Source organism: Budorcas taxicolor, chromosome 5, assembly GCF_023091745.1.
Source record: "Budorcas taxicolor isolate Tak-1 chromosome 5, Takin1.1, whole genome shotgun sequence".
In the NCBI taxonomy this organism is placed as follows: Eukaryota; Metazoa; Chordata; class Mammalia; order Artiodactyla; family Bovidae; genus Budorcas; species Budorcas taxicolor.
In genome coordinates this window covers 93,554,935-93,605,989 of record NC_068914.1, presented here as the reverse complement: position 1 = coordinate 93,605,989, position 51,055 = coordinate 93,554,935, and the positions used below count along the sequence as shown (strand labels likewise).

At 42.1% G+C, this 51,055-nt stretch overlaps 1 protein-coding gene across 1 annotated transcript; it reads right to left on the bottom strand.

The window, feature by feature from the left end:
- Window positions 1-1,970: 1,970 nt before the first annotated feature.
- Window positions 1,971-50,293, bottom strand: GNS (glucosamine (N-acetyl)-6-sulfatase). The gene is made up of 14 exons (XM_052639739.1): window positions 49,957-50,293; window positions 39,029-39,088; window positions 35,847-36,053; window positions 33,862-33,927; window positions 33,328-33,426; window positions 31,528-31,695; window positions 29,497-29,579; window positions 28,009-28,127; window positions 26,194-26,297; window positions 18,019-18,120; window positions 11,814-11,921; window positions 10,723-10,833; window positions 8,938-9,098; window positions 1,971-4,547 (listed from the first exon to the last, which is right to left on the bottom strand). Exons 1-14 carry the CDS (start codon window positions 50,167-50,169, stop codon window positions 4,469-4,471), a joined length of 1,680 nt encoding a protein of 559 aa, XP_052495699.1. The 5' UTR covers window positions 50,170-50,293; the 3' UTR covers window positions 1,971-4,468.
- Window positions 50,294-51,055: the final 762 nt, after the last annotated feature.

The window sequence follows — 51,055 nt, the reverse complement described above, 5'->3', positions numbered from 1 at the left end:
CCTGGTGTGTGAACCTTTTAATGTGTTGTTGAATTCAGTCTGCTGATCCTTTGTTGAGGATTTTTGCCTGTATGTTTGTCAGGAATATTGACCTGTTGCTGTCCGGTTTTGGTATGAGAGTAATGCTGGCCTTGTAAAATGAGTTTGGAAGTGTTCCTTTTCTATTTCTGGAAGAGTTTGAGAAGGATTGGTGTTAATTCCACTTTGAACGCTTGGTAGAATTCATCATTGAAGCTACCTGGTCCTTACTAGTGATTAGACCATTCACATTTCCTGTTTTTTTCATGATTCAGTCCTGGAAGGTTGTATGTTTCTGGGAATTTATTGAGTTATTGGCATCTAATTAATTGTGGTACTCTCTTAGGCTCCTTTGTGTATCTGAGGTGCAGTTGTAATGTCTTCCCTTTCATTTCTGATGTTACTTATTTGAGCCCTTCTTATTCTTGGTGAGTCTATTTAAAGGTTTGTCAGAGGAGCTCTGTTTTGAAGTCAGGCTGTGGAGCAGGACAAGAAACCATTTCAATGGTAGTGTCAACTCTCTTTCTTAGTCTGGAACTATTTTCCCTGTAAATACAGATATCAGGGACAAGTTTTCAATTTACATGATGTCCTGGAGGTCAGAGAAAGAATATTTCTCTTTCATAACCCAGCTCACTTCCAGAGTAGGCACTCAGATCTGAGGGTGAAATCCTTATTAGATCACGGCAACAGCAGAATTTAATAGAAAGATGTCTTCAAAGCCAGATCTTTGAAATCTTGACTCTAATTAGCTTTATAAGCTTGGGTAAACTGAGTTAAAGAGCCTAGTCTGCAGAGCCCTTTTTGTCACAATGCATGCTAATTACAACCATTCTTTGTATTCCTCTGCTCTTTGAGGACCTGTCAGCCTGTCAGAACTGCAGGTCACGAGGATCTGGTTCTCAGGTCTCACCAGCTTTAAGTGTCATGAAAGTGTCCTCTCAAAGACTGAGACTTAGAACTGTCATCCGCTCTGTGGTCCTCCTGAAGCCAGCTCCCATGTTCCACATGTAAATCTTGGCCTAGGGATTCCTCCATAAGACACCAGTAAAGTTCTCTGCATCGAGCTTTCAGCTGGGGGCTTAGGTTCTCTGCCCTTGCCACAACAGACTTCAAGGCACACATGACTAGCCCATTAAACCCACTGTGGGTAGAAAAAGATGAAACAAATACTAAATGTGTATATATTTGGTTCTACAGGGCAAGGTAGTCTCAGTGGGAATAGGCAGTGTGCAAGTTAGAAAAATGGATGGAGTCGGCTGTACTTAGCCTCACTTTGAGTCTATGCAAATAAAGTCTCCTCTCCCTAGGTGACTTGATACTGTGATAAATCCAAGTATTTGTTTTTCTGATGGTAGTCTGGAAACTTAATGGGTGTCTTCTCACCTCTTGTTTTTCTGGTCTTCAGAACTTCTAAGAGGCAACCTACTACATCTGAGATTGCCAAATTATGGCTTTTTCCTTTTTTGATGATGGAACATAGCCATGCATATTCAGTTGTGGGTTGTCTATGGCTACTTTTGTACTGAAACAGCAGGATTATGTATCTGCGATACAGACATGGCCTGCAAACCTAAAATACTATCCCTTTAAGAAAAAAGGCATGTCAACCCCAGTAGGACTTCTTTTCTCATTTACGGCAATGGATCACGTGACTAGATATCAAGGCAAAGCACCTTTGGAGGTGAGTTTATCTAATTAAAGCTGGCTAAGTTTTTTTTTCCCCCCTCCAAACTGTAAATGCATGATGAAGAATTATCAGGAAGATTTTCTGCATGCTACTCATCAGGGACACATACATGAGCTTTCCAGGTAGGGACTGTAGTACCCCATGGAAACAGCCCATCTCCAGTACTAGGTGAGCCATTAAAACATTAAACAGTATATAATAACGAAGAGAATCAAAACTACTACTTGTCGACTACAACAAAGGACACATTTCCACTACAACAGAAATAAATTTTAATTCATTGAAAAGTGCAGCAGTGAACAGGGTCCTTCGAAGGGCACTTTCTAAGTCAAATGACTGAGATGACACAGAGCCAGGAGAACTTCCAGGAACAGATGAGGCAAACACAGAAATTCACAAATTCAGTGGGACCTAAGTGGTGGTGAAACGAAAGCCCACCTAGTTCCACTGGTGGTGGACCAGTTTAAACACCCCTTTGCTGTCTCTTAATAAGGATCCTGGGACAATTTATCTTCTTCTGTTCAAATACTAATCCTTAGACACTTAAATTTAAGAACAGTTGGCAGACTACCCTAGTGTTGTTAATTAAAACATTTAGAAATAGCACCGCTGGTCAAATTCAAAGTTGCAGGGAATGTTACTGTATTTGCGGGAGAGCTTTGTGATAGGAAGTCTTATAAGGCAAAATCTTTATTCATCCCCAAGATCTCTGTTCATTCCTAATAGTTACAGTTCTCTATTCTGAAGGGCACCTGGTCTTCTTAAAAGGGAAAATAAACCTCCAGTCAGTAAAAGTGAGAGAAAAAAGGCAAGCCTCCTACAGTGAGGCCCTTATACATAGTCTGAAGAATTTCAGTGCATTTTGTGGTCTGTTAGTCTATAAACTGAGGCTTCTTTATGAAAGATGATTTTAGCATAGATCCAGAGAATGAAGCCAGTCCAAGAGAAAAAAATTAGACCATTTAACAATGAGAGGTACAAAGAGGGCTTCAGTCCGTCCCCCTACCAACCCAAGCCCAAATCTGCTGCATGAAAGAGCAGCTAGTTGATCTGAGTTACTCTCACGACCTCATCTGCTTTCAGGAAGCAGCATCATAAAGCTGAACAATACCACATCACAGTACAAGACCTCGTAAGAGCTAGTTTCTTTTTATTCGGGAATAACTGGTCAGCTTTCATTAATCTGGAAACTGACTGATTAATGTTAAGAATCATAGAATAAAGCTGATACCCATACTCAACATTGTAGTTTGCTTTTAGTTACAAAACTGTTAGAATTTCTTTTTCTAAAACAGTTCAAACAGAAGTATTCATTTCTCTTGCCCATTTCACCTCTAAATACCACCATAGTTACTGGGATTGTGTAAAGGAATAAACCTAATGGCTATTAACCCAACATGGCAATCTGGGATTGTGATAGAAAGTTACTTATTATGGCCATGTGTTACAAAGTGCTTAAAGCTCAACCTAGGACCTTACATAAAGCTAAAATCACAACTGCCTGAGTTGGACAGATTATAAACCACAGTTCCTCTTCTTACCTGCTGCCCCACCATCAACTAGCCTTCTTGTGAAGACAACATAATGGGGATTAGTCTTTGAGCCAAGAGACAGAAATATAGGTGTTCTAAACAGTGACGAAACGTCAAAAAAATCTGATTTTGACAGAGAAATAGTAAACAAGGCCCAAATTGCACCAGACTCCAAAAACTCAGGAAGTTAGCTGAAAGGGAAGAAGCTAAGTAGTTGGTACTTTACATCAACTCTAAAATTCTTACATCTTTTATAACAGAATGTCAGCAAAATGCAGAGGGAGTGTCACAACTTCACTTGTGGGCCTGGAACCCAGGCTCCTTGCTGGGCAGGCACTTACTATACCTAATTTATGGCCTTTCATCAACCCGAGAGCCCTACCTACAGGAGGCCCTCAGAAAACACAACCTTCACCAACCCTTGGAAGTCCTTCTCTGCTGAAATACTTAACCCACTTTATCTTTCAGATCTTAGAGGGGTGAAATTCCCTCAACAGCCCTGGTGTTAACTGGCTCACTATGTGAGCAGTCACTGGCAAGTAGATGTCTATCACCTTCAGTAACTACTTAGAATTAGCCTGTACCAAAAGCTTGCTATTGTTCTATTTCAATGAAGCACAAGCCCAGAATTCCCAAAAATGAACAGAGCTTGGTTGATAAGTTTTGAATTTGTGACCTTATCACATTGTGATGGTTATTATAAAAAGTGTATTTTTACTATCTAAAACCAATGGTTTTTGTCTTTAATCAGGTGGTTCAGCTCTGATGGTGGTTCTTCAAGCCATGTGATATTGGTATTTTTGATAGTGAAGTGCTTAATCTGGAATGCTATGCAGGTCCTCTGATTTTAGGTCAAGCTGGATACCAAAAACATTTCCCACCCCCAGCAAAGCAGTGCCATTTATCTGAATGGATTTTTAAGTCCAGATCACATGGGGACTAATTAAAAACTGTGGCCGCAGGACAAAAAGGGTTTGGTGAGAACAAAGATCTCAGGAGTATTGTCATCAGCTAAATAAAGGGACCAGGGACAGCCACTCCTGACACACAGGCAGAGTTCACAGTTTAACACATTGCACAAGGAAGTCAGCTGATTGGGTTGCTTTTTCAAACAGGACTTAAAGCCAGTCCAGAAACCCTTCCAGGCGTGGTCTTGAAGACTAGCTACAGACACCTACTCCAATCACTTCATCAGAAAGAGGTGAGCAGAGATCCAACCGCACAGGTGCTACAGAAGGTGTTTTGAGAATCTTCGTGTCCTGACGCTGTCATGATTGCTGAACATGAGACGAGGGTCAAACCTATACCTGGGGACAGAAAAAGCAAAAAACAATGTGGCATTAACTGTTGTGAGCCACTGAGTACTTCATTCAGAATATTAATTGGAAAGACTGGCCGGAGGGAAAACAAAAGCAGCAACTAAATCACCAGAAGAGACCTAGTGGGAAAGTCTAGTACAAAGCAGGAGTACTTCGTAATTAAGAGCAATTCCATCATAAGTCAGCGAGCACAAAATAATAGAGTGAAAGTGGAGAAAAGAAAAACAGAAGTAAGGCAAATCTTGAAAGGTGTTAGGAGGAAAGGTTAAAGCTTTTTGGGGGAGGGAGGAACCCCTAAACTATAAAGCAGCCTGGTGCAAGAGTGCAGCTCTTGCGAAAGCCCCTGCAGCATTTTCAAAGCCCTGTCCTTCTTTTACGTTTTGACACACAGACTGTGGTGGGTAAGAGGTAAGGTATGCACTTCAGACAGGAGCTTGAGCCTAGCTTATTATGAACATAGGTACCTAAAGTCACTGACATCTCTGGCCACCAATAAAATTGGAAGGCAATTCACATGAAGTATCTAGCACATAAAATCAATTCTGCCTGCTGATGCAGAAGATGTGGATTTGATCCCTGGGTCAGGAAGATCTCCTGGAGAAGGAAATGGCAACCCATTCCAGTCTTCTTGGCTGCAAAATCCCATGGACACAGGAGCCTGGCAGCCTCTAGTCCATGGGGTCACAGAAGAGTTGGACTCGACTTAGCAACTAAATAACAAAGGAATTTAAAAGCCACGTGGACTTTAAATAGCTTAAGCCAACATCAGCAAAGCCAGCATCAAGAATCTTAGCCCTAACCCTCCAGAATGTAAACAAGACACTTAGTAATGGTTAAAAACAACAGCTTCATGGAAGAAGGCATGAGAGAGTAAGGTGTTATTGAGACCATCTGGCTTATGTAAGTGGCTGAACCCCATTAAAGTCTCTATATAAACCTTAAGATTCTGCCAGGCAGGTGTGGAGATCTACTCATCTTGTGAACGCCCAACACAAGCCTCTCATACAAGCAAGCTGAGGCTTGTTCAACCAAGATAATGTGTCCAAGATCAACGGCTGTTTTGAGGATGGAGACAAGAAGGCTGGGTAGAAAGATATGAACTTACATCTTCTCATGAAGACACAAAAATCACAACTAACTGCTAAACAACCATTGTCAACACCCCCCTAGTCCCCGAACTTATCAAAAAGATATCCTACATCCAGAGACAAAGAAGCCACCACAAGGCAGTGTGGATGGGAGGAGGGGTTGAGACAGAATCACGTATATATATGGGCAAGTCCCTCTGCTGTTCACCTGAAACTATCACGACATTGTCAATTAGCTACACCCCAGTACCAAAAAAGAAAGGAAGCCACAACAAGACAGCAGGAGGGGTGCAACTGTGACAAAAGCAAACCCCACACCCATGGGTGGGTGACCCACAAACTGGTAAAATATTTTATCACAGAGGTTCTCCCACCAGAGTGAAAGTTATGAGCACTACATCAGGCTCCCCAGCCAGGTGGTCTGGCATTGGGAGGAGGAGCTCCCGAAGCATTTGGCTTTGAAGGCCAGTGAGTTTAGACTGGGGGAGGAAAGAGAAACTCCACTCTTGGAGGGTGCGGACAGTGTGCACCAGGACCAGGGGAAAAGCACTGTTTCCGTAAAGTCTGAGCCAGACCTACCTGCTGGTGTTGGAGGATGTCCTGTGGATGCAGGTGGGCAGCTGTGGCTCACTATGGGGACACTGGCACTGGTGGTGGTAGTTCCGAGCAGTACTAGTTGACATGAGCCCTCCTGGAGGCTACCTTCTTACAAGACCTGGCCTCACCCAACAGCCTACAGGCTCCAGGGCTGGTATACCTCAAGCCAGACAACCAAGAAGGTGGGAATACAACCCCTCCCACCAGCAGACAGGCTACCTAATGTCATCCTGAGCCCACAGCACCTTGCTGAACACAACCCATGACATGGCTCTGCCCACCAGAGGGACAAGATCTGGTGGAGTTGGACAGTGGGCCCAACTCCACGCCAATGGGCCCACACCAGTCTTCTCACCCGCTAGGAAGCCTGCAAAAGCCTCTCAGACTGGCCTCATTCACCAAGGGGCAGATAGCAGAAGCAAGAAGAACCACAGTCCTACAGGCTGTGGAACAGAAACTGCAACTAACTCTTCTAACAGAAAGGGGAGACCAGATGCAGCAGCAGAGGAATATGTCTCATACAAGGGAGCTCGATAAATTCCCAGAACAACAACGGACTGAGATAGACGGGCGACCTACTAAAGAACAGATGCAGAGTTCCCATAGCAAAGATTATCCAAGATCTTGGGGGAAAAATGGAGGTACAGAAATGCTTAAAAAAGAGATGATGTGAAGAAGAAACAAAGACGAACAAAACCTGAAATGAAAAATACACTAGGAGAAATCAGTGACAGAATAGATGAGGCCAAAGAATGGTTAAGTGAGCTGAAAGACAGAATGATGGAAATCACTGCCTTGGAAAAGAATAAAGAAAAAAGAATAAAAAGAAATGAGGACAGTCTAAGAGACCTCTAGGACAACATTAAATGTACCAACATTATAGGGGTCCCTGAAGGAGGAGAGAGAAAGGGCCTGAGAAAATATCTGGAAAGATAATAGCTGAAAAATTCCTCCATATGGGAAACAGTCTCTCAAGTCCAGGAAACACAGAGTCCCAGGCAGGATAAACTTAAGGAAGAACACACTGAGATACACATTAATCAAATTGGCAAAAATTAAAGAGAAGGTATTTTAAAAAAAAACAAGGGAAAAACAACATATAACATACAGCAGAATCCTCATAAGGTTGTTTAGTGGCATGATAAATTAAAAGTGATGAAAAAGAAGAACCTAAAACCAAGAATACTCAGAAAGGCTCTCATTCAGCTCTGATGGTGAAATCTAAAGCTTTTAAGTTAGTCATCAAATCATAGGAGGAGAGAAAAAAGGAAAGGGGTGGGGGAAAGACCTACAAGACTGAAGCAAAAAATGGCAGTAAGAACATACATATGTATCAGTAATTAGCTCAAACACGAATGGATTAAATGCTCCAACCTAAAGAAATACAAAAACGACCCATATATATGCTGACTACAAGAGAGCCACTTCATGTCTAGTGAAGCCATTTCATGAAGCCACTTCATGTCCAGTCACTACAGACACACACAGACTATAGTCACTATGGACACTCTGTCCAGTAACACATACAGACTGAAAGTGAGGGGCTGGAAAAAAGTATTCCATGCAAATGGAAATCAAAGGAAAGCTGGAGTAGCAATACTCATATAAGACAAAACTGACTTAAAAAAAATAAGGACTCTTATATGAGACAAAAAAGGATCTTAGTTCCCTGACCAGGGACTGAAGCCACGGCCTCAGCGGTGAAACTGCGCAGTCCTAACCACTGGACAGCCAGGGATCCCCACCACCTGGTTTCAGTTTACTGGCTTCCAGGTCTCGGCTCTGCATGCCGTGCTTGAAAGCAAAGTGTTACATTTCTTTAACAAATAGTCTACAACCCCGTCTCTTTAGTCACATACATTCCTTACTAACTTGGATTGAAGATATCACTTCACGTGTTAGGTGGCTAAATAATTAAGTTACTAATTTTCATCAGCCTTGGATATCATTCTTTCCTCTTTCCTATAATCAGAGTTTACGAACTGAAATAATTCTTTCCCAAAGAGAGTTTGATTTTTAATTTTATAATCAAGCCAAAAATGACAGGCGGCTTGCCACAGGCAGCTCAAAGGCATAGGGTGCTGTGAACCATGTTCCTGGTACAAAGTTACTATTTAAGAGGCATGAGAGTAGCCAGAACAGAAGTAACTTAGTAGGTGAGTTAAATGTCTTTCCAACCTTCATATATTGTAGTGGGCTTATTTATTCTGACATCTGAGAGTTCATACTTTGATTTTGTGTATTTAATATATTAAATTTACTGGCAAGTATTCAAGTTTCTATAATTGGGGCTTCTGAGAAATGAAAGGAAGGCAAGGCTCTGAGAAGCACTAGGACCAGGGTAGCCCTTGGTCAGCTTACATTAAAGCAGCCCCAAGTGTCACCAGAGCAATCAAGTGGTAACATGACAAGAACCACAGGCAGGAAGGGGAGCAAGAGCCCTGTGTGGTGGGGAGCAGGGCTGTGCCTCCAGCTAGAGCACCCACTGCCTGCGGAGAGCAAGAGTTTCAAGCAGCCCATTTTCTCAGCACAACTGGCTGCTGCACTGAGACCCAGCATTCCCCGTATAAAGCAGAACAGTGAGAAACAGCTCAGCTCAGAGCAGAAAAGACCCACTGGGCTTCCTCTGCCTCCAGGAACGGCAGGACTGCTGAAGACAACTGGGCAGTCATTGAGGACGATGGGAAACTTACCCGGGGTCAAAGACCCCTGGAGTGCGGCAGGTTGGTCCAGAGCAGGACTGTAACATCATCAGCCGATAGTTCATCTTTCCCAGAAGCTCTGGGTCTATGCTTTTAGCAATGTTATTGAGTTGGTGTGGGTCTGCAGTCAGGTTATAGACTTCTACGAACACCTACAGGGAATGAAAAGAGGGAGGAAAGAGAAGACCAAGGGTTATTACATCTGAAGTACGCCTCATGTGAGTTATTTCTAAATGGAAAGAGAGGAGGTGGATTAAAAACCAAGGCCTGGGAGAATGGCATCCGGTCTCAAGATCCTCAAAGAGCCCTAGGGTACGGAGCAGACAGTGGACCATCTGTTCTGAAGGTTGAATTACTCTGAGTCTATGGCCCACGTGCTGGAAACGAGCCTCCAGCACCCCTGTGCCTTCAGGGAAAGTCAGGAGGGAAGAGCCTACCTTCTATAATTAAAGCAGAGAACAGAAGGCAGGACTGTCAAATGGCAAAGGCTCAGAAACTAGACTAAGTAATAAGGTTACCGAGTGAGACTTGATATCTGAAGTTTATCTTTGCCTTCCAGTTGTGAAGATTCAAATGAGAACAGATATGAAAGGAACCCATCTTATAAAAATGTTAAGTTTTCCTATTTTAGATATATAACACCACTTGAGGAAAGATACATTATTTCTAAAATGAGATGCATCTAATAACACTATTTTCCCCTCCATCAGTACTTTGTTCTCCAAATTGGAGTTAATTGATAGGCTCAGAAGATGTAGATAAATTCTGCTTATAAAGGCTTCAAGTAGCTGCCCTTAACACTGTCACTTATCAAGTGCAAGGGACTGAGTTTGAGGGAAGCTCTCTTGCTTGTTCTCTGAAGTGCTTATGACCTACAAGTAAATAGTGAGCGAGTCAATTTCTGAGAAACATGATGAGTACTGGCTCCATATGGCAAAATGTAGGCTGCCAGATGGCGTTGGTGTGCACTCGCTGATGAACAGCAGAAACAAGGGACTGGAGTGCGTGTGATCCTCCAAATACTCCACACTGATCCGGGCTGGCTAGAAGCCCCCTTCCTCCAAGGATGCTGCCTTTAACCTGCTGATTCATGTGAGCAGCACTAGACTACGCCGTGCTAGGGACAGGAGGGTCTGAGCCAGCTGGTGGCCAGGAAGCTTTCTAGGAAAGGCCCCCGCCTCCTTTCACCTCCACAGAAGTTCTCACCCTCACCCCAAACTATCAGAGGAGCAAACAGACCAGGCATGTAGCATTCTGAAGAAGTATTTTGGGCGTATGTGTGGAAGGTGGTGGAAGTAGAGAAAGCCCCACCCAGCAAGGTCAGTTAGAGAAGTCAAGTATTGGCCTTGTGGAATTCTATTTCCTTAACCAATGGAAACGTAAGTGTGAGTACAGATAAAAATTGGGAGATTGTGACTGACATACGTATACTACCATGTATAAACAAATAGCTAGTGGGAAGCTGCTGTATAGCACAGAGAGCTCAGCCTGGTGCTCTGTGATGACCCAGAGGGGTGGGATGAGGGAAGGGGAGGGAGGTTCAAGAGGACAGTGATATATGTATACACACACAGCTGATGCACTTCATGGTACAGCAGAAACTAACGCAATATTGTAAAGAACTATGCTGCTGCTGCTGCTACAATTATACCTCAGTGAAAAAATAAACCCGATCTCCCCAAGGAACATTCCTGGAATTTCTCTTCTGCCACCAAGTCCAGCTAACAAAGCCCTGGCAATAGACACAAGGGGTGGAGGGACAGTGGGCCCTCTTACCTCCTGGTCATCAAACTCGCAATATTGTAAGTTCCACAGTTCTGACATGGTCCTCACACAGGCATAGGTGTTATTATATGCATCTTCACACACACAGTCAGGGAAACATTGCTGTAGGGACATTAAAAAAGTTAGCTGAAAAGCACCTTCAATAGTGACAAATGCTACTTGCATACAGCGGCAGCCAGGCCGGCTCGAGCCAGACATACAACTGGACAGAAATGAGGAAACTTTCCACAGAGAAGTAAATTGAAAACGGACGTGAGGCTCAGCTCCTACTAAGGGCTGACTCGATTAAGGAACATGAGGTGTGGCTGCTGTGTGTAGATTGCTGCCATCTCTGCCTGCTCATCTGCTAGGAATGAGTTCTAACGAGCCCCTGTAAACAAACAGGTTGGTAAGGAGAAGAAATTAATACGCAGGTGAATCACTCTGCAGGTTATTTTAGGTACTTTCATCCTCAAGGCTTGGAGAAAGTCTGAAATTTTGTGGAATCATTTGCAGTAAGTTGTTTATGAGCACTCTTATCACCAAATAGGACTTGACTTTGATTCCATCAAGTGTTCCATACCATCTTTTGGTTGGGTTCTTACTATCTTTTAACATGTCAGTGTCAGGCTTCCATTTGGAGTTGACTCTATTACCCATTCTCTATAAAGAGTGGCTGATGTCGCTCATGTTCCCTCCATGACCAGTCTGGCTGCCACCAAATCAAGATGCTCATGCTGGCCCGGTTATAGGTGGAAACCCTGTCTCTCTGTTGGATGCCACTGATCACATCCCTAATGAAAAGTGGTACCACAGTTGGCATGGGTAGAAAAAAGGAAGGGGTCCTGATAAAGTAAGAAGGAGGGCAGATGCGTGAACTTGTTATAAAAACTGGAAGAATTCAAAGTGCCCGTTCTTGACAGTACGTCGGCAGATAATCATTTTCAGGATTACTTTTACCTTTGTTTACCTCCTAACCTCCCAGAGTCAAAGTGACAGGAAGACGACTCAGATTAACTGAGTTTCAGCACTGGGCACGTCTAAACCCGTGCCGGCTGTGCCGTCCGTGAGAAGGCGTCTAAGACAACTTGGGCCACACTCACAGACACTCCAGGACTCAGGGAAGGACACGTGGGGTCGGTGACGTTGCGGCCTTCTCCTTGATATTCCACCAGGACGTCTGATCGCCAAGTGAGATTACTGGCCCCTTTCTAGAAAGAAGAGCGAAAGTGGTTTCAGTGAGGCATCCAGAGTAGGATAAAATCACAATGTTATTCATTCTGCCACTCAAGGGGTCCTGGGAGTCAAAATGAACTGACTGTCCAGTAACTGAAGGGAATGACTAAAATGGAGGCATTTGAAGGCTGCCGAGTATCACATCCAGTTGTAGAGTCCTCACATGCTCTGTTGCTCAATCATGTCTGACTCTTTGTGACGCCATGGACTGTAGCCCACCAGGCTCCTCTGTCCATGGGATTCTCCAGGCAAGAATACTGGAGTGAGTTGCAATTTCCTCCTCCAGGGGAATCTTCCCAACCCAGAGACTGAACCCATGTCTCCTGTGTCTCCTTGCATTGGCAGGTGGATTCTTTAGCACTGAGCCATCTGGGAAGCCCCTAAGATTCTCACAAGTGATGTCAAATGCTTTGCACATAGTTATTTCTCAGGACTACTCCTGTGAAGCAGGTCAGGAATGGAAACCAACAAAGTCGTGAGGCAAGAATCAAAGTTGTATGGCAAGGTGCTGAAAGTTCAGATCAGAGTAAACAATACTGTCTATAAACTCCCTAAGAATTCGTCTAAGCTCATGCTGAGAAATTAAATATGGCTGGTGAGCTAAGGACTGTAACAGGGCTGTAGTACCTCTTGATGGTCAGAATGAAGATACCATACATATATAAACTCATTTCATTCTTGCTGCACATCAGTGGAGCAGAAGGAAAAGAGCAGAATCGTTTGAAATGGGAACGTTTAAGACAGACACACAAATGGTGAAAGGGAGAGGGAGTTTGGGATCAAAAGGACAGTGTAAGCCAGGATGGGAGCAGGACACCTGGTATATGGGTTCCTGATACCCAGCTTTCAGACAAGGAAGCAGTGCCAAGGCCGGTGGACAGGCAGGCTGGTACCGAACAGAAAAAGGTCCTGACAGCAGGCTGCCCACTTGTACTACATAGAATGGCAGGTGACGAGAGGCTCTGGGGGTTTTGAACAAGAAAGTGACACAGTCAAGGCTGTGCTTTAGAAATGCAGCCCAGCAGCAGAATCTGACCTGGGCCAGGCTAGAAGGGGCTCATAAGGGAATTCCCTGGTGATCAGCGGTTAGGACTTGGCACTGTAACTGCCAAGGGGTGTGTGTGTAGGGAGAGGGAGCTCTTAAAATGGTCTATAGTCATAGTAGTCGAAGTCTGGTTTGTGGTCTATCAGCAACACCTGGGGGCTGGTTAGAAATGCACCATCTCATGCCCTACTTTGGTCTTAAAGAGCCTGTCTACATTTTTAATAAGATCCTCAGCTGACTCATATGTACAGGAAAATTCGAGAAGCACTGCTCCATAAGAGTGGTGCTCAAAATGTGTCCCCAGCAGCTGGAACTGGTTACAAACTCAAATTCTTTATTCCCAGTGGGGGTGGGGAGCAGTCTGCACTTGAACCAGCCCCTCAGGCACTGCTGATGGGTGCTAGTGTGAGAACCACTACCCTGAGGACTTAAGTGGACCTATCTAGCCTGGTGACCACAGCAGGGGCGAGTGTGTGGTCTGCTCAAGGCTGTAGGGGGTCACAGCTGCTTGGAAAGGAAAGTCAGAGAGGAACTGATGTCCTCAGTCACTGTTCTACGAAGAAACCCACACCATCTTGTGCAGATGAAGGTCACAGAAATCCTAAGCTACAGGAGACTTCAGCAGTCACCAACTCCCCTGTAAGAACCCATTCTGCCAATCCTGAGCCCTGGAAGCTGGGGGTCAGGGGAAGAGCTTATCTGTCGGCCTTGAGTGGACCTCAAAACCCCACACTTAAATGTAAAAGTATACAGGGAGGAGAAGAGTGCCTGGAGGTCGAGAGCAGAGCTCTCCAACTTGGCTGCATATTAAAACCACTGTGGGGCCACGTCACATCTACAATTAATCAGGCTTGCTGGGGCTGGGACCCAGGAGTCAGTATTTTTCTTTCCCAGGAGATACGAATGTGCCACCAAGTTTGAAACCAATGAAGGGGTCATTCAGTGTTTTCTGTCAAAGGCTAGACAGTATTTAGAGGCTGTGGCTACACAGTCTCTGTTTCCACTTCTCCATTCTGCTGTTGCAGCAGGAAAGTAGGCCGAGCAGCACACACAGATGACACGGGTGAGCACAGGTGTGTCCTGATCCAGTTTCATTTACAAAACCCCCAGGGTGGGCTGACTTGGCCCGCAGGGGTTTGCCACGCCCTCGTCTACAGCAGCCCTGTCCAGCAGAACTTTCTGACTGAAACATTCTGTGACTGTTGCCTGATACAAGGTGTTTGCAGCAATTGATATGTGGCTACTGCCACTGAGGAACTGAATTTCTCACTTTATTCTAGTTAAACAGTCACATGCAGCTAGTAGCTACCATATTAAGGCAGAGCCAGAGGTACGAGAGCCCTCATATGCCAGAGGTTTCCACAGGACTAACCTTCAAAAGAACAAGGAAGATAGCCAGGTCCTGGGTGGCATTTACAAAACTGCAGAGAAATCAGCTATACACAGCATAATGATTTTATCCCTATAGTGTAGTTTTTTTTTTTTTTTTCCTAACTAGAAATAAGATTAACAGTCTAAGATTTGTCTAGGAAGAGTGAAGAGAAAAATTTCCCTCTATCTGATCCTATAGATTTATTGCAATTCCAGCTGAAGCCCAAAAAGCAATCTGAAGAGCTGTTTTTATAAAGTTTACATGGAAGATGGAAGAAAGATAACTGTCTTTTAAGATACCCTTAAGAACAACTCTTAAGAGACCCCTAGTAACCCTAAGAGAGAAGTGTGCCCACGCAAGGTTTAATTATACAGCTTTATAACAACACACTGGTTGAGGGATAGACAGATCTGTGGAACAGAAAAGACAATTGAGTATTTATAGAAAAAGAAATGAAACTGAATTCCTGACTCCTACCATGCAAGAAAATCAATTCCAGATACATCAAAGACTCAAAGCTAAGAAGCAGAACTACAGAACTTCCAGAAGAAAATTTGGGAGAACTATTTTCTGACCTCAAGGTTCAAAAGTATTTCTATAAACAAGACACAAAGGACACTAAATCATCTCATAAAATGAGGTGCTTCACACACTCAACTCCTGCACTGTCATACCTTAATGCAGGGAAAAGACAAGTCACAAACAGGGGGAATATCATGGGCAAAAAGAATTTCACAAGGGAAGAAACACAAAAGACATACATGAAAGATGATTCACTGATCAAACACCCAACTGAAAAAACAAGCAAAGGATCTGAATAGACATCTCTCCCAAGAAGATATACAAATGTCCAACAAACACATGACAAGGTATGTTTGACACATGACAACAAATCAACATGATTAATCATTAGGAAAACGCAAATCAGAACCACAATGAGTCCCACTCATACCCACTAAGACACAGTAAAAAGATAACAGCAACTGCTGGCAAGGATGTAGAGAAACTGAATCCTTTCACACTGGTGGTGGAAATACAGAGAACAGTGCCATCACTTTAGAAACAGTCTGGCAGCTCCTCAAGAGGTTAAACAGAAAAATCACCACATGGCCTAGCAATTCTACTAAGGGTACACTCAAGAGAATGGAAAACACTGGCTCACCCAAAAATCTATATACAAATGTTGACGGCAGTGTTACTCATAGAGTCAAACGGGAAACAATGCAAATGTCTACCAGCTGATGGCTGGATAAACACGTGGCTGGATAAATACATGGAACACCACTCTTTAGTAACAAGAAGGAATGAAGGAGTAACATGTGTTACAATGGGGATGACCCCTGAAGACAGGCTCAGTGTTTTCAGCCAATCACGAGAGAGCACATGCTGTATGATTCCACGTACAGAGTTTTCAGCCAATCACGAGAGAGCACATGCTGTACGATTCCACATACAGAGTTTTCAGCCAATCACGAGAGAGCACATGCTGTACGATTCCATTTACAGAAAATGGCCCCAGCAGACGGATCTACAGCGACAGAAAGCAGTGCCTGTCTGGTGCTGAGAGGGAGGCTGGAGCGACTGCTAGTGTATCTGGGGGGTTTCTTTTGGGGGGTGATGAAAATGTTGTAAAGTTAGATTATACTGAAGTTGTACAACTCTGACTATATCAAAACCGAGTGAACTGTCTGGTGAATTGTATAGTAGGGGAATTAAGCTGTGAAAAAAGTGATTCATCTCATTAATAAAGAAATATACCATAGAACCAACTATAATTTTGTTGTTTTTTCACCCCTTAGATAGGCAAAAAATGAAGTAGTATGATAGTTTCATATAGAGCAAAGGGAATTCTCACAAAGAGTCGGACACGACTGAGCAACTGAACTGAACTGAACTGGTGGAATATAAACTGATGATGATTTTGGACAATAACTTGGTGATATTTGTAGGAATGAAGATGTGAGGTTCCCGTGACCTTGGTGTGTGCACACATGCTCACTGGGAAACATGTATGAGAATGCCATGGCAGCACTGTGCCTAGAGCAAAACTACAACACCACAAATGTACACTGATAAAGAAATATGTAATTAATTTATAGTGATTATGAAATTGAGTAGTTATATAATGAAGTGGTGAAGCATTCCTTCTTATGATGGAATATTAGGTACCAGTGAACAATATGGATCAATTTGCAAACAATGCTGAATTGAAAAAAAAGTCTTGATTACAGCTAGTAGAATGTCATCTTTAGAGTGCAAAAAAAGATAGGTATTTTCCCCCCAAGACAGGTATGTTGTTTATGGCTACGTGCATGATAACTACTAAAAAAATAAAAGCCAGAGAGTAACAACCGTAAAATTCAGAAAAGTGATAACTGGTAAGGGCAGGTAAGGGGTGGGATGGGGAGGAGTGCATAGGAAGACCCATCAGTATGGGGAGTATTTCGGTTCTTAAATGGGATGATGGGTTCATGGGTATTTCTTGTGTCTTATAACTTACATGAGTGACATGTATTCTCTTGGATGAGTCACACATCACCTAATAACTGTGACAGATTCATACAAATCAGTAAGAGTTGCCTATAATATAGAGTACTGACCTGTCACAGTTCTCTATGCCTAAACACATTCACATACATTTTTAATGAAAAAGAGATGCTGTCTGAAACCTCCTTTTCTCCCTGCAGTATGTGGCAGGCATCTTTCTAAATCAATGTATACTTATGCACAGCATTTACTGTTGCTTTAATAGTCTTGTTTAATTTCACCACAATGTGACCAATTCCCTACTGTATATTCAGGTTTTTAATTTTCTATTAATACTGTATGTAGGCTTTTTTTAAATTAAACTTTTTATTTTGTATTGGGGTACAGCTGATTAACAATGCTGTGATGGTTCCAGGTGAATATTACATGCAGTTCTTTATAGTTAGCATTGTGCAGTGCTAGACACAGTAGGGACTCAAATAATTCTTGAACGAATTTTGTTCTCTTAAGAGTAAATTCCCAGATGCATCTGCTTGACATGTGTATTTTGAAGTGATGGGTCTTATTAAATTAGCCTACTGATAGCTTATACTGATTACACTTCAGTGAACAGAGTCTGAGTAGTTTTAATTTTTCTCAGACTTCTGTAATTACCGGGCATTAATCTTTTTCGTCTTTGCCAGTTCTACAGGCAATAGGGGCCTCCTTCAGTTAAGCCTTTCTTTGATCAGCATTGAAGCAATCTTTTTGCACTGACTCTGGTCATTTTTAATTCCTCTGAGAATTGATTAGTTACTTCTTTTGCCCATTTTTATACTGGGATATTAATTTTTGCTTTTAAGAACGCATCTATTAGGATTAGCTACCCTTTTTCAAATATGCTGCAAATATTATCTCAATTTGTTACCTGTCTTTGTGTATGATGGGGCTTTTGGGGGAAGAAGGAGAAAAGGAAGGATACAGAACTCTGTTTTTCTGTGTCTAATCTTTTTTAAAGAAAGCTCCTTCTCATTACAGATATGAGAAAAACTGTATTCTCTGCTTCCCAAATTTAATAGTTTTAAGATTTAAAGGGTCTCCCCTGAAGATTTAAAATTTAACTCTACTTATACAACCTGGAATTTACTTCAAGTCTTGGCTCAGGGCTGATTGAGGGCTTTATACTCACCAAAATGGGCAAAAAAGACATCCCATCCATCTGGGTCTTATTCAGGCTATAGCCCGCAATGTCCAAAATAGTAGGGCCCAAGTCAATGTTAGCAACGAGCATCTGAGAGAGAGAGAAAGAAACGATAAATTGACTCGGAACACAGCTGGTCTCACTTTCCTCTTCTATCTACACTAGAGTTCTCTTTCCCCAAACCCATCCATGAAACAAGCAGCACTTTCTATTATCTTTTGCACAACCCATACTTCCTATCACATATATTCAAATATAACTATGACAATTTAAGATATAAAACATACAGCCTTATAAAGTTTATAATACAGGCCCCTGGGAAGTTATGTTTATTTTACACACACAGTTATCAACCAAAACATTTTTCAAGATTCCTTTAGGATTGCCTTGAGTCTGTTATGAATGACAAGAAATATGTCAGGCTACTGTACACAAGTGTTTTCCAACTTGATTATTCTCACTAGTTCACTACTTGACTTCAAATTGACTCCTGACATTTTTGAAAGGCTCAAAGGTTGAATGCTTGTCACCCATTAGGGCATCCACCTTTTAAATACTTTTTCAAAGTGACAACATGGCTAAAAATATTTGCAGTAGGCTTTGGAGAGTGCAGAAAATTTATCTCAACAATGCATCAGTAAGTTTCCTTAATGAGCACAAAACCTGGATGTTTAAAAAAAAAAATCCTAGAAATTAAAGATACTGTGTAGCATGTATTCCTTGACATATCTCCTTGATTTACTGGATAATTTTCCTTCTGTACACAATATCTCTACCAGGTCTCAACCAGAACAGTCCAATAGAGGACAGAACAGGAGTCATATGTGTAACTTAAAATTGTCTAGTGACCACCCTAGTGGCTCAGACAGTAAAGAATTTGCCTGTGATGCAGGAGACCTGGGTTCTATCCCTGGGCTGGGAAGATCCCCTGGAGAAGGAAATGGCTACCCACTCCAGTATTCTTGCCTGGGAAATACCACGGACGAGAGGAGCCTGATGGGCTACAGTTCATGGGATAGCATAGAGTCGGACATGATTGAGCAACTAACACTCTCACTTTCAATAATCACACTAAAGTAGAAAAAAAAGGTAAAATTTATTTCAAATGTTTAACTATTACTATTTAACATATAAGCAGTACAAAAGAAAATGATGAGATTTTACTTTATAAAAAATTTTGAACCAATTATTTGAAATCTGGTGTTCTGCATCTCAGTCTGGACTATCCTATATATGTTCTGCCTCAACAACAACATGAACTTTTATAGCAGAGGGTATAGGTCTAGAAGTCACATGGTCACAGGCTAGAAAAAGCCTTGGAATGATGAGACACTCCAGGGAAATGAAAGAACTAATGTTCACTAAGCACCTACTCTGGGCCAGTTCCTAACGCATATCCTCCTTTAAGCCTCGCGACGATTCTAGGAGCTTCCCTGGTGGCTTGGCGGTAAAGAACCCCCCTGCCAATGCAGGGGATGCAGGTTCAGCCCTTGGGTGGGGAAGATCCCCTGCAGAAGGAAACGGCAACCCACTCCAGTATTCTTATCTGGGAAATCCCATGGACAGAGGAGCCGGGCGGGTTACAGTCCATGGGGTCGCAAAGGATCAGACACGACTTAGGGACTGAGCATGCACGCACCATCCTAGGAAGCAGTATTTCCCCCATTTTACAGATGAGGAAATGAAAGAGAAGTAACTGAAGCAAAGTCAGCAGCCTGTAACTGGAAAAGCTGTTATTTACTAGAAATAAATACCAGTCAAGAAAACTGTAGAGAAAACTCAGATCGTCTCAGGAGAAGCCAAGAGGGGATTAAAGAAAACAAACTAACTAATCCTGCTACTTTTCATTTAAAAGCAAACCCAAGAGTGCAGACACAAAAGGCAAGAAGACATCTTCTGAGTAGCAGCCAGGTTTCCTGGCTCCTGGAGAAGGACTGATGATTCCTGGAGGGCACAGTGATCTACATATCCTGGCTCTGAATCATTAGTATAACTCTGCAGCTGTTGGAAATTAACCTTCAGCAGCAGGCAACTCAGGAAAAGCAATCCATGTTAGTGAGGATAAAAAACACAAAAACCATGTCTCTGGGGATTACACAAGACCTGGTTCCAAGTTCCCCCGGTCGACTGAGCAGCTTAGGAGACAGTCAACAAGAGTGAGCATGAATGTGAGAGAGACCATGGCAGGAAAGGACAGACAAGCAGAGATGCCGCCTCCAGAATGAGATAAATGCAACAAGGCTTCAAAATGTGACTGCCTGGCATATTTTCAATGATGTCCGGAACATGAACGAAGCCAGTCCCACAGGTATTATTAACATGTCCAAGGCACCAAAATAATAAAACGGACAGACATATAAAACAGTGACTGCCCAGCTCAGTAAAAACAGCCTCTCCAGCCATCAGCTAGGGGTGGGAATGCCCTCTAGTGGCAGTCTGCTGTGTGTGTGTGTGGTGGGGGGCGGGGATGGGGAGATGGGGGCTGGGGCGGGGAGGTCTGCAAGATCCAGAACAAACCAAGTCGCTAAGATTCAGCACAAGTACCATAAACACATCCCCAGGACGCTTTCTTTCCAAGTGTCTACATAATCATATCTTCCCTAAAAATGATGGAGTTTTGTTTGACTAAGAAGCAGAGTCTCAAAATTAGCATACAATGTTAGGAGATGGGCGACTTCTGGTAGATACCAAGTGTAATTGAAGAATTTGAGAGAATTATACCTCTCTCTGGTTTTTATACAGCCAGGAATTACAATGGATACTGTGAGCCCATCACCATAAGGGTGCCTAGAAATATCAGCATTTCAAGTTTCTAAAATGGTAGTGCTTTTATCACTGAGTGTAAACCTAAAGATTCATTTATGCATTGGAACAGAAAAGGCTCTGACAAGACCAAGTAGATCAGTCCATAAATCACAGCCTAACAATTTATTTGGGAATGATCCTAGGATTTAAGTATATAGACATTTTGATCAAATAAAAGGCCCTAAAAAACTGAGGCATGAGGCATGAGCTAGAGGAATATCTTGTCTTGAACCTGCTTATTTTTTAGGTCTAGAAACTACCTAAAAGAATAAGGGCTCCCAGAAAGACTTCGAACAGACATTTAAGCCCTGATGTTAAAAGAGTTCATATAAGGCTTTCAGAAGAAGACTGGAAGCACACCAGATAGCACCCCAAATCCACCTAGTGAGCAGCACTGAAAGCGGAGAACTCTACACATCTTGGGCTGCTTCACCTCGATCTGCTCCTCATCCCCCACTTCCCTAATAAGGAGTAAGCTGGGATGAGACCTAGTAACACTAGAGAATTCACACTTAGCATCTTTCCAGTTTCACATGGGGAAACCAAGGCTTAGTGTAACCAAAGTCTTAAAGCCAGTAAGCGGTCTTCCTGACTCCCTGTTCAGTTCGGTTCCCCTGAATCATGCTATGTCATTTCCATTTTCCCACCAACATTTTCCTTTCTTAAAGCCCTTTTGAAAAACTTCCACCACCAAATCTAAAGCTAGGTTAATGTCTAGCCAGAGAAGAAGACCTCAACAGCCAGTGCTTGGCATCTGCCCATACCACCTGCCCCTGCTCTCCTCAACAGCCAACGCAAAGCTAAACCCACTGCTCAAATGTGCCCTGTTCTGGCCACCAGGCTGTTGCCGGCTCAGCTCACCACCCTGTGACCCTCACACAGAACCTGCACTGAGACAACTGCGCTGCCAGCAGAGGATGAATCAGCCACCATCGCTGACACTGTGTTAGATGGAAGCTGGAAATTTCATACTTCTCACACCACAACTGTCAGCACAGAATGTCGTAAACCATGGTGTTTTTCTTCTGTTGGCTGTACTGCATGGCTTGTGGGATCTTACTGCCCTGACCTGGGATGGAACCCAGGCCCTTGACAGTGAAAGCACCAAGTACTAACCACCGGACCACCAGGGAATTCCCCCAAACCCATGGATTTTTGAGAACACCGAACTTTCTGACTTGGTTCTGCCACTTACTGTGTAACCTTGGTAATATCCATTCACACAACTTGGATGTCCACCATTGTACGTTAAGGGCTAGGTGTTCTTTTTTTCATTGAAGTACAGTTGACTTAGCATGTTAATTTCTGCTGTAAAGTGATTCAGTTATACACATACAGAGATACATTTATTTAAAAATATTCTTTTCCATTATGGTTTATCACAGGATATTGAATGTAGTTCCCTAGACTACATAAGAGGACCTTTAAAAATTGTTTTGTTTTATATCGGAGCATAGTTAACAATGTTGTGTTAGTTTCAGGGGTACAGCAAAGTGATTCAGTTATACAAATACGTGTATCTATTCTTTTTCAAATTCTTTTCCCATTTAGGTTATTACAGAACATTGAGGAGAGGTCCCTGTGCTAAACAGTGGGTCCTTGTTTATTCACTACATAAGCAATTGCTTACATCTGCTAATCCCAAACTCCCACTAAGGGCTGGGTAGTCTAAGGTTGGTCCCTACCTCTCAAGTAGGGACTCCTGGAGTCAAAAAGACAAACTTTGTCACGTGTGTTAAGTGTGAGGCCAGCTGGGAACCTAGGAAAGGCACTCACTCTCTGTGGGGTAGGTATCTACCTTGATGTCCCAGAGGAGAGCCCTAAACCAAAGCCCCAGAGGACATTAACTTAGCCGGGTGAAAGGGGCATGAGGTGGGCACGCAGACAGAAGCGGCCAGCTGCGCAGAGGTAAGGGGGTGAGAGAGACGTCTGGTCGGGGTAGGAAGTGAAAGGGGTTCAGCACAACTGCCGCCTTCTGCCCTTGGACCAGCTGAGCTCATTCTCCTCCCTGCGCCTTTACAGGCACTGTCCCGCTGCTGAGGACGCCCTCCCACAGATCTCTGCATGACTGAAGCCTTCTGAGACCTGAGGCTCTGCCTAAATGCCTCAGAGGCGTTCGCTGATGAATGCAGCTCAAGTATGTGGCTCCTCCTGACACGGGGAGTTAAGGATTAGCCTTCCAATGACAGCTGTTGCTGTGACTCCCAGGCTCCTCGTGTAGCGCACTGGCACAGGAAGATACCTGTCTGAACCGCAGTCATGGCTGAGTGTATGAATTCTGGTTAAGCGTACATCAGCCAGACTGCCAGAGTTCAAATGCAGGGCTCTGCTGTTCTTCAGCTACACCGTCTTGGGCAAATCACTGAACCTCAGTTTCCTCATCTATAAAATGGGGATAACTGTATTCATATCTCAAAAGGCTGTGAAGGTTAAGTGAGTTGATACAGGCAGTAACACTTGGAACAGCACCTGTTGCATCCTAAGTATTCAATAAAGGTTATTATTGTTGAAATGGCTTCGTAGGACCTGGTTTCACTTAAATGACTTACAGAAGGTGAAGTTTCTGATTTTAACATTTAGTGCCACTGTCAACTTGAGGAAAAAAGGAACAGTCTGTTCCCTGGGCAGCTGGCTGACATCTGTGCTCATCAGCCTCCCTCCTTGCACAGACGTAGTCCCAATAGCCCTCTTCCTGGGACACGCACATGGCTACAGATGCGCCTCCTCAAAACACTCCCAACACCCAGAAGAAGCTTTTATGGTTGAATGGTCTTCCAATCTTGCCCATCTCTCTTGAAAGGAGATGTCCATTTAGAGGGTAATGGATTTGTAGTGGAAAGTGACTGGCTTTAGAAATGTGGGTCTTGAGAGGAAAAGAAAATTCAGAAGGCAATTACGAAGGCCACTTTAAGTTTCTGAGACAATTTTAACAGAATTCCAATCAAGAGCATTGTGAAAGGAAACAAGTAAATGGCAGACATTTAAACAAAGTAAACATTAAACCCTCAAATTAAATTCAAGTACCCAGAATACCTAGAAATCCTGGCCTATCTTCCAATTTTAGCCTAAATGATCCATTTTCTTGTTTTTTGTTTGTCTCTCTCACAGAGCTGGGACTGAAATTGTGCTATCCAGGAAGACGGTAAACACAACTGGTAGAGCCTATCAATTCTTCTCTCTCAAGGTTAGACCAAAGAGTTTGGATCAAGGTGCCCATCATCTGCCTCAGTATTAAAACCAGATGGAAATGGTAACAAAAGAATAATGTGATCCTTTATGATAGTTTTAGGAAAGAGAATCAATAAAGCAGAACGGCATTAGTAAGGGAAGAGTCCCACAGAGAGGGACTAAATTCTCAGAAGACAAGCTTTCTGTAGCCTTATATGCAGAGGGAGCTGAGGCCAGGCGGACAGCAGCCAGGAATACCTGGGAGCAGGCTGGAATGGAGAATCAGAATCTGCATGTCAACAAGGCCCCCAGGGGATGCGCACACACAAGAAGCCTGAAGAGCCTGGCTCTACAGGGCTGTGGGCTCCAGCCTGGGCTGCCTCTCAAGAGTCACTACGCACTAGAGGGAAAAAAAAGCAGAGACAGGGTTTCTAGTCCAGTCCAAGTGATTCAATCCAAAACTTTCTGGATGTTGAGCCTTTCACTTTCAGGAGGTAGTTTTAAAGAGCACCCTGGGGAAGTGCAGTCACTATGAGACAAGCGAAAGCTATTCATGCTGATGTGATACGTATACAAGGGGAAAATACAGCGAAGAGTGGGTGGCCAGCAGTTTACCGTTATTATATGTCAGATAGTGAAAGACAAATACTGTAAGTTATCACTTATTTGTGAAATCTAGCAAATACAACCGGAGAAGGCAATGGCACCCCACTCCAGTACTCTTGCCTGGAAAATCCCACGGATGGAGGAGCCTGGTAGGCTACAGTCCATGGGGTCGCTAAGAGTTGGACACGACTGAGAGACTTCACTTTCACTTTTCACTTTCATGCATTGGAGAAGGAAATGGCAACCCACTCCAGTGTTCTTGCCTGGAGAATCCCAGGGACGGGGGAGCCTGGTGGGCTGCCGTCTAAGGGGTTGCACAGAGTCAGACACGACTGAAGTGACTTAGCAGTAGTAGCAGCAAATACAACAAACTACCAGATATAACAAAAGATGGATATGGAGAACAGATACAGACACAGAGAACAAACTAGTGGTTACCAAAGGGGAGATGGGATGGGGAGGAGAAATACAGGAATGGAAGGTTAAAAGGTTCAAAGTATTAGTTGTAAAATAAGCTACATGGATATACAGTACGACACAGGATATACTGAAAAGCCTCTTGATGAAAGTGAAAGTGGAGAGTGAAAAAGTTGGCTTAAAGCTCAACATTCAGAAAACGAAGATCATCGCATCTGGTCCCATCACTTCATGGGAAATAGATGGGGAAACAGTGGAAACAGTGTCAGACTTTATTTTGGGGGGCTCCAAAATCACTGCAGATGGTGACTGCAGCCATGAAATTAAAAGACGCTTACTCCTTGGAAGAAAAGTTATGACCAACCTAGATAGCATATTCAAAAGCAGAGACATTACTTTGCCAACAAAGGTCCATCTAGTCAAGGCTATGGTTTTTCCAGTGCTCATGTATGGATGTGAGAGTTGGACTGTGAAGAAAGCTGAGTGTCAAAGAACTGATGCTTTTGAACTGTGGTGTTGGAGAAGACTCTTGAGAGTCCCTTGGCCTGCAAGGAGATCCAACCCATCCATTATGAAGGAGATCAGCCCTGGGATTTCTTTGGAAGGAATGATGCTAAAGCTGAAACTCCAGTACTTTGGCTACCTCATGCAAAGAGCTGACTCACTGGAAAAGACTTTGATGCTGGGAGGGTTTGGGGGCAGGAGGAGAAGGGGACGACAGAGGATGAGATGGCTGGATGGCATCAGTGACTCAATGGACATGAGTCTGAGTGAACTCTGGGAGTTGGTGATGGACAGGGAGGCCTGGCATGCTGTGATTCATGGGGTCGCAAAGAGTCCGATGCAACTGAGCGACTGAACTGAACTGAACAGGATATACAGCCAATATTTACAAATAACTCAATGGAGCATGGTCTTTAAAAACTGTGAATCATTATACTGTATACCTGAACTTACAGAATATGGTACATCAAGTATACTTCAATTAAAAAGAAAGAAATAAGAATCACTGTTTGCAAAGCTTACAAATACACTTGTAAAATCTTAAGCCAATCAGCCTTTATCCTCAAAGGAGGAGAAACAGAATAGGTCTCCTCTTGGGAGGAAAAGCTTTCTTTTCTCAGGCAAATTCTACCTGTATACAGCATCACTGTATCAGGAACCTACCTTGCTTGTCTGATTTGGTTTGATCCCAGGCCCTCGAACCAATAGTGGAACTTTGATATCAAATTCATACAGCTGTCTTTTGTCTATTGGCAAAGAAAACTGTCCTGGAAAAAAAAAAATGCATAGGGTAAAGATGGAGCCAAGATAGAAATGTCTCTCATGCATGCATGCATTCAATCAATAGTAAAAATAAAAAAGTTTTTTTTTTTTTTTTTTTTTTTACTAATTATGGTGTTATAGTGAAGAGCTTAAATCCCCCAGGGGCCCTAATTATTACAAGGCAGGAAACAATGAGCTCATCTTCTTTAAATAAATGTCCAGAGGAACTCCCTGGCTTTAAATAGGCAAATACAACAAAAGGAATGACTAGGAAGTACTGAAGCACAAATATACATTATTTATGTATGATACTCCACCTGATCACAACTGAATGAAGTTAGTCTAAATGCTGTTAAATAAAGGAACAAAACCATTTATCCAGCCTTTCTTGAATAAACTGTACCTCAAGATAACCAAACAGTTGATGAGGCAAATTTCCTGAGGAATTCCAGCTAGTTAAGTTCAAAAGGAAGGACAGAGTTATGAAGTCGTATTTTGCAGTTTCTGAGGGAACTGATTTACGCACAATCATCAATGGAAGTTTCAGCCACAAGAGGTTCACAGGAGGAGCTCAGGTTGGTACCGCATGAGCCATCAATCAGAAACAGCATCTCTAAAGTGAAGCAACCATACACCCAGGCTTCATGATGTGAAGCAGTAAGAAGTACACAGCAGCATCAATAAGAAAGCATTCTTGTTGAAAAACACGCATTTCTATTAAGACTCTCGATCTAACTATCAATCTATAGAAAATGCTGAGTATAGATAAACAAGTTATCACATATGCAATTAACCATATCTAGAATGTGATACTCTAAAGGACAAAAGACCAGTTTCTCCGATAAATCAGTGGCAAAAGACAGCCTTACGACACATAAAAAGTAAAGGTAGCGTGTGGATTTTATGTAGGTTCTGATACGTAATCAACTAATCAGATGCACAATCAAGTGTTGACGTATGGAATCACCATGTCTGGAGTGCCTTCAGAAACTTCTAGCTAAAAAAGAAACATGCAGAAGGAATGAGGAATTCAAAAGACTGGCCCTGTGTAACTGAAAATTAAAGCTAGACAACGAAGGTTAATTTACTAGTCTTTACTTCGACTTGAAAAATATAATAACACATGAAATGCCTAATCAATCTGCTCCTGTGCAAATATCAGATTAATTACCTTCAAGTTTAGGAAATTTAAAGAGTAGAGAAGAAGAAAACACTGATTTTTAGCTAAAGGTCCAAGTAAAAAGGATGAAAGTCAAGGACATGGGGTTGACTCATACTGCAGTTGTGAAAAGACAAAAGCCACAAAAGAAAAACCACACACACCAAAAACCTAATGTCACAAGACAGTTTTTCCCCAGGGCAACCCTCTCTTCGCCTTCCTGTGTAAAATGTCATACCCCTGGTCTCTAAGATCCACTTATCTTTTAAATCAAGTTCAGTTTCTCACCTCTTTCATAAAGCCTGCCTCCAACCCATCAAGCTTATTCTCTGCTTAGACTCCTTAGAACACCACATAATTTAGCCTGTCAAATGGCAAGTAATGGAACTGGGTCTTTCCCTAATGGAATGAGTTGGCCTTCTAACCAGAGGAGGCCTGAGGGCAAGACCCTCCCTCTGGCCTATTCACCACTGCAAAAGGACAGAAGCTCCCAGCCAGCGCTACTGATTGGGTGAGAACGGAAAGGCCCTTCACCAAGGTCACGCTCTGCCCCTTACCTGTGTGATAGCCGTTGTCTGAGGTATAAAAGATGTAGGTGTTGTTGAGCTCCCCATTGAACTCCAATCGCTTGACCAGCTTCTCCACAAGGTCATCCACTGAGAGCAGAGTCTGCCACCTGAATGTGAACAGAGGGCAGCAACAGCACCTCAGAGACAAAGGGCTGTGGTACTGCCACCTTGCCCGAACAGCAGAAGCCAGTCCAAACAAGCTCCCAAACCCAAAACATCCCCAAACTCCCTCCCAAAGAAACCCCTCAAAGCCACTCTTCCCTGAAAGCTCCAATCCCATATTTCCGTTCCTTTCTTTCATTGCAAAACACAGATTAGAAAATTCCAGAACACTCCAAATTTAACTGATTCCATAGAAATACATTAGGCTTTTAAAAAATGAATTAGCTTTATTATTTATCATGACTGGTGATGAGAATGACTCCTGGTGTCAACATATGGTGGACACCAACACAATATTGTAAAGCAATTATCCTTCAAGTAAAACAAACAAACAAACAAAAAACCCACTACCAGAAGGCAAACTTGTCAAATCAGCACTGATTGACAGAGATGAATTCAGACAGACCTGTGCTGCAACAGTGTTTAATGGACTAAAAGGGGTCAGCAAACTATAGTCATGGGTCAAAGCTGGACCACATTCTTTCTGTTTTCAACTGTGGTACAAGACATAAAATATTACCGTTTTAACAATCTGTAAGTGGATAGGTCAGTAGGGTTCAGTATATTCACAGAGTGAAACCAATCTCCAGAATGTTTTCACCTTGCGAATCTGAAACTCTACACCCCCAAAACGACAACTTGTGGGCTGTTTTTATATGAAGTTTTATTGGAACACAGCCATGCTCATCCAATCTCCAGAATGTTTTCACCTTGCAAATCTGAAACTCTACACCCCCAAAATGACAACTTGTGGGCTGTTTTTATATGAAGTTTTATTGGAACACAGCCATGCTCATTCATTCTCATACTGTCCAGCGCTGCTGTGCACTCCAACAGCAGAGCTGAGCATCAGCAACAGACACAAGATGGCCTACAAGCCTGTAATATTTACTATCGGCCCCTTCACAGAAGCAGTCCGCCAATTCCTGGTCCAAAACTAAATACATCTTAAGAGAAAGTAACACACTTTTAAAAACCTGACTTAAAAGAATTTTCTTGAAAACTCAAAACAGCAAAGGCAGATATTTTGCTCTAGTCTAAGCCTTTGGGTCTTAAGTAATTTTCTTTAGACACAGTGAAAAGAAAAATTTCAACCAAATGGCTCCAATTTGCAACATGTTAACAAGTCAGGACTGTTTAATCAGTCCTGACGGCCAAAGGCCACCTTACTGCTAAATGCGGAGACCCCCTATCAGAATCTCTCCCACCAACTTGCTAAGCTCTGATTTTTTTCTCATGGTGCAGTCCTCTATGCATGGGTTGCTTCTAAGGGTCCTCAAAGACCACCCAGACTGAGAAAGGAGCAGCTCTTACCTTTTCCTAAATGCATTATCTAAAAACTGTATTGAAGAATTAGTCATTGGGGTCTTGGCTTGCCGAATTAACCAGTGCTTGTTCTAAAATTAAAAAGAAAAAAAAAGTTAGCACCAAGTCACCACAGTCAAAGTACTAGAGTAAATAAAAGGATCACTTGATACTTGAGCAAAAAGGAACTAACTGATTAAGCCTGATTAAGCAACTTCAGATTTTCCCTCCACCACCCACTCCCACCTCCCTTCTCTGTGTTTATAAGAAAAAAAAAAATTCTGCAAATTATCGCTCATTTTTTAGCTTCTTCCCAACCCCTCCCTAACAGCAGAAGGCCTGGGATCCTTCCTGAGCAGCATAAGACATTTAGAGAAAAGATACTGGAAACTGACTAGATTACATTTGTAACTTAGAATCTGTGCTTGAGTCTGCCACTCAAACTACGAAAGGGTAAATACTAACTTTACCTTCCTCTAAGTTTTGCCTAATAAGTCATCATTCCATTCCCCTCTATCTTCCTACTAAGGTATAGATAATTCTTAGACCTCGGGGAAAAAACCTTATCATAGCAATTTTCTAAAACTTCAAATCTAAAGGCTTCTTCTCATTTAAATAAAGAAGTTTTTTTTTAAAAAATTGCCAAATACTTTTGATTTTCTCCTCCCTATTCGTACAACCCTAGCCCGCCACCACACAAACTGTGATCCTCAGTCTTCTTTAGTTAGTATGCTTGAAAAATGCTATACAGCATGTTCTCCTATTGCAAATTCATGTTAGAACATGAATAACTGAGAAATTCTGTAGCACAGTGACTTATTTAACCTTAAGTTGCTAGGCTTACTTAGCCATGGGAGCTTGTATGTACTTCTTTTGGAACAGAGAGAGACCAGCCCTTTGGTTTAAAACTCAGTTCACTCAGTTTTAACATCATATACAGCAAGCACAGCCTGTGCCAGGCGACGTGCTAAATGCCTCTACGTACAGACTCTTGAGAGCCCCTTGGACAGCAAGGAGATCAAACCAGCCAACCCTAAAGGAAATCAACTGTGAATATTCACTGGAAAGACTGATGTGGAAGCTCCAATATTTTGGCCACCTGATGCAAAGAGCCAACTCCTTTGAAAAGACCCCAATGCTGGGAAAGACTGAAGGCAGGAGGAGAAGGGAATGACAAGAGGATGAGATGGCTGGATGGCATCACCAACTCAATGGACTTGAGTTTGAGCAAACTCCGGGAGATGGTGCAGCCTGGCATTCTGCAGCCCATGGGGTTGCAAAGAGTCAGACATGACTGAGCAACTGAATGACAACAACTGTAATCCATTCAAGAATTGCATGAGAGGTCAGGATCCCCCACTGGAGAGGGAAAAACGGAAGTTAGGCATCTTACTAACCGTCAGGTCACTTAGTTAGAAAGCGGTAGTACTGACTAACTCCAGGACTCATTCTTTCTACCACCTCACGAGTAACTATGACTTCAGGGAGACAAGCATGAGGAGGCAGCAAGTCTTCAGTCTTGGAACCAGTGAACTGCTATCTCCTGGACCGAGGGAAGGGTAGGTGGCACTGGAGGCAGACAGCATTAGGCCACAGCCCCCTTTATTACACTCCTTGCTCTGGGCCACTTCGCCATCCAACTTCCCTTTCCAATCACACTACACTGCGTCACCACTCTTTTTCCTATGCCTCCACCCAGAGGAGAACGCTGCAGGCCCCATTCAGCCCCAAGGGACATGTCTCGGCCACTGCTGGGCAGGAGAGCCAGCATGGAGGTTATCAGCAGGGACTGTAGGCAGGAAAGACGGCATTTCTCTACCACTCCCCGTGGACTCTCGAGTTGCTCACTGGGTGCATGGCAGGAAACCTACCTGGACTTCTGAAGCACGTGTATACTACCTAGTGTACTAGAGACAGGCACAATTACCCCGAGAAGATTGAGAAGGAAGACCAACTACACGACTCAAAGGCTTCCTGACCAGTGTATTATACACTTAATCACGTCGAGCCTGGCTTGATGCAAGGCTGAGGGGAAGTTACCGTTCCATGGATGTTGAAGTTCTTGTTTCTCGGTGCAAAGATGTTCTGGAAGGCGTTCTGGTACTGAGGTGCAGCTGTCCATGGCGAATGGGGCGCTGGGGTGGAGATCATCATGAAGAATGGCTCAGAGTTGGACTTGTAGTCCAGGAAGTCCAAGGAGACATTGGCCTGACACATAGAAAGATTAGTCACCTCTCACCCTACCCAACAGCTGAGGCCTAGACAAGCATCTGTTCTCTGGTGAAGGTGGTACAGGGGCCTATGAGCTTTCTCCCAGTTGTGCACATAATCTATGTTGCAGTCACTTGCAAGCATGTTACTGGAACGAATCATATAGCTTCCAGGCAAATGCATGAAAAAACTGAAAAGCACACCCCTTCTTAAGAAAGCTGGAGAAGGAAACGGCAACCCAGTCCAGTGTTCTTGCCTGGAGAACCCCCATGGACAGGGGAACCTGGCAGGCCACAGTCCCTGGGGTCTCCAAGAGTCAAACATGACTGAGCAACTAACGCTGATGATTTTACACAACCTGAAAGTTGCTATGCCTCCCATGAGGAAAAAAAAGAACAATTTGGCCATTTTAGTATTAATTTACATGAATGCAGCTCAGAGCATATACATTTGATGCTTTAATGAATATAAAAGAGAGTCAACCTAATTCACAATAGTGGGAAAGGAGAATTAAGTTACCATAATCTTACAAAAATGCTGGGGTCAAGAGAGTAGATAGGATATCTTAAATTATGCCAGCTGAAGTTAAGCTAAGTGAATAATACTAAGTCCAAATATGCCACACCAGGGTTTTAATTTATCTGGACTTAAATTCTTCATTTGCTTCTCTGGAGACAGTTAATGAAAATCAAAGCTTCCCACATACGTACATGCTATGTTTTTAATTGTTCTAGTTGATTTACATCTTCATTTATTCCCAACATGAAACTCAAAAGACCCTATCAATTTCCTACCATCATCCCACCCATCTAACTTTACTTCAGCCCCGTCAGACACTCTGTGGTTTCTCCAACACGCCAGGCACACTCCTACCGCAACACCTTCACACTTTTTGCTTCCTTTGCCTGGGGCACTCTTTCCACTGATCTGTATAGTCCATTCTCATCTCCTCTGGGATTTTGCTTAAATACTATCTAAGTATCTTCCATCCTCTGCCTTATTGCTCTAACTCATCACCATCTAACAAGACAACACACATATGTGTAAATAAATCTATCCCTAAAAGGTGACCTCCCATAGAATCAGGGACTTTGCTTTACTTATTGCTTAGTACCAGCTCCAAGGGGTGCTGAAGTACTTGGTGAATGAATGCCTTATGGGGGGTTGTCATTAGAACCATCTTAGACAGGAAAGGAGAGTCCCAAATTCATGTTCCCATCTCAGTATTTTTTTTTAACATATAATACTCAATGCCTGAAGAACTTCCCTGCCTTTATCCCCTTACCCTCATGATGAAGCTGTCATCCTGCAGCCTGTGAGTAAAACTGGGGTCAAGAGTAGGAACCCTTACAGTGTAAAACCTCTTCAAAGTAATCTCCACAGTATTAGAGATTAGCCTTTGGGAAAGGGATTTGCTGCTGGAATTTCAAAAACATTAGATCTGAGCCTGGCTTAATTACAAAGAAAAACACTCTCAGGAATCTTTAACCAGCTGAAAATACGCTTCAGCAGTTAGATCAAGTTCTTATCCATGCTACTCAATGTGAACAAAGATAACTGAAGGCTTCTGAGGCAGAGTCTTTAGTTAAGCATGAGCTAAACTGCAAGGACAGAGCTTCAGTAACTCACCAAGACGTCTGTCAGGTAGTCCACACTGTAGTTCTCACCATGCTTCCGTGCCTTCCCGTTGATAGAGAGAGTGTAGTTGTAATATTTAGAATTCTTTTCCTATGAAAGAGAGGAAAGTGAGTTGTTTTTTTGTTTTTTTAAATGAGGCCAGCATACAAAATGAAAGTTGGAAACCATACTGGGCTAAACTGTACTCTGCTTCAACAGTGGTAAGACATAAGAGGTAATTGCTCAAGTCAATACTGAATTAAGACTTCTTGACTACGGTTTTGTTAACTACGAGCAGAATTTCAATAATACGCTTAGTTAAAAAAACCCAGACACAGATCCGGTAGAACAGCAAAATATGTTGCTAAACCTTGTGGAATGCAAGAAAAATATCTCACAACAGAGTGACTCACAAATCAACAGACTTTCAAGGAGATGAAATGGCCAACTGTAAATGCAAACCGAGTAATGTCAATATCAGAGCTACAGTAGAAAGTAAACCTGTAGGGTTGTGTGTAACTGTCGCTGACTTCATCGCTCACTCACCAACGCATACCAGTAACTCCAGCCCAGAGGGACATGTCCGAGTCCACCTGCATCTGGGGCTCCATACTGGAAAGCAAGACAAGCAATGCATCAGAAGTTCACGGGATGTGACCAGACCAGAAAGAAACACGAAAACTGTCAGAATCTTTTTACATCAGTGCCCGAAACACAGTTAAGTGCTCAATTTCCACAAGTACAAAAATCAATTGAAAAGGGAAGACCACTAAAGACCTAGCGATGTCTGAAGTGTAAGTTGGCAAACTATGGCTGGTCGGCCAAATCTAGTCTGCCAGCTGTTCTGTACGGCTGGCAAGCTAAGAATTTTCTTCCAAACGTTAAAAAATATAAACACTAAAAAAACAAACAAACAAAAAAAAAAACAAAATCAAATATACTTGAATTTAAAAAAAATCAAGAGAGGATTATTTTTGTGACAATTTGCCTGAAATTTAAACTTCAGTGATGGTGGAGCATTACTGAAACACAGCCACACTTCCTGGTTTCCGCAGGCCTGTGGCTGCTTTCCAGTGACAATGACACAACTGAATAGTCACTACACAGACATGTGGCTTGCAAAAGCCTAAAATATTTACTCTTAGTCCTTTACAGGAAAAGGCAATATAGCTAAAGCCATAGGGCCCACGTGCTGAGCTACTGATTGCATAGACTGAATGGGCTAGCCAGCCTTGTGGCTAACAGCCCAAATCAGGCTATAAGCTCTCAGTCTATCAGTTCAGCTCTCCTGCTGATGAAGTCCATTTTTTCATTTTTGCTATTTTATTTATGTTTATTTTTTGACCATGTCACATGGCATGTGGGATCTTAGTTCCCGCACCCCCTGAATTGGAAGCTCGGAGTCTTAACCCCTGGACCACCAGGGAACTGCCCTGAAAACTACATTTGGACTCACTTTATCTGATAAGATAGAGTGAAGATTAAGTGAGGAGACCACAGAGTCATCCCATTTTATCTTGACAAGGCTTAATACTGTCCATTTAATGCAGTACCTCTAAGAACTAATTCTTTGTATTTTGAAGAATTTCTGATTTTGTCTATGTTAGAAGATCTTCAACATGAAAAGCAGTGTGTGTTCTCTTTATGACCTGTAGCCATAATCCACCACATTTATTGCTCACGATTCTTTTCAAACTGACTCATTTTTCATCAAACCCACAAAGCTGCCAATTCCCCCATTATTACAGGGAGGGAGAGAATTAACAAAATTCAGATCAGATATTAAGATCTCTAGCAACCATGGATAAAGTGCATAAGAAAACATACGTGTTCTCTTTGCCCTGAATCCCACTTTTACTTTAAAAGATAATCCCAAACATTCTCAAACACACTATTCTCATTAAGCCTGAACTCTTGACTAAATGCTAAGGCCAGTGTGGTGGACCCAAGACCCTGAAGTCTGGCCTGGGCAGGTCACAACGAGGCTTCCCTTCATCCCGGGCCTTCAAGGCCAGCATGCTAACCAGTCAGGCACATACTTCAATGGCCTGAATGTCTTAGGCTTGGGTGCTCTTCCTTCATCACTTATCTCCCCCACAATCTGTTTCCCAAAAATGGGTTAAGTTGTTATTATTCAGGAAAGAAGCTCAAGGGAAAAAATTCTTCACTCTGGTCCTGATAAAGGAGAACTGGAAACAAAGATACCGTGATAGCCATGTGACAAGCAGAATTCTTGAGGGAAAAAGGGAAGATTGTCTCAGACCACAGTGGTCTGAAGACTATTTTAAAATAAATGCTCCAGAAACTATCTGAAGAAAGAATAACCACCATGTCCAAATCCTGTAAATTACATTCATGTAAATAAGTTCCTGTTTAACAGGTAGATGAAGAGAAATGCCAGATACCCGAAAACTCTTTAACATGACTTGAATAGATACTAATTAAAAAACAATTAACATGAATTATATAAATTCACATTTCAGGAGCTGTTATTAAAAAACAAAAGGGAATAATTAGACCATTCAACATACCTCATTTAAGTATTTCCCTGCAAAAAAGGTCTGATAACCACACATTGATCTGAGAATTGCTGGGAAAGTATTCGGTTCCTGGATCTTCTGCCAAGACTTGCTACTGCAGTTTCCCTCCAGAGTGTTGTTAACCACGTGATGATTGTGTGGGTACTTCCCTGTCAGGATGCTGGCTCGGCTCGGGCAGCAGAGAGCACTTGGCACATACTTCAAAAGGAAGAGAAGCCAGAGAGACAGAGTTACACAAGACAGACGGATTCCTCACCATTTCTAATCAGAACAAAGAAAGCGGCTCAATTGCCCTAACTTCAGACCTCTAGTTTCCTGTGGAATAGGGATTTTCTTTACATATGACACACTTCAGAGCTGCTTTAAGTTCTCTAGTGGAGACAGGAAACAGAACAGCCAAGAGAAAACACCTCTTTTTCCGCTAGTTTCTGTTTACAGGATAACCTGAAGCTGTTCTAATCTCATCGGCCGAAGAAATGTTACACAGAAGGAACACAGCATGCTGGGAGCAAGGTCCTGAACAAACATGAAGAATACTCTTCGAATCTAGGGCAGCTGAGAAGTAGGGAGTCATTTTCAGGCTGATCTGGAGTTTTGTAGATTACCTACATCACTTTAATACACTGGACACAGATTTTTTTTTCCCTACTCTAATTATGTATCCATTAGCTCCTATCATCAACAGAATTACTCTGTTTGACCTAGTAATATTTGTCTCGGTCCTGACACTCATTACCGATCCACTTTACAGAAGGGTAATAGTAGCTTATACTCACAGCAGCAGGGCAGGAATGCTCACTTTGCTCATTTGAGCACACCCTTGCCAGAATTACGTACTATCCCTTTGAAATAATTCACATTTCTTTGGCCTTTCAAATTGGAATTGGTGTTCTTAAATACTGGTGAGGATGAACATTCTCCACATGCATATTGATCAATTATGTTCATGTGAATGGTCTGTTCACGTGCTTTGCACATTTTCCCCTCCTGTTATATAAGGTTTTTTTTTTACTTCCCTGGTGGCTCAGACAGTGAAGCGTCTGTCTGCCTACAATGCAGGAGACCTGGGTTCAATCCCTGGGTCGGGAAGATCTCCTGGAGAAGGAAATGGCAACCCACTCCAGTATTCTTGCCTGGAAAATCCCATGGACAGAAGAGCCTCATAGGCTACAATCCATGGGGTCGCAAAGAGTCCGACACGACTGAGCAAATTCACTCACTCACTACATAAGCTTTAAGGAAGGATTCAATCATGCTACAAATACTTCCCAGTTTTTACTTTTGCTTTTTAATTTGGTTGGATGTTTGACTTTTGTAATTTTCACACTGGCAACTCTTTTAATTCTTCTCCTTTTTTATTTCCTGACCTATTTTTTGGCCAATGCTAAGCTGTTCACTGCATCTTCATATTACAATTCAGGGTCTGGTAGAGATATCTCTTTAAAAATTTTACCTTGATTATTCTAACCTACTTATTATTCCAGTTAACTCTGGAATCACTAAATTCAGCCTAAAAAGAATCCCACTGGGATTCTGACTAGAATAAGCATTTTATAATGTGTCTCCCCACAGAAAATGATGTGTATAACTATGCATGAAGTACTTTATCACTCACCAAATATTCTAACTGCATTTATAGGTCTTAACCATTACTGGACACCACTAGCTATTCCTAGAGTCTATATTTTCCTGCCTTTATATCACTGGGATCACCTCTCCCCCAACCTCATGTTTCTCTAACTAGTTACATGGAAGAAAGTTATTTACAGCTTTTCATTTCTAACTCACTAAATTCTATTAATTTAAAAGTTTCCAACAACTCTCTTATGATTTCTAAGTAGAAACTTTAGACAAATGGAAATAACAATTTTGGTCTTCACAAGACTTAATGCCAGTGACTAGACAGTTCAGTAGATGATTAAATGAGAGATACTGGGCCCTCGTTGTCGTCCCTAAGAATAGTACCCTGAGACTTTAATCTTAACTGTAAGTTATGCTGTTTGTTTGAAATAGTCATCATAGTGTATTCCTCTAATGGTTTAACAAATTACAAGAAAAAGGGTGCCAACATTTCAGATGACTTTTTTGGGGGGATGTGGACCATTTTTAATGGTCTTTCTTGAATTTGTTAAAATACTGCATTTATGTTTTTGTTTTTTGGCTGCAAGCATGTGGGATCCTAGCTCCCCGACCAGGAATCAAACTCTCACCCCCTCACTGCTGGAAAGCAAAGTCCCAACCACTGGACCACCAGGGAAGTCCCTCAGAGGACTTTTAAACATCTGTTGAGACAACCATCTAATTTTCCTTCTTTTAACCATTGCTGGTGGACGACATAATAACCACCATTATGCAGTGGTACTTACTACAAGTCAGGCATTGATGTAAGTGCTTGCTTTACTTGTAACAATCCATTTAACCTCTGAGATAGGCTTTAGTATTCCTATTTACAAATGGGGAAACCAAAGACAAAAAAGCTTAACAACTTGCTCAAGGAAGCACAGCTAGAAAAGAGACAGCAAGAACATTCAAAACACAGTGGTCTGGTTCCAGAGTCTGTGCTCTTCACCACAACACTGTACTGATCTTCAAAGGATTTCCTGACACTAAGCTATGCTCCCACTGACTTGGTTATGAGCATGGTTCCTGAATTTGATTTGTTAGTGTTTCGTTTTGGATCTTTGCATTTATGTTTATACATGAACATATACACATGTATTAATATCACGTATATGTATGCATACACACATGCATAGTTGTTAGGCTTGTTCTGTTTTGTTGGTATTATCTTTGCTAGGTTTGACTATAACGGTTAATTGGGCTTTGTAAAGTAGCCTGCAAGCTTTTACCATGGAACACTTTACAGAGTACAAACGACACCCAATTCTTACAATCCGTTTCCAAACCTCCAATGATGAAGGTTTAAATAAACTTCTATAGCTCTGAGCTGCAGATCAGAATGGCTTACAAGATACTTGCCATAAATCTTCAATAGTTAAGTAGTAATATTTCAATTAAAAGAACTTACATCACATTAAATAGAATCCTTCCTTCAGATCAGGCATTTAACTAGAAGAAAAACCATAAAAATTACAGTAGACTACTCAAAAGAGTGTTTCTTCTTAGAATATAAACACAGAGTTTAACAAAATTAAATCAGCTTCAAAACTTACAGCACTGGAGAAAGTCATTCCCATTTCTCCAATGAGAGCCTTGGTTTTCTTCAGTGGTGTCTGTAAAATAAATAAATATCTGTCAAACAATTTCTTCCAATAAACTAAAACACACAAGACAAAATTTGTGTTTTTTGATTACTCTCAACCTTTTATTCCCAAATGATCAGCTCCATCTAACACTAAGAAACAGCTGAGAGTCCTGTGTGATTCAGGAGATGAACCCAGCAAGTTTGATTACAGTCAGTTATGTCCTGTGCAAAAGTTCAGGTAGTTAGAATGCTTGCAGGAAGGGAAAGTTCACAGCTGATGGCACTGTTCTAGCAACGCTGATTTCAATGTAATGAGATCTCGATGCCCTTCTCTCATTTATCACCAGCCCCTTTACAAAAAGATGGGGCATATCTAACTCCATTCATTCATCTTTAGAAGCAGAATGTGGAAAATGATATGAAAGGAGCCTTTCACCCCTTAAAACAGAAATAAAACAACACTTAGGTTCTGAAAGTCAGACAAGGCCCCCAAACTGACTCAAATATCAGTCACTTGGCAGTGCAGCCCGGATGCCCACTTTCTGAGTATAAGCTCATGGCCCTCTGCACTAGACCAACCACCACCTCAGGTAAAACTTGAGCCAAAGGGCAAACAGATCTACACAGAACCTCATCAAGCAAAAGAATAGTCAGAAATTAGTTTATATCCTTGCTTTTTACCTTTTGCTCAAAATGTAAGATCCTGACAAGTATAGAAAACAACTAGTTTCAAATCCTATGGTGAGGACAGAAAGCATGGTGTTGGTCATTTAGATACAAATAATAGTAATAAATACTAATAATCTTTATTCAGATTCCAGACAGCAAGAAAGGACAATCTGAAGAAGCTCATTTTAGCTGTATTATATGAGTCGGTTGATGATGATTCTGAAGTGCCTTTGAAAGCTGAGACCATACTGAACACAGTTTTAAGTGGATTTTGTTGTGTAAAAATTCCTTGCAGACTAATAACCCAAATACACAACTATATTAATAATAGGGTCATTCTCACTGTATAAAAGTTTCCACCAATGTTTTATATAGATGTTAGAAAACCTAGCTTGAGAATTTTCATTTATTCAAGAACTCTGAAAAAGCATTTGAGAAAACTCAACATCAATTTATGGTAACAATTCTCAAAGTAGATAGATAAGGAATGTGCCTCAACATAATAAAGGTCATATATAACAAGTTCATAGCTAACATCCTACTCAGCAGTGAAAAAAATAAGTCTGTCTTCTAGGATCAGGAACAAGACAAGGATACCCACTCTCGCCAACTTTATTCAACATAGTTTCAGAAGTCCTAGCCACTGCAATCAGAAAAGAAAAAGAAAAGAAATCCAAATTGCAAAGGAAGTAGCCAAACTGTCACTGTCTGAAGACGACATGATACTATGCATGGAAAATCCAAAGACATCACCGAAAAACTACTAGAGCTCAATGAATCTGGTAAAGTTGCAGGACACAACATTAACATTCAGTTAATAAAATTGATATCGTGTTGCATTTCTGCACACTAACAATGAATTACCAAAAAGAGAAATTAAGGAAACAATCTCATTTATAATCACAGCAAAAAGAATAAAATACCTAGGAATAAACCTACCTAAGGAAGTCAAAGACCTGCGCTCACAAAATTGTAAGACAGTGATGAAAGAAACTAAAAAATACACAAACAGATGGAAAGATACACCTGACTGACGGATCAGACAAATTAATATTGTTAAAATGACCAAACTACCCAAGGCAATCTACAGAGTCAATGCAATTTCTATCAAAACACCAATGCCATTTTTTCACAGTACTAGAACAAACAATTTTTCAATTTGTGTGGAAACACAGAAAACCCCGTATAGCCAAAATAACCTTGAGTAAAGAGAATGGAGCCGGAGGTATCATGCTCTTCTGATTTAGACTATACTACAACGTTACAATAATCAAAATAATATGGCACCGGCACAAAAACAGACATGTAGATCAATGGAACAGAACAGAGAGACAGAAATAAACCCATGCACTTGTGATCTACTAATATATGACAAAGGAAGCAAGAATATACAAAGGAGAAAAGACAGTCTCTTCAATAAGTGGTGCTGCCAAAACAGGATGGCTTCATGTAAGAGAACGAAATTAGGACATTTTCTGCCACCATATGCAAAAATAAACTCAAAATGGACTAAAGACCTAGATGTAAGACTGGAAACCATAAAAATCATTAAGGAAAAGAGAGGCAAAATGCTCTCTGACATAAACAGTAGTAATATATTTTTGGATCTGCCTCCTAAGGCAAGAAACAAAATAAAAAACACATGGCACCTAATGAGATTGAAAAGCCTATGCCCAACAAACTATTGACCGAACAGCATCAACAAAAACCAACCTACCAAATGGAAGAAAATAGGGGCAAATGATATGACTGCCAAGAGACTAACATTAAATATGTAAACAGCTCATATAACCCAGTATAAAAAACCAAACCAACCCTGATTAAGAAACAAAAGACCAGGGCTTCCCTGGTGGCTCAGTGGTAAAGAATCCACTTGCCAGTGCAGGAGACATGGGTTTGATCCCTGATCCAGAGATCCCACATGGCCCGGAGCAAAGAAGCCTGCGTACCCCAACTGCTGAGCCTCTGCTCTACAGCCTGGGACCCACAATACTGAGCCCACGGGCTGCAGCTACAGAAGCCTGTGTGCCCGGAGGACCATGCTCCACAACAAGAGGCGCCCACACTGCAACTAGAGGGTAGTCCCCGCAAGCCATAGCTATAGCAGAGCCCAGGCAGCAATGAAGACCCAGCGCAGCAAACAAAAAAATTAACAAACTTATTCTAAAAAAAGAAACAGATGACCTAAACAGACATTTCTCCAAAGACAGACAGATGGCCAGACACATGAAAAACGATGCTCAACATCATTAACCAGACAAAAGCAAATCAAAACCACAATAAGATACTACCTAACACCTGTCAGAATAGCCATCATTAAAAAAGACCACAAATAACAAATACTAACAAGGATGTGGAGAAAAGGGAACCCTTGTACATTGTTGGTGGAAATATAAATTGGCACAGTCGCTGTGGAAATAGTATGGAGGTTCCCCAAAAAACTAAAAATAGAACGACCATATGACCCGGCAATTCTACTCCTGGATATATACCTGCAGAAAACAAAAACATTAATTTGAAAAGATACAGGCACCCTAATGTTCAGAGCAGCATTATTTACAACAGCCAAGACATGGAAGCAACCTAAGTCTCCATCAGCAGATGAATATATAAAGAAGATGTGGTATATACCTACAATGGGATATTACTTAGCCATAAAAAAGAATGGTATTTTGCCATCTGTAACAACCTGGAGGGTACTATGGTTAGTGAAATAAATCAGACAAACACTGTACGTTATCACTTATATGCAGAAGCTAAAAAATAAAACAAACTAATGAATATAACAAAAAAGAAAGGGATTAACAAATACAGAGAACAAACTAGTGGTTTACCAGTAGGGAGGTGGAGGTGGGAGGGCCAAGACAGGAGTAAAGGATTAAGAGGTCCAAACTACTATGAATAAAATGTATAAAATAAGGTACACAGAAACACTGCACAGCACATGGAATACAGCCAATACGGTATAACTATGAATTGAGTATCATCTATAAAAATCTTGAATCACTATGTTGCACACCTGAAACATATTATAAACCAACATACCTGAATACCAAAAAAAAAAAACAAAAAAACCCCACCACTATAGTAGTCATAACAGAAATGGTATAAAAACAGAGACATAGATTAATAGAACAGAATAGAGATCCTAGGAATAAATCCACACACTTATGGTCAATTCATTCATGACAAAGGAGTCAAGAATATACAATGGGAAAGGAATATACAATAAATGTTACTGGGAAAGCTGGACAGCCTCACGAAAATCAATAAAGCTAAAACACTCCCTCATACAATACACAAAAACAAACCCAAAATGGCTTAAAGACTTAAATATGACACCATAAAATTCCTAGAAGGAGAAGGCAAAACACTCTGACATAAACTGTAGCAATATTTTCTTATATCAGTCTCTCAAGACAAAAGAAATAAAGGCAAAAATAAACAAATGGGACCTAGTCAAACTTACAAGCTTTTGCACAGCAAAGGAAATCATAAAGAAGAAGATAACCTATGGACTGAGAGAAAATAGCTGCAAACAATGGGACCCACAAGGGGTTAATTTCCAAAATGTACAAATAGATCAGTATAAAAAAAACAAAAACCCAACCAAAAAGTGCAGAAGACCTAACAAGATGTTTCCACAAAGAAGACATACAGATGGCCAACAGACACAGGAAAAAATGCTCAACATTGTTTAATTTTTAGAGAAATGCAAATCAAAACTACAATGAGGTATTACCTCACACCTGTCAGAATGGCCAGCATCAAGAAGTCTACAAATAATGCTGGAGAGGGTGAGGAGAAAAGAGAACTTTCCAACAATGCTGGTATGAATGTAAATTGGTGCAGCCACTATGGAGAACAGTATGAAGGTTCCTTAAAAAAACTGAAAGTATAATTACAACATGATCCAGCCGTCTCACTCCTCAGCATGTATCTGGAAAAGACAGTCGAAAATTTGCAAAGATACATGCACCCCGATGTTCACAGCAGCACTATTTATGACACCCAAGATGTGGAAGCAACCTAAATGTCCATCAATAGATGAAATAAGATGTGGGGTGGGTGTGTGTATACATGCACACATATACACACAGTGGAATATTACTCTGTAATAAAAAGGATGAAATTTTGAAAATCTGCAGCAACATGGACGGACCTAGAGATTATCATAATAAGTAAGGGCATAGAAAGACATATAATATTATATGATACACGTGTATGTGGAATCTAAAAAAATAATACAAATGAACTTATTTATAAAAACAGACTCACAAACATAGGAAACAAACTTATGGTTACCAAAGGTGGGGGATGAAGAGATAAATTAGGAGTATGGGATTAACAGATACACATGACTATATATAAAAAGATAAAAAAACAAAGACTTACTATGTACCATGGGGAACTATGGGCTTCCCAAGTAGCACTGTTGGTAAAGAATCTGCCTGCCAAGGAGATGCCAGAGATGTGGGTTCAATCCCTGGGCTGGGAGGATCTCCTGGAGGAGGAAATGGCAGTCCACGCCAGTATTCCTGCCAGTAAACTCCATGGACAGAAGAGTTTGGTAGAATACAGTTCATGTAGTTGCAAAATAGTCAGACACGACTTAATGACTAAACAACAACAATAAGGGACTATTTCACTATCGCACTGTAAATGCTAATGGAAAGGAATCTGAAAAAGTATATGTATATATATAACTAAATCACTTTGCTGTACACCTGAAACACAATACTGTAAATCAACTACAGCTCATTAAAGAATAAAAAAAATCTACAGAGCAAAGGAAACTTACTGAATGGGAGAAAATACTTGACAAAGGATTAATATGCAAATGGGCAGAGGATCTGAACAGATGTTTTTCCAGAAAAGACATATGAATGGCCATAAGGTATACGAAAAAATACCCAATGTTTCTAATTGTCAGGGAAATGCAAACGAAAACCACGATGAGATAGAACCTCCCACCTGATAAAATGGCTATATTCAAAAAGACAATTACAAACACAATGAGATAGTACCTCATATCTATGAGAATGGCTATTATTATAAAGACAAGAGATTAAAAGTTATGTGGCAGTCTGGATGGGAGGGGAGTCTGGGGGAGAATGGATACATGTGTATGCATGGCTGAGTTCCTTCTCTGTTTACCTGAAACTATAACAACACTGTTAATCAGCTATACCCCAATACAAAATTAAAAGTTTTTTAAAAATTAAATACATGCACAACTTTAAAAAAATGTGTTGGTAATATAGAAAATAGGGAACCCATACCAGGCTTCCCTGATGGCTTAGACAGTAAAGAGTCTGCCTGCGGTGAGGGAGACCTGGGTTTGATCCCTGGGTTGGGAAGATCCTCTGGAGAAGGAAATGGCAACCCACTCTAGCATCCTTGCCTGGAAAATTCCATGGACGAAGAAGCCTGGCAGGCTACAGTCCATGGGGTCCCAAAGAGCTGGACACAACTGAACAAGTCCACTTTCTTTCTTTCTTTCTTATGCATTTGTTGATGGAAATATAAACTGGTTTAGCCAGTATGAAAAATCATATGGAGGTTCCTAAAAAAATTAACAATAGAACTAACCATATGATCCAGCAGTTTCACTTCTGAGTATCTGAAGAAAATGAAAACGCTAACTTGAAAAGATGTATGTACCCCATGTTCACTGCAGCATTACAACAGCCGAGACACGGAGACAACCTCAACGTCCACTGATGGATGAATGCGTAGAGAGGATATTGAACATATATACAATGGAATAATACTCAACCGTAAAAAAGAATGAAGATATGCCATTTGCAGTGAATACATAGGGAGGGGAAATAGGAATGCAATGTGTAAATGGGAAAAGGACTGTGTGAGCTGATTATAGGGAACTTAATAGTCAAATTGGTATTCATACAAAGCTACTGGAGAGTGATTTTACTAAGACTAAATTGTGTGATTATAACACATTTACTAAACAAAGTGTGCCAGGCACTGATCGAGGCAGTGGTGGACAAAAGATAGAAGGTCCCTGCCCTCATGATCCTTGCACTTAAACAACAGGGAAACAGACAACTATTTCAGGCAGTGGACATCGTACTTGAGGTTGATGAGATTCGGAAAGGGGGAAACTACTTTGGATGGGTGGTCAGGAGAGGCCTCTTTCAGGATGCAACTTCAGTACCGACAGTCACATGGTGAGTCAGTCAAGCAAAGCAGGAGAAGATGCTTTCAGGGTGAGTGAACAACAAGTAAAACGCTGCCAGAGAAGGAAAGCAACACCCATGAGGGTGGAACAAAGGCCAGTGTGCTAGAAGCAGCAAAAGTAAAGGGGAGAATGCAGTAAAAAGACAAGACAGGGAGGCAGGAGCCAGATGTCGATGCAGGGCCGTATAGTTATTCAGATTTTAGTGTAAGTGAAAGTCGCTCAGTCATGTCCAACTCTTTGAGAACCCATGGACTATACAGTCCATGGAATTTTCCAGGCCAGAATACTGGAGTGGCTAGCCTTTCCCTTCTTCAAGGGATCTTCCCAAACCAGGGATCGAACCCAGGTCTCCCTCACTGCAGGCGGATTCTTTACCAGCTAAGCCACAAGGGAAGCCTAAGAATACTGGAGTGGGTAGCCTATCCCTTCTCCACCGGATCTTCCCGACCCAGCAATCAAACTGGGGTCTCCTCCATTGCAGGAGGATTCTTTACCAACTGAGCTATCAGGGAAGCCCTTCAGTTTAAGTAGCAAAGGGGTATTAATAATCATAACCTTTATACTGCTAACAGTATAAAGGGATAACCACGTTCATTGCTTAATCAAACAAGTCCTGAACAGGAACTTGTTTGTACCAAAAATGTATATGTGAACCCATGCTAACCTGAATGATAAAGTCAGTCCTTGAGATCTCAACACAGATAGAGGCTGGACAGGTTAAGGCCAAACTACATTCTTTAAAAAACCACCAATCTTACACTTGCATATGACTAATGTGCTGCTTTACTTGTCTGAAGCAAAAACAAGAAACAAAAAAAAATCCCACAACGCTAAAGGACTCATTTACTTTCCTGGGCCCCAAACACAGCTGCTCTGAAACAACATTCAGACCATTCTGATAGTTCTATGGCTAACTTTTAAAAATGAAAGATCACTTTGCCTTAAGCAAAGACATGATGTATTTGTTTTCCCCCTATGTCCCCTTTCCTCAGTTCCTTGAGATTTTGACCAAACATCACTTTTTCTAGAGAGAATGACTTTACAAAGGGCAACCTGTGCTTCGCTGAAGAACAGTATGTCCATCACACCACAACAACAAAACCAATAAAGCCAAGAAACGGATGAACAGTTCCCTGGACAAAAACTAAAAATGGAGTTCCACAGATGAAACCTACAACAAAAAAGATGAACTGTTAAAGATGATGCTACCACATAAAAAGCTACTACTTTTTTGGTAGATGACTGCAAGATTCCACATCAAACTACAATCCATACAAGTGCTATAATCCTTCGACCTAAGTTAAGTTAGTCTGGGGGATTGACCCCTGTTTATTTGCCAACTATGGCAGCAATTCATAATCTTTTCTGCGGGGAGCAGGGGTCAGAGACCTCCCTCTCTCCACAAAAAAGAAAATAATATACACAAAGTATTGCATGTAAATTAAGGAGTTGCATGACCTCACTTGTGTTCCTGAATGTCACCTGAAAAAATCTCTGATCTATGTATGGTATAAGTGACTATGCTGATATGGGTATGTTGAATGATATCTGGTAAATCAGTATTATCACAGTATTTTAGAATAGGAGAAAAAGCATTTACTCTCAGGGTTCTGAGATTACAAGATGCCAGGATTTGCCCCTAATTATAGCTATGTGAGGCTTCCCTGGTGGCTCAGTGGTGAAGAATCTGCCTGCAAGGCAGGAGACCTGTGTTCGATCCCCAGGTTGGGGAGATCTCCTGGAGAAGAGAATGGCAATCCACTCCGGTATTGTCTTCTGGGAAATCCCAGGGACAGAGGAGTCCGGTAGGTTACAGTCCCGGGGGTCACAAAGAGTCAGACACAACTGAGTGAATAAAAGCATCAACCACATTGCTATATGAGTTACTTAGCCCCTTCTAAATTTAAGTTTCTCATTTTTTAAGGTAAATGTAATACCTACAGCAGAGGATTCCTGTGATGACTGAAACACAGGATAAAACACTTCACACTCTGATTAGCTCCAAAAGTGAAAGTCAAAGTCACTCAGTCGAGTTCAACTCTTTGCGACCCCATGGACTATGTGGTCCACGGAATTCTCCAGGCCAGAATACTGGAGTGGGTAGCCTTTCCCTTCTCCAGGAGCTTCCCAACCCAGGGATCTAACCCAGGTCTCCTGCATTGCAGGAGGATTCTTTACCATCTGAGCCACCAGGGAAGTCCAACTAGCTCCAAGTAGGTTCTCAAATGCCATTATTTCTTTGCTCTTCCCTTTCAAGTCTTGTTTGACTATTAGTGGTAGAATAGTCTGTAAAAGATTACAGAAGTCAGAATTTTCCAGAAAATTGAGAGTATTAAATTTGACTTTTCCTCCACTTAATTTTGGCTCTTCTCTCCAGCACAAACATCTATAGAAAGAATGGTTTAAAGGAGTAAACCTGACTAACACTCTAAGGGGAAGAAACCTCAGATACACACAAACCACACTGGTGGTCTATGAGAGCTGAAGAAACTGAATCCTGAATATCTCACAGTCAAGTGATGCATTTTGTATTCAACTGAGCTATGAAGACTTGGCCTTTTAATTCAGTCACTAAACCATTATTAATTTTTGATGGAGATGGCTTGATTGTTCTGGCCAAAACACTTCAAAAATACAAACAAAAATGTGTTTAAAAAGGAGTTACGTGGGACTTCCTTGGTGGTCCAGTGGCTTAGACTCTGTGCTCCCAAGGCAGGGGGTGTGGGTAAAAGTTTCGTTAAGAGGGCAAGTGTGGCAGCTGGAATGGTGGGAAAAAACAAGTAAAATCCAGGAGGGCCATTAGGTCAAGATTCTTCAATGTCAGTGGGACTGGGCAGAAACTAAAAGGCAATGAGGTACACGTGGCAGGTACAAGTATGGAGTTAAAATGCAAGCATCTTAAACATCATTTAGAAAAGACTCTTATACTCTTGAACACAGATAAAACACATCTACATATGGATATGCTTACCTTGACTGCCATGTATCACACATTTTCTATTCTACTCTATTCCATAGGAAAGTAAAAAAGCTGGTGGCTACTCACTGAACTAATTTCGTAACTCACTTATGGGTTGAAATCAGCAATCTGAAGGACACTGAGCTAGAGTGTTCCCACACAGTAAAACTTAGGAACCTCGTGCCTAAAGTGTTGCAAAGCAAAAAGAGAACTGAAAGGAAGAAAGCAATAAAGAACTTGTTTTTAAAAAGATTAAGAGGAATGCCATGCCCAGGATCAGAGCACTAGTCAAGATTTTGTCTGTACTGCCACAACCACTCATGTGCCTGAGGCAAGCCACCTTCTGGGCCTCCTGGAGGTAGGGGGTTGGTTGAGTAGATGTTCTTGAAGGTCACAAATAAGAGAACACGAAGATACAGAAGTAAAATTCACCCTGGCAAACAACGAAGTCTCGGAAAAACATCCATCTGATAGAAAACGGAATGCTGACAGTATTTAATGCATAAGCCAGGTGTTCCATTAGGTTAATTGAATCTTCCTGATTCTTGTAAGGCAAAGCATTCCCTGAGGAGTTCGACAACCTACCTACCAGAACAGTTCATGTCAGCACTTCTTTTATAAATATTAGGCACAGACATCGTACACAGGGTCAAATGCGTAAATGGCCTAGGTCCCTCACAGAGGGGCCTGGATTTGTCCTCTAGCCCAAAAGACAATCAAGGCTTGCGTACTCTTAGCCATCATCTGCTACTTATTGGTTCACCCCATCCCTAACTGACGTCCACATGTTTGTCTCGAGACATGAAGCAAACTCCTCAGCAGTAAGGTCCAGACTAAAAGCTCTGTGTGGTGCATGCATGTGTGTGGACCCAGAACCGACACGAGAGAAAGAGAAAATAGAGTCCTTCACCTTTATAAGCTTGCGTATGGGCCCGGCGCGGCGAAAGCAAATCAGCTCGGGGTAGAGGTAGCTAGGTGAGTGAGTTCGGGTCGGGGAAAAGGGCCAGAAACCCAGGAGTCAGCCCGGGAAATGGAGGGGCGGGGCAGAAATAAAAAGAAGAGTTACCATGCCGCCGAGCACTTCGTCCTGGTCATCAGCGAGAACCAGCACCACATTGGGCCTCCGAGAGCCCTTCGCCGCCCCGGAGACCCCCAGGCAACCACCTAGCAGCAGCAGCAGAAGCAGCGGCGGCGGCGGCGGTGGCGCTGGGCTGCCGAAGGGCAGGTGGCGGGGGCCGCCTCGCCGGGGCCTCTCTGGGGCCAGAGACAGGAACCGCATGGCAGACAGGGCTCCGGGGGGACCCCGGGCGGAGTGTAGAGACGTGCGGATGACTGACGAGCAACTGGAAGCTAAGGGTGTACAGTAGGGGGCAGGAGCTCAGGTCAGGCGTTTTCTCCCGGGCGCGATCACGTGAATCGGGGGCAGGAGGCGGAGCACGCCGTGCGGTCAAGTGACGGGAGACGGGGCGGGGCTTCGGACGGAAAGGGAGCTGGGCTGGAGCAGCCGGTAGGGAGAGCGGGAAGTGGCCTGGAAGGGGCGAGGAGGCTGCCGGCCGGCGAACCCGCCCTTGCTCCCAGCTCGGGCAGAGGTTGGGTTCTGGTAGGACCTGTTTCGGAGTGCTTTGCGCAGGGATGAAAATGGGGGAAAGAAAGAAAAAAAGAAAATGGGGGAAAGATCGGATAAAAGGAGGAGGGAATCAGTCAACAGGAAGCAATTACGGCATCTGGTCCAATCACTCCATGGCAAATAGATGGGGAAACAATGGAAACAGTGACAGACTTTATTTTGGGGGGCTCCGAAATCACCGCAGACGGTGACTCCAGACATGAAATTAAAAGACGCTTGCTACTTGGAAGAAAAGCTATGACCAATCTAGACAGCGTATTAAAAAGCAGAGAAATTGCCAACAAAGGTCCGTCTAGTCAAAGCTATGGTTTTTCCAGTAGTCATATATGGATGTGAGTTGGACTAAAAGCAGAGTGCCGAAGAATTGATGCTTTTAAACTGTGGTGTTGGAAAAGACTCTTGAGAGTCCCTTGGACTGCAAGGAGATCCAACCAGTCCATCCAAAGGAAATCAGTCCTAAATATTCACCGGAAGGACTGATGTTGAAGCTGAAACTCCAATACTTTGGCCACCTGATGCGAAGAGCTGACTCATTTGT

What these genes read in the sequence shown, in the direction of transcription:
- GNS (XM_052639739.1), bottom strand. Translation starts at nt 50,169, where the DNA reads ATGCGGTTCCTGTCTCTGGCCCCAGAGAGGCCCCGGCGAGGCGGCCCC. An exon ending in ACGAAGTGCTCGGCGGCATG is followed by an intron (nt 39,089 to 49,956) that starts GTAACTCTTCTT and finishes TTTATTTTACAG; the next exon opens with ACACCACTGAAGAAAACCAA. An exon ending in GGAGTTACTGGTATGCGTTG is followed by an intron (nt 33,427 to 33,861) that starts GTGAGTGAGCGA and finishes TCTCTTTCATAG; the next exon opens with GAAAAGAATTCTAAATATTA.